The sequence below is a fragment of the Dipodomys merriami genome, unplaced genomic scaffold (genome assembly GCF_024711535.1).
Source record: "Dipodomys merriami isolate MVZ:Mamm:240054 unplaced genomic scaffold, mDipMer1.0.p SCAF_3, whole genome shotgun sequence".
NCBI classification, from domain to species: Eukaryota; Metazoa; Chordata; class Mammalia; order Rodentia; family Heteromyidae; genus Dipodomys; species Dipodomys merriami.
In genome coordinates this window covers 83,195,179-83,267,267 of record NW_027204492.1, presented here as the reverse complement: position 1 = coordinate 83,267,267, position 72,089 = coordinate 83,195,179, and the positions used below count along the sequence as shown (strand labels likewise).

The window sequence follows — 72,089 nt, the reverse complement described above, 5'->3', positions numbered from 1 at the left end:
TCCCCTCCAGCATCTGTTGTTATTAGAGTTCTTGTGAGGTGGAATCTCAATGTTGTTTTGATTTGCATTTCTTTTACAGATAGAGAGGTTGAACATTTCTTCATGTGTCTATTGGCCATTCTTATGTCCTCTTCAGAGAAGTTTCTCTTTAGGTCTTGAGCCCACTTATTTATTGGGCAGTTGTTTCTTTGAGGATTTGTTGTTGGGGGATTTAATTTTTTGAGTTATAAGTATATTTTAGATATGAGACCCTTGTCCGTTGTATGGCTAGTGAAGATCTTCTCCGAATCCGTGGGCTTTCTATTTATCTTGCTAGCTATGTCCTTTGCCATGCAGAAGCTCTGCAGTTTGATGCAATTCCATTTGTCCTACCTTTGATTTGTTGTGTTTCTGGGTTGTTATTAAGAAAATTTCAGCCTGTGCCAAGGAGCTCTAGAGTTTCTCCTATTCCTTCCTATAATGTTTTCAGGGTATTTACTTTGATTTCAAGGTCTTTGACCCATTTGGAGTTGATTCTTATGCAGAGTGATATATAAGGATCTAGCTTCAGTTTTCTACAGGTGTTTCCCTGAGCTGTTTTTCTCAAAGTTAGTGCTCTACCACTTTGAGCCATAGCTCTACTTCTGGTTTTTAAATAGTTAACTGGAGCTAAGAGTCTGACAGAGACTTTACTGCTCAGGTAATGGTAATCCTCAGGTCTCAGCCTCCTAAGTAGCTAAGATTACAGGTGTGAGCCACTGGCATCCAGCCATTTTGTAGTTCTTTAGTTTGTAGTTGAAAGTCACACATGTCACTAAGGCCACCCTCACATTGCAGTCCTGCAATGTGAACCCAGAGCACAATGACCTTGGTGACCAGGTGCGCTATCCGTGGTAAGAGGAAAATATCTCTTTGTCTTCCTACTGCTGCTCTGGTTCCTCCTCCTCTTCTCCCTACCCCACTGTCTTTTTCTTTGGCCAAGCTTTAGTCACTCTTCCTGGCCCAGTTGCAATTTTTCAAAATCTTTTCACTCCACCATTCCCTTTTTTTTTGTCAGTAGTGGAGCCTGAACTCTGGTCCTGGGCCCTGTCCCTCAGCTCTTCAGCTCAAGGCTAACACTCTACTACTTTTCTTTTTTTTTTTTTTTGGGTCCAGTTGTGGGGCCTGAACTCTGGGCCTGGGCACTGTCCCTCAGCTCTTCAGCTCAAGGCTAGCGCTCTACCACTTGAGCCCTAGTGCCACTTCTGGCTTTTTTCTTTTTGCTTATGTGGTGCTGAGGAATCGAACCCAGGGCCTCATGCATGCAAGGCAAGCACTCTACCACTGAGCCACCTTCCCAGCCCAACACTCTACTACTTGAGCCACAACATCACTTCTGGCCATTTCTGCTTATGTGGTGCTGAGAAATCGAACCCAGGGCCTCATACATGGAAGACAAGCACTATACCATTGAGCCACCTTCCCATCCCCACTCCCCCACTCCTTTTTTGCCAGTCCTGGGACTTGAACTCAGAGCTTGGGCTCTGTCTCTGAGCCTTTCTGTGCTCAAGGCTAGAACTCTACCACTTGGGCCACAGCACCACTTCTGGCTTTTTCTGAGTAGTTTATTGGAAGTAAGGGTCTCTCAGACTTTCCTTCCTGGGCTGGCTTTGATCCTTGATCCTCAGAACAGAGCCTCTTGAGTAGCTAGGATTACAGATTCTCACTGTAAACTTGGTGAAAAGCTGCCAGTGATGTACATTCTGCATCCCAAATGTTCTTCTTCTTTAGAATCTGCTTCACCAAGTAATCTAGTCCATTACTTTTAATTTTTTTTTTTTTTTGTGCCGGTCGTGGGGCTGAACTCTGGGCCTCTGCCTTGTCCCTCAGCTCTTCAGCTCAAGGCTAGCACTCTACCACTTGAGCCACAGCGCCACTTCTGGCTTTTTCTGCTTATGTGGTGCTGAGGAATCGAACCCAGGGCCTCATGCATGCAAGGCAAGCACTCTACCACTGAGCCACTTTCCCAGCCCTCTACTCCATTACTTTTAAAATCAGATTCCCAGAAAGACTCAAGGCACAGCCTTGAATCAAAGCTAAATGCTTTGACACCATGTAAAAATGGTTATCTCTGGTCTGTTTCTCAAATGAAAACTTCATTAGAACTTGCAACCTCCTTAGCAGGCCCTTTCGTACCCACACTTTATCAACATTAGTATCTTCTGGGCCCCACCAAGTTCCAAATAAACCCTTTAGGCTTTCTCTAGCCTGCCCCTCCAAAGTCCTCCAACTTCTTCCCACTGATCAACTGCAAAGGCTCCTATGTACTTCCACATATATAATGACATCAGTGTTGGCCCCACTCCTTGAACCAATATTCTCTATTACTCATCTTAAATGGTAACATAATAAAACATCTGAGGAAATGAATGAGAAATGGTTTCTAGCCCACCATCAGCTTGGAGATTGCATGCTCAAATTACATAGTTAGGCATCTGGTGAGGGTAACATAGCATGGTAGGAGTGGCAAAATAAACCGTTCACATCACAGTGATAGAGGAAAAGCAAGGAAAAGCCAGCAACCAGGGCTTGTTCTCCTTCAGGATCATGCCTCCAATGATCAAGTACCTGTCAAGGCCCCGCCTCCTTAAGCTCTGCCCTCTCAAATAGTGTGCCCTGGCAAATCATCCTCCACCAGTTGAATGAACATGGCACCACACTCATGTCACTTTGGGTCATTTACATTTGTGGTGCTGAAGACAGATATGTGCCAATCAAGCACTCAACTACTTCAACAAATTCCCATAGACTTTTGTTTTTATTTTGTATTTGCTGTTGTTGTGGACTTACTGTGTTTGCCCATGTTGGCCTCAAACTGGTCATTCCTCTACTCCCACCTCCCAAGCAGCTGGAATTACAAATACATGTGTCACCATGACTAGAGGTGTATTTGGTCCATATGGTTTTGGATTTTTCTCAGTCCACAGAGCAGTCCTCCAGAGAGAAGACAGGCAATGTCAGAGCAATGTTTAAAGAGAAAAAGAGAGAATGTGAATATGCAGGAGAGCAACCAGAAACCCTGGACTGATATGGCCTCATCAACTACCTAAGCAGCAGTGCATTGGACTCTGCATGGGGGCTGAGTTGTCACAGCCATATAGGGCAATCCACTGTGGGACCTTTTATAACATCCTCCATGTTATAACATCCTCCTTCCACTTAAGTATCAGCTTCTTCTCCAAAGAGGAAGAAAAGAGTTGACTAGGCCTCCAAACATGAGAAAATGGCACAGGGCTGAGGAAGGCTCTTAGTGGATTCAGAGTTCCCATGCTAATGCAGGTGAGGACTACCTGGGCAGGGTCCCTGATTTTCCTTCTGGAAGATGTATAACCTTTAGTTTTCTAACTTTAGCTCTTATATTTACTTTCTAAAATAGTGTGTGCAATGAGACAAATGTCACAGTTCATTCATTTGCATGTTGATGGCCAATTGTTCCAGCACCATCCTTTCCCTCAGAATCACCCTAGCAACGTTGTAGAAAACTCAGACATATGGACTTCACATTAAATATTCCTTTTCTTTCTCATATCAACACTATCCTGATGGCCATTTTTTCCCTTTCATAAAATTGTCAAGCTATTCTACTCCCTTTGTTTTTCATGTATGTTTTCAAATAAGCTTATCAGCTTCTACCAAAAAGAGTTGCCAGGAAATTTTTTTCCAGACAAACTTTTGAATTTTATTTTCCTAAATTATTTTAAAATACATATGCAAAGCAGTTTCATTTCAAGGCTAGTGGGATTTTGATTAGAATGCATTGACTCAATAGATCCTTTGGGAAGAAATCAACATATTCACTGTAGAGTTTTGGATTCCTGTAATGTGGCCTGCCCCTCCAGTTACCTGCAGGATCTATGTATACTTTGTTATGTTCTTGCTAAATACTTTATGGTATTCTAGGTGCAAATAAAAGGGATATTGCTTATTTGAATTTTTGTTGTTGTTGTATATAGTTCTTAAGGAAATTGGTTTAAAAAAATCCCAATATCTTCCAAACTTTGATTCTGCATCTTGGTCATGATGTGCATTTATGTAGGTTTATGGGGACATGACAGCTCATATGTAACCATAGATGGGATTCAAAATTCAGCAGATTATCTCTTAGTAAGAGTAATTATTGAATTCTGGTAGTTATGGCACTGAACTCCTCGAAGTATGTAAGGAGAACTATGCAAAAGCAAATATCCATGCTACATATCCATAACTCTGGGCAGCTGCCCAGAGACAGATTCAGTAAATGTATTGACAGAGATTGAGAAGCCTCTGATTTTTCCCAGTCTAATTACTTAAAAGAACCACACATGAATAAAATAGAGGAGCCAGTGTAATATTGTGTACTGCCTTACATTTTTGTTGTCACTTGCTGTTGTGCTTATACTGAGCCTTGAGCTCTCCCTCAGCTATGTTTATGGCTGGCACTCTGCCACTTGTGCCACACTTCCATTCCTACCTTTTCCTGGCTAATTGGTGATGGAGTCTAGAGGAACATTCTATTTAGTCTGGCTTTGAACTATGATCCTCAGATCTCATCCATCTGAGTTGCCAGTATTACAGGCCTGAGTCACTGGCACCCCACTACTACTAGTTTACTTTATCAAAGTTACTCATCTGAGACTTGTTTTTAGCTTTCCTCTCCACAATGGATTTTCCACATGTCTCTGGTTCTGGAGAAGTGAGATGATGGAAGTAGTGAAGGCATGCAATTAAAAAACCAACACAAGATGCCTTTCAATTATATAACAATTCAAATTAACATTCCAACAACAAGTAGTAGCCACTCACACTCACATACCAAGTGGGCATATATAACAACAATGACAGATCCAGCTGACTAAAACCATTATGTTTACTGTCACTCATCAAAGGGGAACATGACTAGGGTAAGGGAGCTGACAAGGAGAGGTAGATTTGGGATAGCAGGTAAACTCCCTTGAGGCTGGATGTAAAGCTTGGAGGCCAGGAGGAACTGAGCAGATTTGATTGAACATCTTCAGTTTCAGCTTTTATGGCCCCTTTTAAGGGTCTAATCCAAGACACTTTAGGGGTAGCTTGCTGACTCTCCAGGCCATGGGAAAGCCACCTTCTCCTTGGTTCATTAGCATGTCCTAGGCTTAGCTCATTAGCTATGCACATGTCAATCCTGAGCCTTGGATCCAGGGCCAGGAAAGGTGTGGGGCATGTGGACCATGGCTGCAGTCATTGGGCCATCTGGTCAGTAGGCCATTAGATCCATGGCCACAGCACCATTCCAGTTTTCTGGTGGTAAATTGGAGATAAGTGGCTCAGGGACTTTCCTGCCCAGGCTAGCTTTGAACCGTGATCCTCAGTTCTCAGCCTCCTGAGTAGCTAGGATTACAGGTGTGAGCCACTGGCATCCAGCTTCAACTAATTTTTTTTAAAACAAATTTTGCCTCACTATATCCACCAATGCTGAAACATTAAGTCAAGATTCCCTCTCAGCTAGGGGCTGGTGGCCTTTTGGTGGCTAATTGATATGTGTAAGGTCCGCTCCTGGATGGCGAGCAGCACCCTCCTCGCAGCAAAGTCTCCACCCATCTGCGTTACCTAGGCAACTGGGACACCTGGAAGAGGTCACATCTGCATCCGCTTAGGCCATATCTGAATTTGATGTGGCCACACCTTTCTCCACCCATACCCTAGATAAGGCCTAGCCCAGACCCAGATGTTTGCTTTCTTTCCCAGCTCTCTCTTTCCCAGCTTTCTTTCCCAGCTTTCTCTCTTTCCCAACTCTTTCCCAGCTCTTTCCCAGGTCTTTGCCATCCTCGTGGAATGCCAACCTGGCCTGGTCCCAGCAGGTCTACTGAATAAACCTACCCCTTACCTGAATATACCATGTGCGTGGTGTGGTTCTTACTCTGTTACCTCTTTTTTAAAAACCTAACAATATGATTCCCTCTCAATCACAACCAAAGCTTATTTCTACCTTGAAAGACTTGCTATGGTTTCTACCTTCCAACTTCTCAGTACCTACAATCTGTGTGAAGGTGATGTGTTTCCTTGGATTATTAAGCAAAAATGTCAGCTTTCAGCCAGTGGCTCAGGCCTGTAATCCTAGATCCTCAGGAGGATAATATCTGAGGATCCAAGTCTACAGCCAGCCCAGGAAGGAAAGTATGTGAAAATCTTATACCAATTAGTCACGGAAAGGCAAGTGAAGCTGTGGCTCAAGTAGTAGAGCACTTGTCTTGCCATGGTGGCTCAAGCCTGTAACCTTAGCAACTGAGGAGGCTGAGATTTGAGGATTGCAGTTCCAAACCAGCCCTGGCAGAAAAGTCCATGAGACATTTATCTCCAAGAAAATTTACAAAACAACCAAAAGCGAAGCTGTGGGTCAAGTGGTAGAGCAATAGGCCTTGGAGCAATACAACTCAGGGTCAGTGCCCAGGCTCTGAGTTCAAGCCCAAGGACCTGCAAAATAAATAACTAAAGCTAAGGGATAGTTTCCAGGCTCTGAGTTCCAGCCATGAACAACAAAGCTGAGGGAGAGCTCAAGACTCAGTATAGGCACAACAGCAAGTGACAACAAAAATGTAAGGCAGTACACAATATTACACTGGCTCCTCTATTTTATTCACGTGTGGTTCTTTTAAAAATCAGAGGCTTCTCAATCTCTGTCATTACATTTACTGAATCTGTCTCTGGGCAGCTTTTTGGATAGGAAATGTGGACACTTTTATTGTGTTTTCATTTATTTAAGCTGATATCAGCATTGCTAGCTTTCTCACACTGGCTAGAAACCTTCACCAAGCAGAGAATTTCAGTTGCTCCAGTTTTTTTAAAACACGAAGGCAGGGAAGCACTAGAGGAGTGTCTTTCATGGTACAATGCTGCCGTCTAGTGGCTATAGAAAGTGAGAGTGGGTCCCTGACAAATTTTACTTTTCTTCCAGCTAGGAGATGATGAAGGATCCTGCACCCATGCAAGGTGAAAAACAGAGCCACCAAAAGCATCAATACTTCCAAAAGAACCAAGAGATCCATCCCCAGGAATAAAGCTTTCCATATTGACGCCCTTTGAAACATAGCAACAGCATCGAAATATTCTGGCTGCTCTAGAATTCTAAACCTGGCTCTGAACTAGGAATGGTAGGTTCAGGGTCTGAGGAACTGAGCCCTGAGATCTCTACCAGTGTCCTTCCTGGGTGCTTCCTGCACCTTTCTTCTCAGTCTGCTACTGCCAATGGATCAGGCTTCAGGAAATGTTTAAGCATTGCTTACTACTTCATGAGCACCTACTACCTCAGCAACAGGCTCCAGCCACCTGGGCATGCTCCTCCTAGTCTTCATGGCCCACTGGTTTCTCCTCTGTGTCGCTGCCTTCCTCTAAGACATTAGCCTGTAATCACAACTGCAGAGCTCACAGACCTCTTGTGAGGTCTGCAGATGAATCTAAAATCTGCTTAAATAAATGAAAAAACACAGTGAAAGTGTCCACATTTCTTGTCAAAGTTTTGGCTTCAACTCAGCCTGGGAGCTATCCCTTAGCTTGCTTTCTTTTTTTCTTTCTTTCTGTTAGTTGGTTAGTTTGTTTGCAGATCCTTGAGCTTGAACTCAGAGCCTGGGCACTGATCCAGAGCTTTATTGCTCCAAGGCCTAGTGCTCTACCACTTGACCCTACAGCTGCCATTGTAACTTCTTTCAAGAATGTTGTCCTATTCTCCCCAAGTTTCCCCTTTTGAGGTCATAAGCCTTCAATCTGAGTTCATGCCCCAGTTTTCCTGATGTGAGTGGGACTTCCTGCTGCTCTGGTGGTGGTGGTGGTCATCGTCATTATGGGGCCTGAACTCAGGGCCTGGGGCGCTGTCCCTGAACCTCTTTGTACTCAAGGCTAGTGCTCTACCACTTGAGCCACATGGCACCACATCTGGTTTTTGAGTAGTTAATTGGAGATAAGAGTCTCAGTGGGACTTTTCTGCCCGGGCTGGCTTCTAAACATGATCCTTCATCTCAGCCTTCTGAGTAGCTAGGGTTACAAGCATGAGCCATATGCTTGTTTCTTTCTTTAAAAAAAAAAATTAATTTTGGGTGTGCTGGTCCTGGAACTTGAACTTGGGACCTGGATGCTGTCCTTGAGCTTTTTTGTTAGTACTCTTGAACCACAGCTTCAGTTCCGCCTCTTTTTTTTTTTTTTTTTTTTTTTTGCTAGTTTAGTAGAGATAAGTTTCACACACTTTCCTGCTAGGCTGGATTCAAAACGGGATCCTGCTGGCGTTTGGTATTTGACTCTGGTTTCAAAGACTGGACTCAAGCCTGGCACAGGTAGCTCAAGCCTGTAATCTTAGCTACTCAGGAGGTTAAGGTCTGAGGATTCAAAAGCCAGCCCCCAGCAGGAAAGTCCCTGAGACACATCTCCAATTAACCACCAGAATACAGTAAGTGGAGCTGTGTGTCAAGTGGTAGAGTACTCATCTTGAGCTGAAGAGCTCAGGGACAGCGCCCAGGCCCAGAGTTCAAGCCCCACAACCAACCAAGAAAAGAAAAAAAAAAAAACAGCAACAACAACAACAAAAAGAATGGTCTCAGTAGTAAGGGCTAATAGACTGCATGATAAAAAGAACTATACTTGAGTGGGTTTTGTTCCATCGTTTGGTCTGTTTAGTAGTTCAGTTTCGTTCATGGGTTATTAATAATCATGGATTGCAACAGAAACCATAGCTCAAATTTTTGCTCATGTGAATGAGATTTTATTTAGCCTTTAGATGGCAGTATTGCTTCATGATAATTTTATATACTCACCTTACCCCTCCCTTTGTGCTAAGAAAAAATAGGAGTACAATTTTATTTCTTTCCTTTTGGCTTTTTTTTCCCTTCCTCTTCTTTTAAATCTACTGAGGTTTTGTTTGTTTGTTTGTTTGTTTGTTTCCAGAACTAGCAAATGAAAGTTCCAAGAGGATCCACCTCCTGAGATGGTGGTACCTGGGTACAAGAAGGAGTGTGAGGGAAGCTTAACACTAATCAAGATGTATTATACTCATAGACATGTTAAATTGAGATCCCTTTTTACAACCACTTAAACAAAATAAAAACTGCAAAAAGGAATATTGAGACATTCATACATAAGAAATATCTTATAGTATTAGAAGGTATTGCAAAATGATTAATTTTGTCCAAATGTGCGATATATTGAAATAAAGGTATATCATAATATCAAAAGATAATAAAGATTTCAAATTTTCCCCATGCACAGTCTGTGAACTTGTCCAGTGAACCCCTTTTATAACTTCTGGCCAAAAGAATGGTTCCCTAGCAATTCACAGGACTCTGCAGATATGGAGCCATTGGTAATGAATTCCTCAATGGGTGGTACAGGGATTTGAACCCAGTGCATCTCCTGTACTAGACTGGAGTTCTACCAAGGAAAATGAAATGAGATACAAGATCAGTTCTTCCCTAGGTCTTCAGCCTGTGAACCTTCCTGCAATTTGAAATGCCACCTTCCACATCTGTAGATTGTATGACAATTCCTTTATAGACACACATAACACACCTAATATTATTTTTCTCTGGGGAGCCAGCTCTGTCAAAATGATTGATTATTTAGAAGACAGTTATTGCCTGGCATTGGCAGCTAACACCTGTAATCCTAGCTACTTAGAAGGCTGAGATCTGAGAATCAGTTTGAAGCCAGCCCAGGCAGGAAGTCTGTGAGACTTGTCTCTCCAATTAGTCTGGAAGTGGAGCTATGGCTAAGTGGTACAGCACTAGCTTTGAGGGAAAAAATCTCAGGGACAGCGCCCGGGGACTAAGTCAAGCCCCAGTACTGGCACGCACTGGCACGCGCGCGTGCGTGCGCGCGCGCGCGCGCACACACACACACACACACACACACACACACACACACACACACACGGAGAAAAAAGAAAGAGAAAAGGAAGGAAGGAAGGAAGGAAAGAAGGAAGGAAGGAAGGAAAAGAAAAATTATTTCTCTTTGCTGACCCATAGACAATGGGGACCCTGAAGGATGTCTTCCTTGGAATGGAGTCATTTCATTTTTAATTCAACAACTAGGCTGCTTGAGTCCTGCTTAAAGCAATGTAATTAATTGTCAAAGCAGTGACTTTTCCACCAATATATGCAAGAATCCCTCTGTTTTGTTTTTCTGGAGGCCCATATAGGTTTAACTTGGAGTGTTGTAATGTGTACTGGCAATACTGTCTTCTTCGTGCTACCCTGATAACTGGGTTTATTCTGGCAGCTTATGGACACACATACTCTCCAGACTGTTTCTCACTTCTTTTTTTTCAGAATATTGAGATTAATTAATTAATGAGTACCATTTCTCTAGCTTCTTGGACTAACAGCAATTTGTTTCCAGAGAAGTGAATATGTGTCAGAGCCAAGCAGCGAAGTTCAATATTTTCCACACAGATATATTTTGAAGCTAGATAAATGTTTCTAATAAACAAAATGTGTAGCATTTGTGTTAATAATGACCTTCTATGTAACTAGCATAAAATTCATTCAAACATATGTCAGACATTGCTGATTTAGGAGGATTAAAAAATAAACAAAACAAAGTTTTTGCCCGAGGGTCCCACCAAGTAGAAAAGAGATAAGTAAACAATAATTACAGTGCAAGGTAATGGGACTCAAATACATATGCACAAAATGCTATTGGGAACATGAGTTTTCCCCACTAACAGCCCTATGAATGAATAACAATACAGCTTGGCAACTCTCTCTCTCTCTCTCTCTCTCTCTCTCTCTCTCTCTCTCTCTCTCTCTCTCTCTCTCTCTCTCTCTCTCTCTCGCACGTGCATATAAAACATAAAAAGTAACGTAAGAATAGTTAATCTTGGCTGGGCACCAGTGGCTTACGTCTGTAATCCTAGCTATTCAGGAGGCTGAGATCTGAGGATCACGGTTCAAAGCCAGCCTGGGCAGGAAAGTCCATGAAACTCTTATGTCCAATAAACCGCTAGAAAACCAGAAGTAGTGCTGTAGCTCATGTGGTAGAGCGCTAGCCTTAAGCTGAAGAGCTGAGGGACAGTGCCCAAGCCCAGAGTTCAAGCCCCATGACTGACAAAAAAAAAAAGAATAGTTTATAAGTCCATAATAATAACGACTACTTACTTATTTTGCTGGTTGCTAATTTATAAAACTGACCATGGGATAGTTTTCATTTTTAAAATCTAATTTAGTACTGATTATAGATAGTTTTAACTTATGTTAAATAAATGAGTCCATGTACACATACATGAATGGTAACAATTAAACAAATAACACACTTCAGAGTTCACAAATTCACCAGAATTAAACAAGATAGATCATACTCAGAAAAAACATCTGACATCCAATTTATCAGAAGAGTTCACTACACCAAGGGAAATTAGTTTAATAGGGATCTGTATGATGAGCCCCTACCTACAGCACACATGATCATTTTCTCATATTCTATGTTTTCTCACTTCTGAACAGCAGCTGATATTTCAGACTTAGGCAAATCAACCAACAAAAGTAGTCACGGCAATGGTGTGAGCATTGATGCCCTACGCTGAACATTTATAATTTCTGACTCTTTCCCTGTCACTGCTAAGTCATGTGAAGATGGAGGCCTGAGTGTACGCAAGATTCAGCTTCAGCTACCACCACCATTGTAAGGAAGGCATTGCTAACAAAATGATGGACATTACTACTGCATTAGACCAGATCTGAAGTCTGCCCCCATCCATGATGGCCTTGCATGTAGAATCTGCAATGCTGTCAAGGCGTAAGACAAGCACTAACCATTCTATGTGCTTGCATCCAACTGTAATGCACCTATTTTTGAGAAGTTGTTGTAGGCTGTTTGGCCTGAGCACCAAATCTGCCTTATTAGGTTGATGACAAGAAACTAGGGGAGCAGGTAGGTCTATGCAACATCTGAAAGTACTTGGTAGCAGCTGGGTAGCACTTAAGGATTATGGCACAGAGTCTCAGGCCAAGGCAAATGTTAATGGCTCTTCAGCATAAAATAAGTAGTCGATAGGGCTTCACAGAGGGGAACTGAGGCTGGCCCTGGGACCAGGACATGATTATTCCACAATAACTGAGAGAGGGGTAAACATCAGATAATATTTAAAAGACTGCCTCAAATTGATAATACTTTGGGCTAATTCAGATAGGATGCTCTTTATACTATATTTTATGCTGGGGATAGAACCAGAATTCAGCACACACTAGCCAAGCACTCTACCATAAGCTATACTTCCAGCACAAAACATTGTTATTTCTGTCAGGGCAGCTACATCCTCATTGCTGGTCATCCATTTGCCTTTATGAACCTGGAGGTGACTCCTCTGTGTTCTATAGAGTTGTGGAATGCTTGGATTTGGGTCTGTTTCATGTCAGTGGTGATGACAGAGTTATGACAGTCATTTCAGCCAACCTCTCACATACAGGGAAGCCTTCACTTACTGGGAGACCCTCCCAAAGTTTGCCAGCTACTTGGAGGTACTTGTAATTCTCTGGGGTTCCTGTGAATTTTCATGTTTTCAGTCTTCACAGCATTATACTGGGAAATTGAGTCGGGGACAGAAGCACAAAGAACTGGCATTAAATAAATAACGAGACAACCAGGTTAGAAAGTCATCTTGACCTTTTGGCCGAAGAAAAAAGTTACTCATGAAAATGCTGACAGACTTGGCTATTAAAAATAAAATCTAGGGGGCTGGGGAGGTTGCTCAGTGGTAGAGTGCTTGCCTTGCATACATGAGGCCCTGGGTTTGATTCCTCAGCACTACATAAGCAGAAAAAGTCGGAAGTGGTGCTGTGGCTCAAGTGGTAGAGTGCTAGCCTTGAGCTGAAGACAAAAGACAAAATAGGAAGATAGATAGATAGATAGATAGATCGATAGGCAGGCAGGCAGGCAGGAAGACAGACAGACAGACAGACAGACAGACAGACAGACAGACAAATTAAATAAATCTAGTCATATGAAAGCCACAAGCATATTTCAAAAGTAAAAGTCACAAAGTGCTAGCTTTGAGCAAAAAGAACTCAGGGACATTGCCCAGGACATGAGTTCAAGCCCCATGATTGAGAAAAAAAGCCTGGCACTAGTGACTCACACCTGTAATCCTAGCTATTCAGGAGGCTGAGATCTGAGGATCACAGTTCAAAGCCAGCTCTGGCAGGAAAGTCCAAGAGACTCTTGTCTCCAATTAACCGCTAGAAAACCAGAAGTAAAGCTGTGACTCAAGTGGTAAAGTGTTAGCCTTGAGCAAAAGAGCTCAGGGACAGTGCCCAGAATAACAACAACAACAACAAAAAAGCAAAAGTCAGAACAAGCACTGGACATGTATATGACAACAGTGGAAACGTGTCAGCACCTTTACACATAACTGGGAAGGGCAGAAGATCATATATGTAAGCACCCATCAATTCTGTTGTGTGAAAAACGAAGACTGATTCTGGGACGTCAGTATCAACACAAGAGGGATATTATCCTGCCTGTGATTCACACCAACTAAGGTAAAATAATCAATACAGTAAGTCTGCTTCTGGAAATATATGAGAAGTAGTACAATTAGCAGGCTGAGACCAGGAAGATCAAGGTTTGAGGCCAGCCAGGAAAAACTAGTTTTCTGTATCACTTCTCAGCCAGTACATGGGCATGGTGTGAGTTGTTTCAGCTATGATAGGAACTGTAAGATTGAAGGCTCAAAGCAAGACCCAAGCCCTGGCAAAACTCATTAACTACATTAACATAGCCAGAGTAAAGAAGGGATAGAGGGCTGGCTCAACAGACCAGATTGTGCCTTTGGAGCAAGTGCAAAGCCCTCAGTTCAAACCACAGTTCTTGCCCATCATCATCATCATCATCATCATCATCATCATCATCATCATCATCATCATCAGAGTTGCAGCTGGGTGCTGTTGGCTTATGCCTGTAATCCTAGCTCCTCAGGAGGCTGAGACCTAAAGATCACTGTTCAAAGCCAGCCAGGACAGGAAAAGCCATGAGACTCTTATTGCTAACTAACCACCAGAAAACCAGAAGTAGAGCTGTGGCTCAAAGTGAAAAAACTCTGGCTTTGAGCAAAAAGAGCTCAGGGTCAGCACCCAGGCCCTGAGTTCAAACCCCACAACCAAAAAACTAAAAATAAAAAGCCCAACAATCTGAGTTGCCAATGTATTTGTCCAAAAATATTCTTTACAAAAGAAGAGCTAGCCTTTATGGAAACTATTGCGGTGTTTACCTGTCATAGGTGTAACCTGAATTTTGCTTTGAATTACCAGATTCATTTTCTACCAGAAGACAGAGGTGAAAAACTGATCATTGTTTATAACTAAACACATGGGTATATGCAAATGCATTTCCTTTGTTTACAAATGTGCAGTGAATACGCATTCCAGCTATGTTTGGAAATACCAGCAACAACAATTACTCAACAGTGACAAGAGTCAGGAGCCAAGCAAGAAACTTCTCTATCACTTAAGATGAGCACCATCCATTCCTCTCCCTCCTCTCCTTAACCTCATTGCCCCTGGGACAAAATAACATTTGAGCTTCCTGGTATTCATTTTGTTAATTTGTTAGTTAATTGTTCAAAGGAATTATACCCTTTGACTACACCACTGCCTATAAGATATTTTCATCAGTTTGTATGAGAACATATGCATATGGCCCTGTATATGTTCTTGAATATATTTACAATTTAAATGCAACTTCCATATATAAAGGGGAACACGTGCCCTTTGCAGAGACTCAATTTCACTAGTAAAGCTAAGTTGATGGAAAGGTGAGGGAAACATCCACATGCCCATTTACATGCCTAAATGTCTGTTTGCCTGCCCACAAACCCCAGATGCAGACTATAGCCAGGGAAGTATTTTGAAATATCTCTTCCCTGGAGAAACATGGAACTGTGCATTTCTGCCTGCTTGCTCTGAACTGTGTTAGACATGAAGGCCTTTGTACTCCCATAGCAGCTTCAAACACGGCTGTATTTCTCTGAGATCTCAGGGAACTCCCACACACCTTTTGCTTCTTGAGCTAAGAAAACAATTGCTCCGGTTCAGACAAGAAAAAGGAGAGGAGCTGTAGATGTGAGTCAACCCCTTCACTCCTTATGAAGAATCTGGAATATAGGCATTCCTTCCTGACTGTAAGGCACTGAGAACAGGGTAGGATTTCTGGATAGAGTGTGCCTCTGGTTATTCTTCTCATTTAAAGTGAAAGTTCTTTGTTTCCAGGCATGTAAAGGTCTCTCTGAACTACTTTCTGTATTTCTCTCTGGGTGTGTTTAGGATGCAGCCATGTGCAAAGGAAAATAGGACCTTTCAATTCCTCTCATGTTCTGCTGCCACTCAAGAACATTTTACCTTTTAAATGGCTTACCTGGGAGCTGATTCTCTGGAATGATCCCCATCAAAGCCCTGAGGTCAACAGGAGGTGGTTTTGATGTCAATGGCTACTTTTTGTTCAGCCTAGAACCCGCCCCCAAGTACCAGAAGCAGGTATGTTATCAGCAATGCAAAAATCATGTGCAATCATTTTTTTTTTTTTTTTGTCGGTCGTGGGGCTTGAACTCTGGGCCTGAGTGCTGTCCCTCAGCTCTTCAGCTCAAGGCGAGCACTCTACCACTTGAGCTACAGCGCCACTTCCGGTTTTCTGGTGGTTTATTGGAGATAGGAGTCTCATGGTCTCTCCTGCCCGGGCTGGCTTTGAACCGCGATCCTCAGATCTCAGCCTCCTGAGTAGCTAGGATTACAGGCGTGAGCCACCAGCGCCCGGCTCCATGTGCAATCATTTTATACAATATTATGCCATTAAAGACAGAGGGACAACATTACTGATACATTAATAATAGAGTTCACATACATAAATTCTTTTAAAGACAATTCAGACAGCAAATGTCTTATTTCTTGAGTTATACAATGTCACTTAAGAAACAACTGGGAAGGATGACTATTACCTGTAATCCCAGCTACCCAGCAGGCAGATATTGGGAGGACTGTGATTCAAGGCTAACCTGTATACAAAGTTAGCAAGACCCCATCTCACCAAAATTGCTGGATATTGGCATTTATCTGTCCTGCCAGATAGGCAGGACGTGGTTAAGCCTGGCCTAGAAATTTTTAAAAGCTGATATTATACCTAAAAATACCACTGAAGTGGTAGAGTGCCTGCCTAGCAAGTTGGATGCCCCAAGTTCACACCTCAAATGTTGCCAACAAAACAAACAGATAAACAAAATCCCAAAGCAAATTGAATTAAAGCTGTATAGAAAAAAGAGAAAAATATGAGAGCATGTTATTAATTCTGAGCATGTCTTCTGCCAAGAGCTAAAAGTTTCTAATTTTAATTTCAATAAATACTTTATACATTGGAAATATGAGTTCCTAAAGAATAGTCTGAGATAGAAAAATACATTCTAGTAGTAGCTCAACAAATGTGGAATTCTGGACAAATCCTGTAACTTCTAAGCCCATTTTACCTCTAATTTGAAATCATATTTTCTACCAAGACAATATAAAATCATTTTCAATGCTGGCTATTGCATTCACTGGTTTTTGCATAAAATGTAGAGATATTCTTCTTTTCAAGATTTATTGTAATATATTTACTCGGATTGCCTTTGAACATCTGGATGGTATCTTTCTGATTAGAGACTATGAGTGCCTATTCTTAGATTCTGTCAAATTCTGAATTCTCTGGTTCTTACAGAATAGTTTTTCCTTCACCAAATTAAACCAGGAATAACTGATAAAATATGGAATGACAGGCTAGTTTCTACTTTCTGTGGCTGCTGGAATAGTAAGTGAGCAGACAGGTAAGTGATGCTCAGTTGGGTATGAGTAAAATACCTAGGTTGTGCACACTTCCTGCCCAGGTCAGTCTTCAGAACAACTATAACACAACAGTATAAGCACTATGCCATGAAATCAACTCCAGCCATAACACATGGTATCATAAAAGTTTATGCCTTTAGATATCAGTGGACAGAATGAAAAGTAAAAAGACCATGAGGGCTTTTTTTGTCAGCCATGGGGCTTGATACTCAGGGCCTAGGTGCTGTCCCTGAGCTCTTTTGCTCAAGGCTAGTGCTCTACCACTTTGAGCCACAGTGACACTTCTGTTTTTTCAGTGGTTAATTGGAGATAAGTCTTTTGGACTTTCCTACCAGGGCTGGCTTCAAACCATGATCCTCAGATATCAGCCTCCTGAGGAGGATTATAGGCATGAGCCACTGGCACCTGGCTCATAGGTTTCTTTAGATGAGTAGTCATTTAAAGTATGTTTTGTTTTTGCTTTTGCTTTTTGCCAGTTCTGGGGCTCGAACTCTGGGTCTGGGTGTTGTCTCTGAGCTCCTTTTGCTCAAGGCTAGCACTCTACCACTGGATCCATAGCATCACTTCTGGCTTTTCTGTGATTAATTGGAGACAAGAGTCTTACAGGCTTTCCTGCCTGGGCTGGCTTCAACCACGATCCTCAGATCTCAGCCTCCTGAGTAGCTAGGATTACAGGTGTAAATCACTGGTACCAGGCTAAAATAAAGTTTATACATGTGTTTTCCAAATGGATGATTAATAGTTACGAGAGTTTCCCAAATTTAACCAATCTCTGCATATTTAAGAACATTATAATAAAAATATATTTTTAAATAACATAATGTTGCATTAGTCTGTTATTTCCCATTGCTGAGTGAGTTCCACAAAAATTTGTCTTAAGCCTACTTCTATGAGCCTGGAAAACATGATTAAACTCTACAATTGGAAGATCATAACCTTCACATAAATATGTATTAAAACACATAGCAAATTTTATTATCTTCTAACAAATAGTATTATCTGCAGAATATAAGAAAAAATCAACACAGGTACTTAGTAAAGAGGAATATCAATGATGAATAAAAGAAAAGGCATTAGCCAGGCACCGGTGGCTCATGCCTGTAATTCTTGCTATTCAGGAGACTGAGATCTGAGGAACACAGTTCAAAGCCAACCTGGGCAAGAAAGTCCGTGAGACTCTTATCTCCAATTGATCACCAGAAAACTCGGTAGCTCAAGTTGTAGAGCACTAGCCTTGAGCTGAAGAGCTAAGGGCAGCACCCAGGCCCAGAGTTCAAGACCCATGACCAACAAAAAAGAAAAAGAAAAAGAAAGAAAAGGCATTGCCTGACTTATGTAACTGTTCCCCTCTGCATATCACCTTTACAATAACAGTAAAAAAATAAAAAGGTAATCTACTAAATTAAACACATTTATCTTCCTAAAGAGGAAATAAAAACAGGGTAGCCACTAGTTGACATAACATTGACAAACATGGAAAAATTCCAACAAGCAATAGGAACAAATGTTCATTATATTGCATAATTGAAAGACAGTCCATTTGTAACAAGGAATGGTGGTGCACATATGTAACCCATGCTCAAATTGTGGTCAGGGACCAGCCTGGTCCACTCAGCTCCCCACATGCAGTACTAGGACAGCCCAGTCTGGTGGGCAGTGGGATTGCTACTCAAGAACAGCACGAACCCTCCAAACCTTGAAGGCATCCTTACCTTGACAGCTAGAGGGCGCCAGTGTTTCAGGACCAGATCCTCCAGTCTAGGTGGTGTATTAAGCCTAGAGCAGCAAGATACTGCCTGGAAAACAGTCCCTGATGGCAGAACCTCTTCCAGGGCAGAGAAGGATCCTCAAGGTTGCCTGGACCATGATCCTGAGTTAGATGCTAGTTCAGCAGAGACCATAATTCTCCATATCCTTATTCTCTCCATCCCCTATTTCTTTCATTCTGTTTATGTCCTTCTATCAGGATACTAGTGATACTTCACTGTGGTTCAATCTAGTATGGATTCCACATGGGGTGACTTTGTAGGTATCTTCACAGCAAGACAGCATGCCTGATTTGTTTTGTGACCTGAATGCAGATCATGATGTCTCTGACTCATTTGTAGGTCCTTGTCACAGCTTGGGTATGTATGTGGGATGTGAGGTCTTTGAACCATGGATGACTTAAGTCCAGGGTGAGAGGTCTGGGCTGCTTAGGTGCATCTGTCCTGGTGTGAAGTACCTGGTTTGATTTAGGGACTGTGTATAAAATATATACTACTTGTACAGTTCCCATTGTGTAGTTTAAGAATTATTGTTTGAGCCAGGCACTGGTGGCCCACACCTATAATCCTAGCTACTCAGAAAGCTGAGATCTGAGGATAGCAGTTTAAAGCCAGCCTGGGCAGGCAAATCCATGAGATTCTTATCTCCAAGCAACAAACAGAAAAATGAAGTGGCACTGTGGCTCCAAGTGATAGAGCTCTGAGCTTTGAGCAAAAGAGGTTAAGGATAGCACCCAGGCCCCGAGTTCAAGCCCCAAAACCAACAAAAAAAATTACCCTTTGAAGTTCCAGGATGCCAGTTTAGATATCACTCACTTTGAAAGCTTTCTCTTACATTGTCTTCTCTAGATGGAATGGGGTACCTGTTCTCCATGCAATTTCAGAATCTCTACAGCTCCAGCTTATCATCCACACAATAATGATCACACTGCACTTTCATAGTCCCTTATACCTTTTTTCCTCCACTGAACTGTGAGCTCCTCAAAGCCTCTGAATGCCCAGTAGCTAATACTGTACCTACACTTAATAATTTACTTAATGAACTTCCTAGTAAGTTTCCCTAGGAGACAGAAAAGTGAACAATTCTGACAAATTATGTCTTCTGAATTGACAGGTCTTCAAGGATTTTTTTTCTAAGACACTTTTTGAAACCATGGGTTCACAGAGATGATGTGAAGAACTACAAAGAATCTTGGTGTGCTCATAAGGGATTTTGAGTCTCTGCTACTAATTCCTTAAAGACTATGAGTTAGTCTCTTCTACTATCTAGGAATGAAGTTTTCCTAATGTAAAGTAGCATATGGACAAGTGGTTTCCAGTGGTTCTGCAAGCTTTAAATTTCTGAGATTATTTTTTGGGGGGGTGCTACTCCTGGGTTTTGAACTCAGGACCTGTGTGCTGTTCCTGTGCTTTATTGCTCGAGGCTAGCACTCTACCAATTGAGACAGCTCCACTTTCAGCTTTTTTCGTGGGTTATTGGAGATATGTGGCTCAAGGACTTTCCTGTGTGGCCTGGCGTTGAACCAATATCCTCAGATCTCAGCCTCCTGGGTAGCGAGGATTACAGGACTGAGCTACTGGTGCCTGGCTGATTTCTGGGTTCTTGAAGATCTCTGTAAAAATGAAAAGCATCTGAAGAATGTTCTATTAAAGGTTAAATGTCAGGGCTGGGAATGTGGCTTAGTGGTAGAGTGCTCACCTAGCATGCATGAAGCCCTCCCTAGGTTCAATTCCTCAGTACCACATAAACAGATAAAGCCGGAAGTGGCACTGTGGTTCAAGTGGTTAGTAGAGTGCTAGCCTTGAGCACAGAGAGGCTCAGGGACAGTGTCCTGGCCCTGAGTTCAAGCCCCAGGATTGGCCAAAAGACAAAAAAGGGTAAATGCCTTTGAATAAAAGGAAAAAAAAGAATTAGGGCTTAAGGTCAACTGAGGTTTGATGTGCAGAATAGACCTTTGGGCCTCTTGGGTCCCTGTATCTATCCTGTGAGATCACAGAAGTTATGCAAAACATAGTGATTATGTTTAACCTTTCTGGGATCTAGATCATGACCTGGTTACAAACTTGTGTTCCAGTCACTGAGGCTGCTGGCATTGTGAGGGGTTGACTGTGACTAGGATTGCAAATGTGGGCTGCAGGGGAACTTGTGGTCACTCAGATGTTGCTTGCATGAGGACTCCCTGTTCCCTGTCCCTGTGCAGCCAGCCATTTCATATCTCTGTCCCAGGGTTATGGGCTCTGTAACTTTGTGGCTTCTGGGAACTCGGAGTGAAACTGGTGCATGGGGCATCTGATTATATTGCAGGTTAAGAGATCGTTAAAATGGACGTGGGCCTATTTTAGAATTTCACCTCCCTGGGTTGATACTGTGTGTGTCTCTCTCCATTCACTGAGCTTTATGGGAAGATTCAGTGGTGTGAATCATCTGGGTACATGTGTCTCTAGTTTTGGAGCCTCAGCGCTGGGCTCTCTTGGGTTGCTATCGAGTTTCTGTATGTTGCTGAGCTATCTGAGGTTTGTGACCTCCAGTGGGAGGCTTCTGAGGGTATTTTAGAGTCAGTGTGATGTTCCTGAGTGTATGGGGGATCTGCATCCCGGAGGGAGGTCTGCTCTGTCTGCGTTCTGTGTTCCAGGGCTCAAAAGACCTGACCCACTTGGTGTTTCACCTCCAGAATGAGATATTGGCACATTACCAAGGTCAAACACAAGGTGTTTATGACCCATCCAGATGATCTGGCCTGATGACTGTATATAACATGCTGATAAGCTGTTATATACAGCTGTTTTATGTTTGTAAAATACTGAGACTTGAACTCAAGACTTAGGCACTGTATATTAGCTTTTTTTTGCTCAAGGTTAGCACTCTCTCAGCCACAGCCGTACCATCAGCTTTTTGGTGGTTAAATGGAAATAAGTCTCACATACTTTCTTGCCCAGGCTGGCTTTGAACTCAGTTCTCAGCCTCTTGAGTAGCTAGGATTACAGGCATAAGCCACCTGGGCCCAGCTAAGGTAACTTGCTGAAAATCTGTCCACACCTGCCGAGCTTTTCTGCCTTGCCTTAGAGCCTCCTCTGGGGTCAGCATCTGGCTACTGCTTAGAAAGTCACAGATTCTCTCTCATCCCCAATTGTTGAGTTCTTATTGGCAAATACATAGGGACCCATTGCTCAGGAATAGATGGGGTGTGCTTGTCATCTTCTGGGATATGGTGGTCTCCTTCCACTTAGGCCTTAATGACAGCCAGAAAGAAACTTAGGCCCATCTGCACTGTGGCTTTCCACACCTACAGTTCATAGCCTGTCTCCCAGGGCCCTTTGGGACCACATGAGGGTCTAACTCTTGGGAGCATCTTTCCAAGGCTCTACTTGGCCTTTATCTGAAGAGGTTTTACAACATTCCATCCAATGGGGTTTGAACTCAGAGCTTGATTTTGGCTAGGCACGTATAATACTGCCACAGCCACACTTCCAGCTCTTTTCAGTCTTGTTATTTTATCATTATTCATCTTTGAATTAGCATACACTGATATGAGGGGGCTTCGTTATATTTTCACACATAAAATAAGTACATTTGGAACAAACTAACCTTTCCACTATATTCCCATCCCTCTTTTCCCACATCCTGTCTTTTCAAACAGTATTTCGTGGGTTTCATTATGCTCTGATTACTTTTCAGATACGGTTTTGCTTTTTTGCCCAAATAGGCAAGGACTATAATCCCTCTTTTTAAGTTTCTAATTATAGCTGGGATGACAGATACACATCACCACACCCACCTTTCTTTCCTTCCTTATTTCCTTTATTCTTTCCTTCATTCCTTCCTCCCTCCATTTTTTCATTCCTTCTTTTCTTTCATTCTTTTTTTGTCTGTCCTGAGACTTGAACTCAAGAGCCTGGGTGCTGTCCCTGAGCTTGTGCATTCAAAGCTATAGTGCTCTACCACTTTGAGCAACAGCTCCATTTCTGGCTTTATAGTGATTAACTGGAGATAAGTGTGTCACAGATTTTCCTGCCTCATCTGGCTTTGAACTGAGATCCTCATATCTCACCTTCCAGAGTTACTAGAATTACAGCTGTGAGCCACTGGCACTCAGAAACATAATTTCTAGCCTTTTCTAATGAGGTGTTTTGAGAATGTTTTGCCTGGGCATGGCTTGAACTCAGTTCCTTCCCATCTACACCTCCCAAATAGCTAGGATTACAGATCTGAGCCACCTAGCCTACACACACATCCTTTGAAAAGAACCCAAGCCTGGGGAATAAAAAAAGGCTATAACCAAGTGCTACCTGCACCCAGGGGACAGCCTGACAGTGTCAGCTGACACTAATACACATATCCTAGTACACACATCAAGTAACAGAAATGGGGGTAAGATTGAAGAAACCACAAACTTCCCCAGAATGTAATGATCCTCTCTAAGACACTCACTTACCCCATCAGAGTTCAGGGAACCGACTCAACACGTTCTACATCATGTAAAAAGCTTCAAAGACAGGTGACAAATCAACCTGTTTCCTATCTGGACTACTCCAGTCCAGTGACAAGTCAGATCCCTGTCTTTGCTGTTCCATAAAATACACAGATCAGGATCAGATGGCAGGTGAAGATGAGTTTCCCCATGGCAGCTATGTTTCAAATAGATTTCAACAGAGCAGGAATTGCCATCTTATAATCCTTAATCTGATGCCAAACAGCCTCAGGCTTCTTTTTCATCTATTCCCCAAACTCAAGAGTTATCAACATCTGTGTAACTAGCCTACCAGACAAGAGCACCCTATCAACTGCAGGCTGGAGAAAAGTCCTTCTTGATGACAAGTGAGCCTTGCAAAAACTCACCTTCCAGCCTTGTTTGCTGTGGAGCCCACTGCCTCCTGTTGGAAGTATGAAGTCTGGGAAAATATCATCCACTATAGGGAAGGGAAAAGCAAGTCACAACCCATTAGAAAGATGCTAGGACAGTTCTAACTTCTTCTATTCTTTCAATCCATAATGCAGAAGAGGCGGAGTAGTTATTTCAATATTATATATTTTTTGCCAGGCCTGGAGTTTGTTCACAGGCCTGGGTGCAGTCTCCACCCTCTTGCTCCAGGCTTGTGCGCTACCAATTGAGCCACATCTCCATACTCTGCTATTTGGCAGTTAAGTGACAATGATATACCTTCTTGTCTTGTTTGGCTTTGAATAATGATCTTCAGATCTCAGCCTCTTGAGTTGACAGGGTTATAGGTATAAGTCCCTTGCACCAGTTGTTCAGTGAAATTTCTTGAGGGTCATTCAAATGCATGAGTATAAAGCCTATGCTGGGTGAAGCCTGGAAACCATCCCAGGTGGAGTGTTAGGAAAAGGGCATTGGACACCCTGGGGTGATCCAGCAAAACACTGAGGAAGGAACACTATGATTACCAAGAGAAAGAGGGCGACAGGGAGGGAGAGAAAAAGAAAGCTATAGACATAGGGAATAAGGGTTAACCTCTAGGGTAACTCTCTAGGGGAGAGTGACTAGAGGAAGTCTGACATTAACATGGAGAGGAATAGGAGTCAGCCAAACTGGCTTTCCAGACAGAAGCTGGGAAGGAAAATCTCAAGTACAGCCTCCCAGGTCAAATGAAGACACTAAAAAGATGCCAAGGCAGTTGCTGGAGAGAGAAGAAGCCAAATGGCAATGGGGAGGTGAGAGGGCCAGAGGGCCAGGGTCAGGTGAAGGAGCTTCAGCTCGATCATCAGGTAGACAGAGAGCATGACTGTGGGTCACAGATGCCACGGGGAAGTCTGTGTGGAGCTGCAGAGCCCAAAGGAGGAAGGAAGTAGGAAAAGGACAGTGAGAGAACAGGAGAGTCTAACCAAAGAGCTAGGACTGGAACCAGGTCAGGCTGTACGAGTTTATCTGGGTTCCTGTCCTTATCTCACATGACATCAGTCTGCACTGTAGCCACAGAACCACATGCCCAGTTAGCCGGCCTAAATCCACTCAACATTCCTCCTTCTGAATAGAGGTTTGAGGGACCTACTGTGTGTAATGCACACAAGGCACAAGGCAAAGGTTGGAAACTGAACAGTGCAATTCTACTGGGAAGTGGGATCTGGGCCTGATGGACCAACTGAGATTGAGCAACAGGTACTACAGAAATGTATAGCCCCTTCTATAGGGAGTTTGAAACTTAGGGAATGAAAGATATGCTCCTTCTCTTGCACTCCAACTGAAGCCATTCTAACGACAAAGATGCCCTTTTCCCAATCCTTCTCCAGAATCTTTTCTACTGCAGAAATAGCAACTATTCAGGATAGACCAAGTACTTAGAGTAAAGGACCTTTAATTATCAAAGAAAGAAATTCTAAGCACCAGCTAGCTAGACAGCACCTATCTAGATACAAGACAGGGTGCACAGGAATGCTTTACAGCCAGTTCCTTGCAGACAGAAGTTTCTACTCAAGGGTGGTATGAGAAGAATGTCTTCAGAGTTAAAGTTTCTGTCCCCCAGGAACGTGATGGAGGGCACCTCACCTTCCTAGCCTAAAGAGAATGGGGGAGGATTCGCCCAGGATGGATGTGCTAGGTGAGGAGAGGCTCATGAGGGAGGCACTGTCTGGTTTTACCAGACAGTGAAGGCAGGGGATTCCATCCACACCCTTGCCCCCCCCCCAACCTTCAGGGTCTGCCCAACTCTGCAGCTATGCTGAAGGCACTACAAACACTTTCTCTGGATGTTTGCCCCAAGGATTTGTTGTTTTTGTTGTTGTTTTGCCATTTCTTGGGCTTGAATTCTGGGCCTGGGTGTTGTCCCTGAGCTTTTATGCTCAAGGCTAGTACTCAGCCATCTGAGCCACAGCATCCCTTAGAACTTTTCTTTTCTATTTCAGTGGAGGTAAACATCTCAGAGCCGGGCATGGTGGCTCATGCCTATAATCCCAGCTAGATACTCAAGGAGGCTGAGATCTGAGGATTGTGGTTCTGGGCAGAAAAATCTGTGAGACTCTTTTTTTTGGGAGGGGTCCGGTCGTGTGGCCTGAACTCTGGGCCTGGGCACTGTCCCTTAGCTCTTCAGCTCAAGGCTAGCGCTCTACCACCTGAGCCACAGTGCCACTTCCGGCTTTTTTGTTTTTGCTTATGTGGTGCTGAGGAATCGAACCCAGGGCCTCAGGCATGCAAGGCAAGTGCTCTACCACTGAGCCAACTTCCCAGCCCTCTGTGAGACTCTTATTTCCAATTAACCACCAGAAAACCAGAAGTGACACTTTGGTTCAAACTGATGGAGCACTAGCCTAGCAAAAAGCTCAGGGACAGTGCCCAGGCCTTGAATTCAACTGACAGGAAAAAAAAGTCTCAGTACCTTCCTAACAGGGCTGGCTTCAAACCTCAATCCTCAAATCTCAACCTCCTAGGTAGCTCAGATTACAGGCATAGCCATTGGAACCCAGCGTGGCCTCTAAGTTTTTTGTTTTTGTTTTTGTCGGTTGTGGGGCTTGAAATCTGGGCTTGGGCGCTATCCCTGTGCTCTTCAGCTCTACCATTTGAGCCACAACGCCACTTCTGGTTTTCTAGTGGTTTATTGGAGATAAGAGTCTCATGGACTTTCCTGCCCTGGATGGCTTTGAACCGTGATCCTCAGATCTCAGCCTCCTGAGTAGCTAGGATTACAGGCGTGAGTCACTGGCACCCGGCTGGCCTCTAAGTTTTTATCTGCCAAAGATACTGGAAAAAAAGTAACTGAGGCATAGTGTGGGAATGGAAGAAATACCTCTGATATGGCAGTGCCTCCTTTACAAGATAAAAGTACTGCTCAGCTGTTAGTTCTGAGGCCAGCCTTTCTCACAAAGGGACTTTAGGGAAGCTTTGTCAGCACTGGTAATGTTCGGAAGGGGGGGGGGGAAGGAAAGGCAGTAAGAACAGAGTGTACTGTAACTTTTCATGGTGGCTTTGCCCTGGCAAGCACCAGTGTTCTACAGGTTGTGACAATGATGAAGAATATCCCATTGGACACAAATGGCTATACCTCAGCAGGGTGACAAAAGCAAAGAATGTCAATTTGAGTGTAAAAAGGCCAGGCTTTGGAGTCAGACAGAACTAGGGTGTGATTCCCAAGGTGTGATTTCTGTATCAAGAACCTAAGTTCTTTCAGTTTGTTCCCTTGTCTATAGATGAGGGTATGGATACTCACTTCTCTGGGCTTTTGGAAATACATACTGCACATGTGAACAACAAACACAGTGGGTCCTCACTAGCCAAGGCTACATATCAGTCTACATGGGAGGGGAACGACACATTAATGTAGACGGCAAGGTGCCCGGGTCCAGGGAAATATAGCCTACTCTATAGCCAGAGTAGGGACACTGTGCTGAGAGGACAATTGTTAGAATAGGCCTTTGTGAATGAGGATCATCCTCACAGTGTGCTCTGTATCCAGCAGAACCAGCTGTCAAGTTTGTTCTCTCCCCCCAAACAGTGAAAATGGCTGTAGTTACATCCCAGGGTCTGTAGCCAATACTGAGGACAACTAAGAGGCTGCATAAAAGCACTGCAGAATCCTTTTGGAGGGACCCCTGTATGGGAAGACGAATGATCTTGGCCTTCCAGAGGATCACAAAGATCAGTAAATACATCAAAGGGAGGACAGCTCAGTTAGTACACTGTCAAAGTAGAGAGCCCAGATTTTAACTTAAACTCATCTTTGTTTTTGTTTTGCTTTTTGCCTGAACTCTGGGTCTGGGCACTGCCCCTCAGCTCTTCAGCTCAAGGCTAGCGCTCTACCACTTGAGCCACAGCACCACTTCCAGATTTTTTGCTTATGTGGTGCTGAGGAATCGAACCCAGGGCCTCATGGATGCAAGGCAAGCACTCTACCACTGAGCCACCTTCCCAGCCCTAAACTCATCTTAGAATAGACAATTCTCTCATCAAAACTGAGTCCACACACAAAAAGTAGCTAAGTCCTGTTCATTTGATTTACCTGTTTAAGATGCCACAAAGTGACTCATCCCCAGTTAACTACCAAAAAGTTTCAGGTGCTGCCCTTCCCTGTGAGATGGCTCCTCAGCCTGGAGCCAAACATAGTACAAAACCTGGAGCCAAATTCCAGACTCCAAATCAAATGCAAAAAAAAGGTCTATATGAACCAAAGAGAAATCTACCTTATATGACACTTCTGTTACTTAAAATCTTGTATAAATATGCATTAATTAGCCGGGCGCCAGTGGCTCACGCCTATGCATTAATAAATATGCATTAATTATTTTGTAGTGGTGTCATTATGATACTTTTTTTTGTCAGTCATAGGGCTTGAACTCTGGGCCTGGGCGCTGTCCCTGAGCTCTTCAGCTCAAAGCTAGCGCTCTACCACTTGAGCCACAGTGCTACTTCCGGTTTTCTGGTGATTTTATTGGAAATAAGAGTCTTACAGACTTTCCTGCCTGGGCTGGCTTTGAACTGTGATCCTCAGATCTCAGCCTCCTGAGTAGCTAGGATTACAGGCATAAGGCACCGGCGCCCGGCCATACTTCTTTTTATTTTATACTGTTAACATATATAATGTGACACTTCACAATGTGTGAAATGATTACTACAGTCAAGCTAAGTAACCCACCAACTTCTCTAGAGATTTTATTTGCAAGGAAGTCTTTTCAAGAAAACATTTCTCTCAGGTTCTAATTCCAAATAGTCCATTTGAGGAACTTGTAATGGTGCTCCATCCAGTAAACATATGGTCTTAAAGAATGTTCTCTTTGGGCTGGGAAGGTGGCTCAGTGGTAGAGCACTTGTCTTGCTTGCATGAGGCCCTGGGTCCAATTCCTCAGCACCACATAAGCAAAAAAAAAAAAGCCAGAAGTGGTGCTGTGGCTCAAGTGGTAGAGTGCTAGCCTTGAGCTGAAGAGCTGAGAGACAGCGCCCAAGCCCAGAGTTCATGCCCCATGACCGCCCCCCCACAAAAGAATGTTCTCTTTGTATACATTAGAATAAAGTAAATAAAGTAAAACAGAAATGACTCACTAGCTGTTGGTGGCTCAAGCCTGCAATCCTAGCTACTCAGGAGACTGAGATCTGAGGATCATAGTTTGAAGCCACCTCGGGCATGAAAGCCTGTGAGACTCTAATCTCCAATTAACTACCAATAAAGCCAAAAGTAAAGTTGAAGTCCAAATGGTAGAATGCTAATATTGAGCAAATAAGCTCGGGCATAGTACCCAGGCACTGTGTTCAAGCCCTAGGACCTGCACAAAAAGAAATAGAAATGATTCTACTTACCCAGCTGTTTGGTTTGACATATCCACACCAACCACTGTAGCACTGCCAACAGTGAAATAAATAAGTAAACAACTAAATAAGGGTAGATGAAGGCAAGATCAGGAGTATGAGGCTAATTAATGTAGCCTATACAGTGACATCAAGGCTATTTAGCAAGATCTTGCCTGAAAAAGAAAAAAAGTCAATAAATGGAGAATAATCAGTGTTGATGATCACTAGCTCATCAGTAGAGATAAGCAGTCTTCTCTCACAGAAACACACTGCCCCCCTCCCTTCATACCCTCTAATCTCCATTCTATACTATACCCCTGTCTTTCTCCAGAGGGTAGGATAAGGAATGTCTAGGGGCCCTACTGTTTGTATCACTGTCTTCTCTATAAAGTCATAGTGAGTGTAGGGCTATCAGGAAGTCTGTCGTTTAAACACAACTAGACGTGTGGATCTGGAAAGTAGCAATATATGGTTGCCTAGGAAGAATACAACGAAACCATACACAACAGGATTTAAATCAACAATCTACTACTTAATCTTGGTGAGAATTTGAGCAGGTTACTTAACCCCTCTGTAGTTCAGCCACATTACCTTTTGCTTTTTAATCGTTCTGAACTTTGCTGAACTTCAAACTCTCTCACCTGCCAGTCAAGTCCTCTACCATGGGCCATGTTCCCAGCTTTCAGCTAATTTGCTAGAGGCTGAGAATGTGGCTCAGTGGTACAGCACCAAGCAAGCTTTTGAGACATCTGGGGTCCTATCACCATTGCCATCACAAACAAAAGTCACTTCAATTGACCTGGGCTCATGCTTGTAATCTTAGCTACTCAGGAGGCAGAGATCTGAGATGCCTGTTCAAAGATGGACAGGGCAGGAATATTTATGAGACTCTCATCTCCAATCAAATAGGGAAAGACCAGAAGTGGAACTATGGCTAAAGTGGTAAAGCTCCAACCTCGAGCTGAAAAATCTAAGGGGATATAGTACCCAGAACAAGAGTTCAGGCCCTAGTAATCTGTACAGAAAAAAAAAATCAGTTGTAAAATAAGAATGATTATGAAGCCAGGTGCTAATGGCTCATGCCTGTAATCCTAGCTACTCAGGAGGCTGAGATCTGAGGATCATGGTTCAAAGCCAGCCTGGGCAGAAAAGTCTGTGAGACTCTTATCTCCAACCACTAGAAAACCGGAAGTGGCACTGTGGCTCAAGTGGTAGAGTGCTCGCCTTGAGCTGAAGAGCTGAGGGACAGCGCCCAGGCCCAGAGTTCAAGCCCCATGACTGACAAAAAAAATGATTATGATATGCTGGGATAATTGTTCATTATGCCAATATAAGTATTCCCTGAGGTTAAAAGAGTGTCTCTCCATGGTGTTCTATCAGCAGGATAAATTTCATCTGCCTCTCCAAAAGCAGTTGTGCTTAAAAAAAAAAAAAAACACTATATTGAAAACGAACTTTACAACTTTGGAGAGGGGGAGGAGTTTAGGAGGTGGGGAGGGAAGGGATGGTAGGGGAAAAACAAAGAAGGGGGTAACAATGCTCGATAGGAAATGTACTCATTACCTTGCTCATGTAACTGTAACCCCTCTGTGCAGTATCTTTACAATAAAAATATATATTAAAAAAATTTCCACAGGATTTTGTGATCTCTTAAATGGCTGACCACCAGGAACCACCCTCCCCCATAGCAGTCAGATAGAGACTTGCTAAGCTATCTATTCTTCCTTGTTACTCCCAGAACACTGGAAAAAGATAGGCCCTCCTACTCCTCATGCTTTATCCTTTTCAAGGACAGCTCATGTCCATAAGAAGTTTCTTTTCAAATACTGGGGAACAGAGATAAACACTCAGCTGACTGAGAGTTCCTCTGATTACAAAACAACCTTTTCTCTGTAAACCTGCCCACTCGTGGCAGGCCCCTTGTCTCCTCCCCATGAAACTGAAAGGCCAAAGCAGCTCCACGGAGACCCTGGTCTCCTCATATGAAGCATTCTGCCTTGGCTGCAGCCTGAATGCATGCATCTTCTTGATTTGACCTTCTGGGTCAGTAAGCTTTATCTGCCCAGAACAAAAGAAAAAAAGCAACGAACAAAATTTTAAAAAGCTAGAGGGTATCCTCTCTCCACTGCTACTACCAGAACCAACCAGCCTATCTTTTAGCAGCAGCCACCTCATGACTCCTTTCTGGTTCCCGCTGTTGCCCAGAATCTCTCAAGCCATGTACTGACCATTTGTGACACAGAAAATGGCTGCAGCATTCCTTCTGACAACTACTGCAACAGCAGCCTCAAACCTAGGGCAGCCTCTGTAAGATGTCCATTCCTGGTGATGCAGAGGAGGCTCCAGATCCCGCCTTCCCTAGTGCAGCCCCTCTAGCCTCCAGGAGGTCAGCTCCTCTCCTTTGTCTTAACCCCTGAGTTCCCAGGGGTTGTTTCTAGGACTTGTGCAGAGAAAGCAGCATGCCATTAACCAGATGGCTTGACCTGCTCTAGAGCATGAATGTATGTGAAAGAGCCTAGAAAAGACTAAGAAAAGAGAATGAGAGAGACACAGACAGACAGACAGACAGACAGACAGAGTGCCCCTAACAGCCTGGAGCAATAGAGGGTGGTGAGATTTCCAACTAACCACCCAAAAGCCAGCAGTGGAGTGTTGTGGCTCAAGTGGTAGAGCAATAAACTTGAGCAAATAAGCTCAGGAACAGCACCCAGGCCCTGAGTTCAAGCCCCAGAACTGGCACACACACACACATGCCCATGCACGTTTACACACACACACACACACACACAAACACACACACACACACACACACACACACACACACACACAGAGTTAACCATCCTCAGCTTGAGAAAGAATACGCTTCTGACTTTACCAGCCTTTTCTCTCAATGCTCACATTTTTTCACTCTAGCATAACGTTCCTAATATCATACTCTACCTGTGTAAGTCACTGAATAAACTAATTTATGATTGCTTGTACTCTGCTTGTAAAAGTCATTACAACTGGATGCGGGTAGCTTGCGCCTGTAATCCTAATTGCTCAGGTGGCTGAGATTTGAGGATCATGATTCAAAACCAGCCTAAGCAGGAAAGTCTATGACTCTTCCATTAATCACCAAAAACACCAGAAGTGGAGCTGTGGCTCAAGTGGTAGAGAGCTAACCTAGAGCAAAAATGCTCAGGGACAGTGCCCAGGTCCTGAGTTCAAGCCCTAAGACTCCTGTGCATGCATGTGTGTGTGCACACATGCACAGTCATTACAAAAGTCTTTTTGGCTGGGCACTGGTAGCTCACACCTATAATCTTAGCTACTCAGGAGGCTGAGATCTGAGGATTGCAGTTCAAAGTCAGTCCAGGCGGAAAAGTCCATGAGACTCTTATCTCCAATTAACCACCAAGAAACAGAAGTGAAGCTGTGGCTCAAAGTGGTAGAGCACTAGCCTTGAGCAAAAAAGCTCAGGGACAGTACCCAGGCCCTGAGTTCAAGCCTCACAATCATCATCAACAACAAAAATTAAATGAAAATCTTTTTGTTCAGAGCCTTTCTCAGTGGTGGGTAATCTGTGTTCACAAATGATAGCCACTGATACTTGGCTCACAATAAACTACCTTCTTAATTTCTTTTAAAGTAGAATTGCTAATTTTTGCACCAAAACTTTCCAATTCTTTCAAGGTATGAGAAATGGTAACATTCTAGGCAATTAAATAATCCAGAAGAAATAGACATGTCACAGCAATAAATTTGAATGGTAATACCTTTCTCTTTGAGAAGTTTGGAAGGCACAGGATCCAGGAGTTGGACATGGTTCTCAAGTGACATCCTTTTTCTCAAGAGACATGGTTGTCCCTACAACACAAGCATCCATCCAGGGCTTCAGGGGAAAGTTGTAAGAATTTATGTCTCCTTGCTTCTGCTTTCTCAATGAAGAACTAGTGAATATCAGAAGAAGAGTTAGCATCTGCTTGTGAAAAGCCATTAAAAATGAACAAGAGAGCTAGGCGCCAGTGGCTCACGCCTGTAATCCTAGCTAATCAGGAGGCTGAGATCTGAGGATCATGGTTCAAAGCCAGCCCGGGCAGGAAAGTCCGTGAAACCCTTATCTCCAATAAACACTCAGAAAACTGGAAGTGGCGCTGTAGCTCATGTGGTAGAGCACTAGCCTTGAGCTGAAGAGCTGAGGGACATCACTCAGGCCCCAAGTTCAAGCCCCACAACCAACAAAAAAATAAAAAGAACAAGAGAGATTCAGGTGTGAAAGATGCACCATTGCTCACTTAATGGATGTTGACAGGAAGTTAGGAAGGAGAGAGAAAAAAAAGCAGAAGTGTCTGTCCAAGGAAGACTTCATAGCTCTGAGTAAGCTAGGTAAACAGCCTGTTGGCCAGTAAGGAATTCTGGTGGGTACAGCCAGTGCAGCTTGTGTGTGTGTGTGTTGGGGGGGGGGGTTCCAGGAGGCTGCAGGCTGTAGTTTGAGGCCTTAGTGAGAGAGCTGGAAAGGCAGGAAGTAGCACACCTGGTGATGAGACAGAGTGATAAAGAAAGGACATTATGCATGGCTGTGTTCTTCACTGATGCCCAGGGCATGATCTTGAGAGTGGAGACTTAGGAGGGGGACAGGAGAACATCCTTAGGAGGAAAGGCTCCAGGGCCTTGTTGTTCAGTCTCCTGAGCACTGAGGTCCGCAGTTAAGTTTAGAGGGGCGCAGCCTGAGTGTGCCACTGAGAGAGCCTGTCCAAAAGTTAGATGAGCAGAAGAAAATGGATTGCATTGCTAGATAAAGGACAGTGGTGTGGACAGGAGGGACAAATGTGACCTTTTCTGGAGCAACTTTAACCCCATAGAACTAGGCCCTTAAACACAAACCTTTTAAAACCATTTCTTCATATTGAAAAAAGCAAGTTTTCATACAAGACTTCTGGGTTTTTCTGGAAATGTGTCCATCATGAGAAATAATAGCATGTTCAAAATTTCAAGATAATTCTGGAAGGAATGTGGATTGGACCTAACCTGACAAACTGATCAGTGTCCAGTGATGCAGGGAGAAATGGGGATGATGCGGCTGTCCATGACCTGACCATAGCCACTTCCTCTGAACCTTGTAAATACAGTGTGTGTGTGTGTGTGTGTGTGTGTGTGTGTGTGAGAGAGAGAGAGAGAGAGAGAGAGAGAGAGAGAGAGAGAGAGAGAGAGAGAGAGAGAGAGAGAGAGAGAGAGAGAGAGAGAGAGAGAGAGAGACTTTCAGTCCTGCCTTACAGTTCAGGTCATTTCATTTTCCTCTAAGGAACAGGGCTCCTTTGAGGCCATTTATGTCTATTTCATCTATGGCATTTTGAGATTGAGACTGAATCTTCCAAATTCCCAAACTCAGAGTCAATCTTTCCTCAGATCTCAAAGATGCGCATAATTATCCATTACATGATCACTTTGAAGGCTGACATGAATCTTTTTTTTTTCTTTTTTTGTGGTCATGGGGCTTGAACTCTGGGCTTGGTCGCTGTCCCCGTGCTCTTCAGCTCAAGGCAAGTGGCTCTACTACTTGAGCCACAGCGCCACTTCTGGTTTTCTGGTTATAACTGGAGATAAGAATCTCAGACTTAGCCGGGCGCTGGTGGCTCACGCCTGTAATCCTAGCTACTCAGGAGGCTGAGATCTGAGGATCGCGGTTCAAAGCCAGCCCAGGCAGGAAAGACTGTGAGACTCCTATCTCCAATAAACCACCAGAAAACCAGAAGTGGCGCTGTAGCTCAAGTGGTAGAGCGCTCGCCTTGAGCTGAAGAGCTGAGGGACAGCGCCCAGGCCCAGAGTTCAAGCCCCACGACCGACAAAAAAAAAAGAATCTCAGACTTTCCTGCCCGGGATGGCTTTGAACCGTGATCCTCAGATCTCAGCCTCCTGAGTAGGACTACAAACATTAGCCACCAGTGCCTGGCTGACATGTATCTTTTAAAAACCTAGAGATTCTTTGTCTTCTCAAGACAATTAATATCATAAATGAAATTATTCTAAGACTCTCCTTGGAGGAGGCCCTCAATGATGTGTTAAAATTATCTGACTCTCAGCTACTCTTTCTAAGTACTGCTCCATAGTTCTGGAAATATACAAAGGAACAAAACTGAAACTCTCTTGGACCTTTTGAAATATATAAGTGCCACACTGATCATCATTAAGGTGGAAGCTAGGCATGATGGGACACATCCATTGTCCCAGCTACTCTGGAAGGTCAGTCAGGAATATCACTCATTCCATCCTGGACAACAGAGACAAAGAAAAAAAGAGAAAGAGAGAAAGAAGGAAGGAAAGGAAAGGAAAGGAAAGGAAAGGAAAGGAAAGGAAAGGAAAGGAAAGGAAAGGAAAGGAAAGCAAAGGAAAGGAAAGGAAAGGAAAGGAAAGGAAAGGAAAGGAAAGGAAAGGTAGGAAGGAAGGAAGGAAGGAAGGAGAGAGGGATTGAGGGAGGGAGGGATTGAGGGAGGGAGGGAAGGAGGGAAGAGGGAGGGAAGGAAGAAGGGAAAGAAGGAAAGAAATGAGTCAGACACAGGAGTGTCAGACATAGAGAAAGAGAATGGAAAGGGAATAAAGGAAAAGAAGCAAGGAAGGAGGAAAAGGAAGGAAAAAGAAAGGAAGAGAGAGAAAAAGAAAGGAAGGAAGGAAGGAGAGAGAGAGAGAGAGAGAGAGGGAGAGGGAGAGAGAGAGGGAGAGAGAAAGGGAGGGAGGGGGGAGGGAGAGAGGGAAGAAGGGAGAGAGCAAGAGAAAATACAGCCAGGATCACAAAAGAAAGAAAAATAAAATATAGCCAGGGTCACAGGATACATGGAAAGATTTTATTTTGTTCAGGGTGTTCAGGGAAGGCCTCCATGAACATCTGGTGTCTGCTCAGAGGCCTGGAGGAGTTAAGACATGAAGTCATGTGATAGAATAGCATTCCAGACATAAAAACAAGAGTTCTGAGGTAGGGAAATTCTTGGTGTGTTCCTGCATGTCAAGATGGCTTGTGTTATAGAGACTTGTCACAGGTTTTAATACACAGCACTCATTGAAAGGTATTCCTTTTTCTATTTTTCCCACAACCTGTGAGGGAGGTGGAAGTAGCCCCATGTTACAGAGGAAGGACCTGAAACTCAGAGAAGTGGCTGAGGCCTCCTCTTCTGCTCATATGTAAGATTTGTGAAAGAGGAGTGACCTTCTGCTGCACCAGGAGGCGGGGCTTATCTTCTCAGCTAGAGGGAAGCAGCCATCCACATCAAGTATAAGGTCAGTCAGTGCAAACAATATAAACTAGAAATGACAATACAGGAGCCATGTTAATTGTGCATTTCTAATTATGATGGAGGACAGGATACTAGGAATGAAGAAGGACCTGGGGTGGGAGAGACAGGAAGAGAGTGCAAGATGGGGAGCCATCACAAAATTCATACTGAGATGGTGGCTCACACATGTAATCCTAGCTACTCAAGAGGCTGAGGTCAGAGAATCCCAGTTCAAAGCCAGCCCAGAAAAAAAAAGTCTATGAGACTCTTATCTCCAGTTTACCTCCAAACTGGTGGTAGTGGAGCTGTGCTCAAGTGGCAGAGCCACTAGCCTTGAGCTAAAAAAAACTCAAGGACAGGGCTGGGAAGGTGGCTCAGTGGTAGAATGCTTACCTTGCATGCCTGAGGCCCTGGGTTGGATTCCTCAGCACCACATAAGCAGAAAAAGCCAGAAGTGGCACTGTGTCTCAAGTGGTAGAGCACTAGCCTTGAGCTGAAGAGCTGAGGGACAGTGCCCAGGCCCCGAGTTCAGGCCCCACGACTAGATCCCCCCCCCCAAAAAAAAAACCTCAAGGACAGCATCCATGCACTGAGTTCAAGTCCTGGGATCAGCACGTGTGTGCACACACAAAGACACACACACTGGGGCTGGGAAGGTGGCTCAGTGGTAGAGCACTTGTCTTGCATGCCTGAGGCCTGGGTTCGATTCCTCAGTACCATATAAGCAAACAAGAAAAAAAAGCCGGAAGTGGCGCTGTGGCTCAAGTGGTAAGAGTGCTAGCCTTGAGCTGAAGAGCTGAGGGACAGCTCCCAGGCCCAGAGTTCAGGCCCCACGACTGGACCCAAAAAAAAAAGAAAGAAAAGAAAAGAAAACAAAAAAATGAACAAAAAAACCCCCAAATACACACACACACACACACACACACACACACACACACACACACACACACACACACACACACACACACACACTATCTATTCTGAATAGGAAGGTAGTAACATATAAAGCCATAATGATGGCTCTGAACTTAGTGCTGTTACATGAAAGTACTATTTATTAATCATCATTGAAATGATGATTAGTGGTAGAGCACCTGCCCTGTAAGTTTAAGGTTCTGTGTTTAAAACCCAATATCTCCTAAAAATATATTGTTTTATCTTTTTTTTGGGGAGTCCGGTCGTGGGGCCTGAACTCTGGGCCTGGGCGCTGTCCCTCAGCTCTTCAGCTCAAGGCTAGCGCTCTACCACTTGAGCCACAGCACCACTTCCAGCTTTTTTCTTTTTGCTTATGTGGTGCTAAGGAACTGAACCCAAGGCCTCAGGCATGCAAGGCAAGCGCTCTACTACTGAGCCACCTCCCCAGCCCCATATTGTTTTATCTTATACAGTCCCAGGCAAAAGTGATATCACAAGTCAAATAAAATGTGAGAAGTGGGAGCAAGATAAATGTCTGGTACTCCTCCATAGGGACTCTCAGTAGCCTGGAAGACAATCCTGGGGCTTGAACTCAGGGCCTGGGCTCTTTCCCTGAGCCTCTCTTTGCTCAAGGCCAGAGTGCTCTACCACTTAAGCCACAACAGCACTTCTGGCCTCTTGAGTAGTTTATTGGAAATAAGAATTTCACAGGGACTTTTCTGCCCAACCTACCTTCGAACCACAATCCTCAAATCTCAGCCTCCTGAGTAGCTAGAATTACAGGTATTGGCTACTGGCACACAGCTGGCTTTTTTTTTTAATGGCTAAGACTGGAACTCAAACTTGGTACCCACTGCTTTCGCTTATTGGTTAGTGCTCTGCCAACTGAGCCACTCATCCAACCCCTGGAAGACTGGTCTAAATGTAAACACTGTGGGTAAAATTCCTAACCAGTCTTTGGACTCAAGATTTTCCCTTTTATCCTGGAGGCTGCAGAGGCTTCTTGATTCCTGTTTGGAAAGTTGATGTGGTAAGGGAATTACCTGTGAGTGGGGGCACTGTTCTCTGAGACTAACAATAGGAGCTGGAGTAACATATTTAAAGAACTACTCCAAGCTATATTACACAATGGGAAAGTGACTTCAGGACTTTGTGTTTCAATTTCCTTTTCTCACATCAGGGAGATAGCTTTCCATTCTGATACTACTGCATGAGGGTTAATGAGCGGATATCTTAGTCACCAAGAGTAGGACATGGAGCAAAACTGAATGAATGCATGTCTGCTGTTGTCACCCGTTAAGTGGGGATTGCTGGGCGCTGGTGGCTCACACCTGTAATCCTAGCTACTCAGGAGGCTGAGATCTGAGGATCACAGTTCAAAGCCAGTCAGGGCAGAAAAATCCCTGTGAGACTCTTATCTCCAATTAACCACTCAAAAAACGGAAATGGCACTGTGGATCAAAGTGCCTTGAGCAAAAGAGCTCAGGGACAGTGCCTAGGCCCTGAGTTCCAGATTCATAACCAACAGAAAAAAAGGTATGGCGGTTGAGATGTGGACCTGCTTGGGGACCTTTTTTTCTGCCTATAACACACAGCTGCCCTCAGCCAGAAGAACTACAGTCAGCCCCTTATCTCACAATGTCCCTTGCCTACAGTTTGACACTGATTAGGGACAGCACAGAGAGTGCAAGACAGAACTGCCACTGTGTCACCTGCTGGGCGAACTGCTGAAGCTTGCTCTGCCTCCCTGTGCTGACCTATCATCAGGGCCCTCACTCACACTCTGTGACTTATAAAATTGACTTGCTAGCCAGCTGTTTGATAGCAGCCACTCACTCCAGTAAGCACAGCTACCTTGGAGACTGAGATCTGAGGACTGCAGTTTGAAGCCATGACTGGGGTAGGAAAATCCGTGAGGCTCTTATCTCCAATAAACTACTCAAAAAAGCCAGAAGTGGGGCTGAGGCTCAAGTGACAGAGTGCTAGCCTTGAGCAAAAGGTCAAGGACAGCACCCAGACCTAGAGTTCAAGCCCCAGGACTGGCCAAAAAAAAAAAATTTATTTGCCTAGTTTTGAAAATTCTGGATTTAGACAGAATTATAAAACTGGTACGGGAGGGGGAAGGGAGGAGTGGGGGGGGGGAGATGGGAAGGGGAAGCAAAGGAGGAGACAACAATGCTTGATAAGAAATGCACTCAGTACCTTGCTCATGTAATTGTAACCCCTCTGCACGGTATTTTCACAATTTAAAAAAAAAGCAAAACAAAAATAAAATCGATACCCTTGATTCTCCATCTTGCATTTGGCAGATTGTAGGACCTCTGAACCTCCATTATAATAAGAACCAATTCCTAATAATAACCCCCACACACTTACATGAACTGTATTGGTTTTGTTCCTCTTGAGAACCCTGAGTAAAGGAAATATGCCTAAATCCATTGCAAGCATTTACCTCAATTTGATTCTGTACTAATGTTTGGCTGACCATTTGAAATGAATCATGTTTTCTCACACCAACTCAACTAATGGAAATTGCACTTCTATCACTACCTACCAGATGAGAAAACTGAGGTTCTGGAAACTTCTTTTGTTCACATCAACCCTGAGCAGTCCTTTGCAGGGAACTTTCTCACCATCTTCTCCCTTCTCCTTCTTACCTAGAACTGCATCTTAATTCCACAGAGGCTCTGAGTTTATCAGTCTTCAACCTTCAGCCCAGCTGTCAGCTGCCCATGACCTACAAACACCTCCATTTGTCATTCTGGCTGTCTATGGTCTAGAGTAAGGCCTGGTGGCTCACTCTTATAATCCTACTTGGGAGGCTGAGATCTGAGGATCATGGTTCAAAGCCAGCCCAGGCAGGAAAGTCTATGACTTTTTTGTTTGTCGGTCATGGGGCTTGAACTCTGGCCCGAGCGCTGTCCCTCAGCTCTTCAGCTCAAGGTAGCGCTCTACCACTTGAGCCACAGCGCCACTTCCTGGCTTTCTGGTGGTTAATGGGAGATAGGAGTCTCATGACCTTTCCTGCCCAGGCTGAACTGCGATTCTCAGATCTCAGCCTCCTGAGTAGCTAGGATTACAGGTGTGAGCCACCGGCACCTGTCCTGTGAGACTTTTTAACTCCAATTAACCACCAGAAAGCTGGAAGTGGTATTGTGGCTCAATGCCCAGGCTCAAGTCCCACAACACCTGCCCCTCCTTCCCCCCCCCCAGCTACTCCTCCCCGCCCCCCGCAAAAATAGAAAGAACCATCAGATGCCCAAGTAACCATTAGGAAAATTCTTATTTGACCTTATAGATTTAAAGCAAGCTCAGCTGTGAGTTGCTATAAATAAAAAGAGCTACACATTTCCAAGATAGAATCATGATAGTGATATGGCATCCATTCTCAATTCAATGGAGAAGAGGGAAATAGAAACAAATGATTGGCCCAAAACAAGACTGAAGCCCAATAGGGCAAACATTAAACCCTGCCTCTCCATGTCCATCATCCCAACTATACTATAGACAAATCTGGGTTCCTAGGGGCTTAGTAATCCCTGCCTCTATGGCTTGCTAGTATCCGCCAACATGACCACTGTCTTGAGCTGTCTGCTTGTTGTCTCCAGCTTTCCCTCGGAAGCAGTGGGTCTTGCTGGTTTCACTATCTTCCTTTGGTCTCCATAACATTGTCAATTTCCATGGCATCACTACACATTGCTCCACTAGAGGCTGCTTGCAGGGACTCTCATCCTGAAGCACACTGCCTGCAATCTCCAAGTTTTCTTTAACATCCTGATTGAAGCTTCCATGATTCCATAATTTTTATGTATTTCTGTAAAACCAGACTCACATGGATAGCACTAATATCTGCTGGAAGAATAAGCCTTACATAGATAGCACTGTCTGCTGACTTGAACCACAGTGGTATCAGTTTCTAAGTGCCTTGTCAGCAGGACAGAGAAATGAACCTTGAGAAAAGCATAAATTTGTATTACTGCACTTTTGAATCTGATGGATGGGGTGATGTTTAGATTTCTGAGAGGCCTTCATGGGATCTTTCCTATTATTTTGATGCAAAGAACATGTCTTTGATTCATTTTTTTAAAACAAAGCTAATTTTGATAGCTGTTTCTTCCTACTACACACCTCCATGTTCACTTTTTCTGGACAAGTTGCAAAATTTTAAAATCCCTTAACTCTTTTCCTTATTTTCTTTCTAATTCTCACTGTAAACTTGATGAAAAGCTACTAGTAATATACATCCTGCATGCTTTTCTTCCTTTAAATCTTCTCCACCAAGTAAACTAGTCCACTACTTTTAAACTCAGCCTCCCAAAGACTCAGAGCCTGGACACTATATACCTTAAAAACTTTTATGCAACACCAAAATAGTTACGTCTGATCCATTTCTCAAATGAAGTTTTTATGTGAACTTGCAAATTCATCAGCATGACCTTTCATAACCACAAGGGCATTCTAAAATACTTATCTCTGGTCCATTTCTCAAATGAAGTCTCCAGGAAAACCTGCAACCTCCTCAGTAGGACCTTACGTACCCACACTTTATCGACATTAGTATCTTCTGAGCCCCCACCAGAATCAGCCACTGAGATCCATGTAAACACTCTTGCCTTCCTTTAGCCTGCCCCTCCAAAGTCCTCCAACTTCTTCCCACTGATCAACTCCAAAGTCTCCTCCATACTTCCACGTATATAGTGATATCAGTGCCTGTCAGTCTTTTGTGTCAAATATTCTGTATTATTCAGCTACACAACAGTATAATAAAATATGAGACAATTAAAGAAAAATTATTTATAGTGCCTCTTCATCCTGGACATTTCAGTGGAAATAACAGGTAGAAAGAACCTGCCAAAGCCCCACCCTCTTAAACTACCAAAACCTCAAAATGTTATACTGGCAAAATAACCCTTTACCATATGAACCTTTCAGGAATCCTCATTCCAATGTGGGGCATTTATATTTGTGGTAGTGGAAACTGAACCCTGAGTTTCATGTGTTCTAAGCATGCACTCAACCATTTGAGGAATTCCTCTAGACCTTTTTGTTTTTATTTTGTTTTTGAATTGGGGACTCACTAATTTTAGCCAGGATGGCCTCAAACTTGCCATTCTTCTACTTCTACTTCCCAAGCAGCTGGAGTTACAAGTGTATGCCACTGTACCTAACCCATGGATCATTTGGTTCATATTGAGAACATACAGGAACTGTCAGAGCAATGAACAAAGAGAAAAGGAGAGGATTTGAACTGAAAACCTTTTATAACTCCTCCCTATTCTCTCCTCTTAAGCATCAGTCTCTTATCCAAAAATGAAGACAAAATTGACTGGGTCTACTAAACCACAAGATAGCCAGTGGTGAGGGTCTCCTGTAGGGAAGTTCAGTGGTCTCAGTATAAAGGGGATGAGGCCAGGAGCTAGCTACCCAAGAAACTGAGATCTGAGGATTGCAGTTCAAAGCTAGCTTCAGCAGGCAAGACTGTGAGGCTCTTATCTCCAGTTAACCACCTAAAAAGCCAGAAGTAGAGCTGCGGCTCAACTGGTATAGCACTAGCCTTGAACACCCAGGCCCTGAGTTCAAGCTCCAAGACCGGCACAAATTAAATTAAATGAAGCAAAATAAAGGGCGCAGAGCCTTCCTGGACAGGGTACCCTGAGTTATCTTCTAGAAGACTTATAACTTTGTTTTCTAACCATATCTCTTATATTTACTTTCTTTTAAAAAAAGCATTGAACTGCTATTTATTATCATAAACATGAATGCTATAAGATAAACAAAGTGCTATAAGATATAGCACTAAATACATACATTTTTGAAGAAATTAAACACAGAACTTTGCATTATCTAGTTCTATGCATCAACATGAAAATACATTAACAGTCAGAAAACAGGCTAGGTAAAAAAAAAAAAAGGCATATATGTGTATAGTAAACTTTACAAAATGTTTTTAGTCCCAAAAGTGATAAAGTAATACCTACTAAAAACTTTCACAGCCTATTTTTGTATGAAAATATAAGTATCAAATCTAGTCATATATCAGCATTATACTAAAGTATACAGGCAGTGTAAAAAGTAGTACAGTACATAACAGATTAACAATGTATGTGTATACAAACATTCTCCTCAAACATTGAGATATTATTGTAGTACTTACGTGTGAACTTGCACTTTAATACTGGCCGCAAAAGCTACCTGTAATTACCCAGGATGATAGAAAAGGTGGTTATGTCAACAGTATGTACAAAACTGTCCCCCAGAGGCACCAAGTGGTCAGCGGCATCTGCTGGAACTTGAGCACCATTGAACAAGACGGAATGACAGGTGTTTGGAAACTTGGAAACCAACAAGGTGACTTCCACAGCCCCAGAAGCTCCCAACTGTCACAAATATCCCTGGGCTGTCCATGTCCAAAGTTGAGATGGAGGAAGCTGCCGGGTCACCATCACCACCAAACTTCTCCAGGATTGTGGCAGAATGCCACATATGTCCTGTCCCTAGGTCCAGATCCAAACAGGAGGAACCGACTGGAAAGTAAACCAACATCCTTAACTTCAACACAAAACTAAAAAAGAAAAAACCAAAAACCAAAACGTGCAAAATGACAGTGACTGTCCATTTGGTTAAGGCTTAGCAAGTTAAAGTGCATTTAATTGTTTTAGCAACTGCTGCTTTGTGGCCTCCAAGGTCTCCTTTTCCAGAAGAAGCTGCTGCTCCTGGGCATGAAGCGCGTGTATATAATCGGAGGCTTTCTTCAAGATGACCACCTTGGCGGCCTTCTCTTTCTCCACCAGCTCGGGAATGTGATCCTTGAGCTCGAGGAAGCTGGACCGCAGGTCACTGCGACGTTTGCGCTCCAGAATGTTGTGGTTGCGGCGACGCTCGCCCTCTGAGCCGGAAGGTCGTGGGCTCGAGCTCTTAGACTTTGCGGGGCTAACGCTCTTGAGTGGCCGTGGGGACACCTCGTTCTTGATCTTTTTCGGAGAAGGTGCATCCTCCATCTCCACTTCGGGTGGAAGAGCCGCGTAGTTGTGCAGCTGGTGGATGGGGACACAGCCCTTCAGGATCAGCTCACTGGAGTGCATGGGCCCCAGGCCCAGGGTTGCGTTCTTGGGGCTCAAGGTGGTGATGAATGTGGTCGCAGCCTCGTTGTTGTTGGGGGAGGAGGAATACTTCTCCTCAGTGAACACCACCACATCGATTTCCTCACCGTAATCCCCATAGTCTGAACCCTTTGAAGTATCCTCTCCGGAGGTGCTGAGAGCATTGTGACCCCCACCTATAGCCAGGTGGCCGCCTGAGCTCGAAGGGGCGACCATCCAGGCAGTGGTCCGGGCAGCCCGGGCTACTGCAGATCTGGCCATGGAAGCCCTGGCCTGAGCGGCGGGCACGGGGGCCAGCGCCGGCTCGTGCTGGGTTCCAGGGAATGGAAACGCCAGAGCCAGAGCGGGGTCCGCGCTTTTGGCGGCAGAGTGGGCGATCTTGGCGGGCAAAGCGTCCTCCGTGCAGCTAGCTTCAGCCGACTCATCCTGCGCACAGCCCTGGGAACTGGTGGCGTCCGGTCCCAGGGCCGGGGTGGCGGGGCCGGCGTTCGGGTTCCCGCGGTTATGTTGCAGCTTCTCGCTCAGCGCGCGCTTCAGCTTTTCGCAGGCGGAGAAGCCGCTCCACATACAGTCCTGGAGGATGACGGGGTTTGGGGTGAGAGTGGCCAGTACCCCCAGGCTGAACGCATTTTCTTCGGCTGCGTAGTTCCACACATCGGCCTCCGCCAACATCATCTCGTTGGTCCAGTGCGAGAACACCGCGCTGTGCTCCAGGACCGCGCGTCTGGGCGATCTCGGAGGCGTGGGCAGCAGCTCAAACTTCTTCCAAATGTCCTCTCCCGGGGGAGTCGAGCCCGGGACCCCAAAGTAGAGATCGTCTTCATCCGGATAGAAGCAGGGCTGCAGAGAGTCAAACTCCAGGTCGGGGTTCTTGGAGAATATGCCGGGCATGGTGGGTACGGAGTGCACCTCCTCATCAGCTTGCCCCCGGGCAGCGACTCGCTGGCATTTACTTCTAGAATACATTTTAAAAGACGTGGAGAAAGCCAGGTGCCCCGCGCTCACGCCAGAAATACCAGCTACTCAGGAGGCGGAGATCTGAAAATCCGGTTCCAAACCAGCGGGGGCTGGAAAATCTAGGAGACTTTTATCTCCAATTAACCAGCAAAAGCCGGAAGTGGAGCTGTGGCTCGAATGGTGAGATTCTTATCTCCAATTAACCTCGGAAGAGCCGGAAGTGAAGCTGTGGCTCAACTAGTGGAGCGCTAAGCCTGTAGCACAAAAACTCCAGGACAGCTCCGGAGCCCAGAATAAAAGCCTGGGACTTAGACGAGAAAAGAAAAGGAGAGGGGAGGGGCTGGAGGCGTGGCTCCAGAGCGCCAGCCAATGAGCAAACGTCAGGTACGGAGTTCAAGTTCGAGCACAACCACAAAAAAGAAAAAAAAAAAAGAAGAGAAAGTACTTTTGTATATAGAATGAAATAAAAGTCACAGTTCGTTCATTCACTTGCCTCTCCATGTGCAATTGCTCCAGCACCATCATTTCCCACTGAAACACCTTGGCATTTTTATTGAAAACTCAAGAGGTATGAATTTACGATTAAGTTCTCATTTCCTCACTTCTGTCACTACTACAGTCTCCTGATGGCCATGGTGATAAAATAAGCCTTAACCAGGTAGTGTGTCCCTAAGACCCATCCATACCACTCCTGGGCATCTACCCAGAGCATCATAAGCCAGGGTATTGTAAAGTGACTTGCGCATCCATTTTCATTGCTACACTTCACAATAGCCACGTTATGGAAACAGCCTTACAATAGATAACTGGATCAAAAAATGTGGTATCTGTGCACAACGGAATTTTACACAGCTATTAGAAAGAATATTGTCATTTGCGGGAAATGGATGGACCTAGAACAAGTCATGTTAAGTGAGATAAGCCAAGCTGAGAAAGACCAACGGTGTGCTTTTTCTCTCATATGCATATATACACTGGGACAATAAATCATACAGAACTATAGGCATTCACACACAGTGAGACCAAAGGTGGGTACTCTTAGGGGAAGAACACAAAGGCACAATACCTCTGTGCCTCTGGTCATATAAAATTATATTTATCAAAATTAATTCCAAGAAATGGAAGCTAGGTCCCCCACCCCCACCCCAACCACTCCCCTCCTCATGACTGCTGGTAAAGATGGATTGTTTTGCTTTTTGGTGTTTTTTTGTCTGTTTCTTGGGTTTTTTGTTTCTTTCTTTTTGTCTTGTTTGTTCCTTTATCCATCCTTGTGGGGGAGGGCTAGGGAAGGCACAGAAATGGAGGGAAAAGGGCTGAAAAAATACAGCATTGTTACTCAGTAGACACTATGTTGACAACTTTGTGCGGGGGCGAGGATGAGAAAGAAAAAACTGGGGAAGAGTGAAGAAAAGGATGACACTGCAAAAAAGAAAATATGCTCACGGCAGGGCCCTGGTGGCTCACACCTGTAATCTTAGCTACTCAGACTGAAATCTGAGGGTTGGTCCAAAGCCAGCCAGGGCAGGAAAGTACTGAGATTCTTTTTTTTTTTTGTCGGTCGTGGGGCTTGAACTCTGGGCCTAGGCGCTGTCCCTCAGCTCTTCAGCTCAAGTCGAGCACTCTACCACTTGAGCTACAGCGCCACTTCCAGTACGGAGATTCTTATCTCCAATCAACCACCAGAAAACTGGAAGTGGGGCAGTGTTTCAAGTGGTAGAGCTCTAGCTTTGAGCAAAAAGAGCTCAGGGATAGTGCCCAGGTCCTGAGTTCAAGCCCCAAGACTGAAAAAAAGAAGAAAAAGTTTCATTATCTGACTTAGGAAACTATAAACCCTCTGTATATCACCTTAATAATGACAACTTTAAAAAAAGAAGAAAAAATCAAGTAGTGTGAGTAATCCAAAATATTTTGCCTTTTTTAAATCATTAGGCTATTCTACTCCCTTTATGTCTATGTTTTTAAATAAGCTCATTTTTTTTGAAAGGTAGGTTAGGTCATGGGACTTGAACTCAGAAATGGAATGGTGGCTCAAAGTGGTAGAATGCTAATCTTGAGCTAAAAAGAGTTTGGGAGCCAGGCGCTGGTGGCTCACGCCTGTAATCTTAGCTACTCAAGAGGCTGAGATCTGAGGATCTCGGTTCAAAGCCAGCCTGGGCAGGAAACTCCATGAGACTCTTTTTTTTTTTGTGCGTCGTGGGGCTTGAACTCTGGGCCTGGGCATTGTCCCTCAGCTCTTCAACTCAAGGCGAGCGCTCTACCACTTGAGCTACAGCGCCACTTCCTCCATGAGACTCTTATCTTCAATAAACTAGAAAACTGGATGTGGCGTTGTGGCTCTAGCGGTAGAGCGCTGGCCTTGAGCTGAAGTACTGAAGGATAGTGCCCAAGCCCAGAGTTCAAACCCCACCACCGACCAAAAAAAAAAGTTCAGGAACAGTGCCCAGGCCCTGAGTTCAAGCTCCATGACCAACAACAACAAAAATTACCTTTAAGTAGTTGTGCAAAGCGTTTTCAGTTCAAGGCTAGTTAGATTTTGATTTGTGCACTGAATCAATACATCATTTGAGAGGAACAAACACACTCACTGCCCAATCTTAGATTCTAGTAATGTTCCTGTCCCTCCAGTTACCTCAGCTGCTTGAATGTTTCGAAGCAGTGGTTTTTAAGCTTCTGAGTAGAATCTTACCTACTTTTAACAAACATATGATCATATTTGGGGATGCTAAAAAGTAAGATATATTGCTTATTTATCTCACTTTTCATTTTTTTTTTTTACTGTCTATAAGTCACAAGGTAATTGCCAAAAAGCTCAGTATCTCAGAAGCTTTGATTTTGCATCTTGGGTGTTGCATGCATTTATGTAAGTTTTTGTTCGTGGTTTTTTGTTGTTGTTGTTGTTTTCACTGGTCCTGGGACTTGAACTCAGGGTCTGGGCACTGTCTCTAAGATTCTTTTGCTCCAGGCTGTAGCCACAGTGCCACTTCTGGCTTTTTCTGAGTAGTTTAATGAAGAGTCTCACAGATTTTTCTGCCCCAGCTGGCTTCAAACTGTGATCCTTAAATCTCAGCCTCCTGAGTATCTAGGATTACAGGTGTCAGCCACTGGTGCCAGGCCAGTGGACATGGCAGATCATGTGAAACCATAGATGGAATAGACATTTAGTAGAAATTTGACCTTCAGGTTTACATAGATGCCACCTGGGTCCAAGGAGGAGTCACTGATGAACCTAAGGCTAGGAACAATTAAATGCCTCTAGGCATGTGCTGGTGGCTCACACCTGTAATCCTACTACTCAGAAAGCTGAGATCTGGCTGGGAAGGTGGCTCAGTGGTAGAGCGCTTGCCTTGCATGCATGAGGCCCTGGATTCGATTCTTAAGCACCACATAAACAGAAAAGGCCAGAAGTGGCGCTGTGGCTCAAGTGGTAGAGCGCTAGTCTTGAGCTGAAGAGCCGAGGGACAGCGCCCAGGCCCAGAGTTCAGGCCCCATGACCAGAACCAAAAAAAAAAAAAAAAGCTGAGATCTGAGGATCACAGTTCAAAGCTTGCCCAGGCAGGAAAGTCTATGAGAATTTCATCTCCAGTTAACCACCAGAGAACTGGAAGTGAGTTTGTGGCTCAAAGTGGTAGAGTGCTAGCCTTGAGAAAAAAAGAGCTCAGGTTCAGTGCCTAGGCCCCACTACCATCCAAAAGAAAAAAAGGATGACATAGGAAAATTGGATGTTTCCTACTAATCTATCAAGAAAAAGGATGGATGAATATTGTACTTTGATCTTCAAAAATACAGCCCCGGATGGAACCATCAACTAAAAATTCAGAGTAAATGGTTCCTTTGCTATGCAAGGGAGAGTTGACCTCAATTCTAATGTCCTTAGTTGTTGTTAATTAGGTGTTGTGGTATTTATTCATAGGGAGACTGATGTTAAAAGAGTCTGAAGAAAATGAAAGAGGGGGAAAATTGTGAGAAAAAAAGAAATTCAGTAGATTGTCACCTAGTAAGAATGAATATTGAATCTCAGTATTTACTGCATTGAACTCCTCCAAGTATGTACAGAGAAGTAGGTAAGAGCAAATATCCTAGAATGTGTTGTTTGAATAGGTATGAAAATGTATGAACACAAAGTACCATACAAATATAGCCTATAACTGAATGACAGTTATAAGAAGCCTTAAGCTGGGCGCCGGTGGCTCACGCCTTTAATCCTAGCTATTCAGGAGGCTGAGATCTGAGGATCTCGGTTCAAACCAGCCCAGGAAGGAAAGTTCATGAAACTCTTATCTCCGTTAAATCAGCAGAAAACCGGAAGTGGTACTGTAGCTCAAGTGGTAGAGTGCTCACCCTGAGCTGAAGAGCTGAGGGACAGGTCTCAGGCCCAGAGTTCAAGCCCCACGACCAAAAAAAAAAAAAAAGCATCAGAAGAAAATCTCAATAACAATGGTACAGATATTTACAAGGGGGTGGGCTAGCAGAGAGAGGTTAGAAGAATGAACTGGGGAAATGGGGAAATGAGAAGAATGCATTGTACATGCCACACAACTGAGAAAAATAACAAGAGGTAGATTGAACATGTAAAGATGTTAAAGGGATGACACAGATTGTACACATAAATTGCTTTGTTAAATGGCAAAAATTCAAAACAACCTAAAATTTAAGAAAAGTGAGTGAAGAGTGGGGTGGGAGGGGAATGGGTAAGACTGTTTTAAAGGATGTCATTGATCAAGAGGCACTGTGTCCATAAACTGTTCTTGTATGGCAACTGTTTTGTTAAACTAAAGAAAATTAAAAATATATTAATAATAATAAGCTTGGGCACTGGTGGTTCATGCCTGTAGTCCTAGATACTCAAGAGGCTGAGATGTGAGGAACAGGGCTTAAAACCAGCCCTGATAGCAAAGTCCATGAGACTCATCTCCAATTAACCACCTCCAAACCAGAAGGAGGCCTGTGGCTCAAAGTCATAGAGCACTAGACGAGTACAAAAGTTCAGGGACAGCGCTCAAGTTGCATGACCACCACCACCACCAACAACAACAACAAATATATATTATATCAAACACAACAACAATAATAATAATGGTGACCAAAACCAAACAGTACAGTAAGATAGCACCAAACATGTACAGCATATACCCCATGCTGTGGGAATACATAATAGGAAATGTCAATATTGATAAAAGTTCTACAAAGCCCCTCCTCTAATCACAATTTCTTTTTACTGAAGGCCATATGCCTACATAGAAAGAACTGAGCAATTCAAAATTCACTGGGAACTACTGTGTGAATTATGTGCAGAACAACAGATAACAAGAAACTTATTGCCAGGTGCATATAGCTCAGACCTGTAACTAACTACTCAGGAATCTGAGATCTTAGGATCTCAGTTCAAAGTCAGCCTAGCCAAAAAAATCCCAATGACCCTTATCTCTAATAAACCATCAAAAAGCTGGAAGTAACCAGGTGCCAATGGCTCACACCTGTAACCCTAGCTACTCAGGAGGCTGAGATCTGAGGATCCAGGTTTAACGCCAGCCCAGGCAGGAAAGTCTGTGAGACTCTTATCTCCAATAAACCACTAGGAAATCGGAAGTGGCGCTGTGGCTCAAGCGGTAGAGCACTCCCCTTGAGCTGAAGAGCGCAGGGACAGCGCCGAAGCCCAGAGTTCAAGCCCCACGACCGACCAAAAAAAAAAAAAAAGAAAAGAAATTTCTTCCAAATGTTTTGCCTAGTTACCTCTTAAATATTGACCTTGGACTTTTTTTTATTACAGTACTTGAGAGTCTAGTTTATATATATATATATATATATATATATATATATATATATATATATATCCATATATATATGGATATATAGTAGTAAATATGTCTTCATACAGTTAATTTGTATTGTTTATATGCAATCTATTTCCTAGTTTACTTTTTATTTCTTTAAAATGCTGTTTGTGATTTTAAAAAGAAAAAAGAAAAAGAAAATAAGCCACATTGTATGTAAATCAGTTTGGAAAATACTAAGTACTTTTGGCAGAGAATCTTCAATGGTGAATAAATCCTTTTATAAAGGTACATAGAAATACACCCGGGAAACCAATTTTGTTAACTGTTTTCACACACAAAATGGTTGTCTTTGACATGGGCCACTAGGACTGACTGTCACAAAATACCTATGAAATGGAAAATTCTGTCTGCTGAAAGCCCCACCACAATATCTTATTTGCACATAATAAGTGTCATTTAGATTAGCATAGGTGATGTGGTCTCTTGTTCTGTGAGTATCCTGTGAGATCTTTGTTGAGCTAAGTGTGCCTGAGGCCATGCATTGCTACCAAGGGACCTCCCCTCCATTGTGTGCTCTTTGGTAAAAGGCAAGTGTGAGAACTGCATTTAACAAGCCAACAATACAGAATTTGACCTTGACCATCAAGCAGTGCAAGGTAGGCAACAGTCCTCTGATGCCAGCTGCCCATTAAGTTATTGAGGAACAATTGGATTGACAGAGATTGAGAGACATTGATAAGCCCCTTATTTCCCAATCAAGTTGCTTATTTAAAAGGACCCCCACTTGAATGAAATATAAAGGAGCCAGTGTAACACTATATACTAGGCTTCCTGAGTAGCCAGTGGTACAGGAGTGAACCACCGGTGCCTAACTACCAGCTTAATTTTTCAAAGCTATTTTCTAATCTGGGCCTTGTTCTTGGCTTTCTTTTTCATACTGTATTTTCCATACTAAACTGTGAGTTAGATAAAAGGAAGTACTAAGAATAAAAGCCATGCACACAGCTTACTATTTACATGAATAAATGTCTATATTCCAAAGGGGAAAAAATTGTCTATATTCCACTGTCTTTGTCAACATAACCTTTCAACTCTCTGGCTAGGAAGAGAAAAGGTTCAGAAACTTTATTAATCCTCTAAGCAACTACTTGAAAGACTTACTAGTCTTAAACTTAAGGCATCAAATGATATCTTTGACTCTTATCTCAAAATCTGTGTCCTGATTACCAATGGCGCATGTTATCATGTAGAAACTAAAACACTTGACATTATCTAAATAGAGGACAGACCAGAGTTGTCCGGAGGTTGAGTAGAATAGGGAGACTGAATAGAGACAAATAACAGGTACCATCAACATGTGGACAGAGATAAAACCCTGTGTTCCTTAGTTCAGTATCATGATTATAGGTAACAGCAGTAAAGTGTGCATTTCATGACTATGCTATCACTCCTACACGCTGCAATGTATATTTCAAAATAGGTAGAAAGAGATTTTATTTTTATTTTATTTTATTTTTTTAAATTTAATTTTATGTTATTTGTGAACATACTGTACAGAGGGGTTACAATTACATGGGCAGGATAATGCGTACATTTCTTACCAAGCATTGCAGCCTCCTCCTTTGGTTACCCTTCACGTCCCTTCCCAGCCTCCCCCCTCCCCCCCCCAATCCCAATCCTTCTCCTTCCCCCCCCCCTCCCCCCCCCACCGACATTGTAAAGCTCGTTTTGGGCATGACAACTTGTACTTCTCATTGTTGCAACAGGTCCGCCTGTATCCTTAAACAACTGGTTTTTCCCCATCTCCTCCACAAGTTATACTGACATCAAATATAGTGAAAGCAGGGGTTATACTGTGGGGGAGGGACATACAAAGCAACAAAGAGATAATCTTATAAATGCATTAGAAACACATGCATGAAAGAAAAAAACATTAAAATACACATCTAAGGGTTCATTTTCTTGACATCACATTATCTGACCTTTTCCGCTTGACTCATACATATACTAGATATTGCAAATAAGGGAAACCATGGGACCTGTGTTTCTTTGGGCCTGGCTTACTTCACTTAATATAATTTTAGAAAGAGATTTTAAATGTTCCCACCATGAAGAAATAGCAACTGTTTGTGGTGAAGGAAATGCTATTTGCTCTGATTTGATCATACTCCATTGCACAGACATATCAAAATATCACACTGTCAGCGGGCTGCTGGTAGCTCATGCTTGTAATCCTAGCTACTCAGGAGGCTGAGACCTGAGGATTGAGGTTCGAAGCGAACTGGAGCAGGAAAGTCCATGAGACCCTATTTCCAATTAACCACACAAAAAAAGCTGGAAATGGAGTGTGGCTCAAAGTGATAGAGTGCTAGCCTTGAGCAAAAAGAAATTCAGGGATGAGGCCCAAGCCCTAAATTCAAGCCCCAGAATTAGCATCAAATATATGGTTCTGGGTGAGGGTTTGGGTTTTTGAAGTTTTGTTCTAAAAGTAGGAAACCCTTTACTTAGGGTTTTAGTCTCAGACCCTTGACTTTGAGTAAAGAATAAGAATTTCAGGACAAGTCACAATGGTTAAAAAAAACACACACACCAAACACGGCAGAGCTTTATTGAGTAAGCAAGCTGGCAAACAGGCAAGCAGAAAGGCAGAGGCACACTCTAACAGAATGTGGGTGCTCAAAGGGAGACACAGTGAGCTCTGACATCATGGGTATGTATGATAAAAGGCAGCATTTGACTTAAAGTTATTCTAGGATAAGTGTTTCTTTTTTCTCACAGCTGGTATATTTAGTCACAGCTGGTATATTTAGTTACACTTTTATCACTTGGGCTCAGGGTCTTTAAGACTGAACTGCTCATTAAACTTTGGGCATTATGTTTAGAGGATGCATTTGGCCATGCATTTTCAAGACAAATATCCATAGTTGGGAAATTCTTTGTGCCAGGAGGAGTCATTTTCCCAAGTATTTGCTTTCCCAAGATAATATATGTCTGTCTTTCTCTTTCTTTCTTTCTTTTCTTTCTTTTTGTTTCTTTCTTTTTTTCCTTCCTTCCTTCTTTCTCTCTCTCCCTTTTCTTTCTTCTTTTCTCTTTTCTTTCTCAGTTGTGGGGCTTGAACTCAGGGCTTGAGTGCTGTCCCAGAACTTTTTCACTCAAGGCAAGTACTCTACCACTTTGAGCTACAGCACCACTTCCAGTTTTCTAGTGGGTAGCTGGAGATAAGCAGTTCATAGACATTTCTGCCCAGGCTGGCTTCAAGCCATGATCCTCAGATCTCAGCATCACAGGCATGAACCACCAGAGCCTGGCTTCTTTTCACTCTTTCTTCCTTTATGACCTTTCTTTTCCTTCCTTCCTTCCTGCCTGCCTGCCTGCCTGCCTGCCTTCCTCCCCGCCCCCAACCCCCGCCCCATACCTTTTCTTTTTAGGTCTCAGAATAGGACATGAACTCAACATCTGACACTTTTTTTTGGGGGGGGGGTCCGGTCGTGGGGCCTGAGCTCTGGGCCTGGGCTCTGTCCCTCAGCAGTTCAAGCTCAAGGCTAGCGCTCTACCACTTGAGCCACAGCGCCACTTCCAGCTTTTTTCTTTTTGCTTTTGTGGTGCTGAGGAATCGAACCCAGGGCCTCATGCATGCAAGGCAAACGCTCTACCACTGAGCCACCTTCGCAGCCCAACACCTGACACATTTGCTCATTGGCTAGCACTCTACCAACTGAGCCATGCCTTCAGCCTCATTCTTTTACTTTTTCTTTCTTTTTAGGTTGGAGACCAGGAGTCAAACTTAGTACTTGGTGCTTTTGCTCATTGGCTAGTTTTCTACCACTGAGCCTCATCTCCAACTCCACATGCTTTCTTTTTTGTTGTTGTTGGTTGTGGGGCTTGAACTCTGGGCCTGAGTGCTGTCCGTCAGCTCCTCAGCTCAAGGCTAGCGCTCTACCACTTGAGCTACAGCGCCACTTCTGGTTTATTGGAGATAAGAGTTTCACGGACTTTCCTGCTTGGGTTGGCTTTGAACCACGACCCTCAGATCTCAGCCTTCTGAGTAGCTAGGATTACAAGCATGAGCCACCAGTGCCCAGCTTTCCACATGCTTTCTTTATAAAGTTCTTGCTCAGTTTTCAGAGCACAAATTATTTTAGGCCAGCAGTCAAGGTCAGATGGAGAAAGATGCTCTTGTTCTTTTCCTTCTCCTTGTAGTAATACTCCTGCTGTTAAAGGAGAGTAAGGATTAAAGCAAAGAAGATAGTGCTTCTGTTTATAATAGAATTCATTAAATGTATTTGTGAATTCCTGTTTACCTTGCCTTTTTCCCTTAATCTATCCTAAATGAACACAGTCGTCCAAAGCACATTATGATTATTTTATGTAAATTAAAGTTACAATTTTTTAAAAATCCTTGCTTTACTGTCTAGCAATACTAAAACGTGAATTGAAGATCCCTTCTTAATCTTCATCAAATCACACCCCACCTTGAATGACCTGCTTTGCAGGTTGGCTGGATGGCTCAATGCTGCCATCTAACGACCAGAAAGGTCAGGGAGCTAGTCCTGGTGGTGGAAATTTAATACTATTTCATCGCCTTCTTTCCTATAGATGAGCCTAAAGATGAAGGGTGATATTAGAAATGGCTAGGGATGTTGAGGTGTGATATAGGAGTAAGGATGCCAACTCAAAAGGAGGTGGGCAAGGAAAAGTTTACTTCTGCAGAAGGGTGCTAGCAAACAAGTACACAGAGTAGACAGTCTGCTCCCTTTGTCCCTCAAATGGGCCTAGCTCAGGTTCACAATCTACAAAACAAAGTGTCTTAATTGACAGGACCTAACAAAAATGCAAGGAGCTTCTAACAGGATGTCTTAATTTAAATGCATCAGCAAAAGGATGTAACTAAAATGTAATCAACAAGGGCCCATCCACCAGGCCAAAGCAGGAACTTTTCAGAAAAAGAATTCTTAACAAGATTGACAGATGAAAGCAATCTACTTTGTTAGAAAAAGCAATTGACATAGTGCTTGCCTAGTATGCACTAAGCCCTGGGTTTGATTCCTCAGTACCATATAAACAGAAAAAGCTAGAAGCGGCGCTGTGGTGCAAGTGGTAGAGTGCTAGCCTTGCGCACAGAGAGGCTCAGGGACAGTGCCCAGGCCCTGAGTTCAAGCCCCAGGATTGGGAAAAACAAAGAAAAGAAAAGCAATTGACAGTAAGGAAGCAATCAACTTTGATAGAAAAGGCACTTTTATCACAGTGGTGGAGTTTCTTGTGAAGGGGAGAACCACAAGACACATCAAATACCTCTAAAAGGACCAGAAGAAGTACCTTTAAGAAAGAACTCTTCCAGCCGGGCGCTGGTGGCTCACGCCTGTAATCCTAGCTACTCAGGAGTCTGAAATCTGAGAATCACGGTTCAAAGCCAGCTCGGGTAGAAAAAGTCCGTGAGACTCTTCTCTCCAATAAACCACTAGAAAACCGGAAGTGGCACTGTGTGTGGCTCAAGCGGTAGAGGCTCGACTTGAGCTGAAGAGCACAGGGACAGTGCCCAAGCCCCAGAGTTCAAGCCCCATGACCGACCAAAAAAAGAAAAAAAGAAAAAGAAAGAACCCTTCCATAGTCCATCCTCAGAACCTCAGCAACAGCAACTAAATATGGGAACCTCACCAGAAATCTGTAGCTGGCTCTTGGCTACAGTTGGGAGGTTTGGGGTTGTCATTCTGAGCCCTGAGATCACTGCTAGTATCCTTTCTGGTTGGCTACCACAATTTTCTTCCAAATCTGCTAATGCCTAGATCTAGGGTAGGGATTGCAAATGGACAATAATTCTTGGGGTGTGACTAGCACAGACCCTCTACCATTGTTCCTGTCCCTTGGACATGCTCCTCCCAACTCACCTCAGCCTCCTGTGTCACACTCACTGCCTTCCTCTAAGGCATCACCCTATGATCACAACTGGAGACTTCAGAGCCCTCTTGGCTGAACAGCTGCCGTTATAACCTCTCCCATTTGGAGAATGATCTCCTAAGTTTCCCTTCCTGAAGTCATGCACTGGGGAGACAGGTAAGGGACTTTATGGCATGGTCCCCCTGTTGTGATAGGGAATTCCAGCTGGTCTGGGTATGGTTTCAAGGACAGGACTCAGTAAGGGTTAATGTTGCGGTGGTCAACGAGCCCTATTTGGACAAACTTTGCTACATTTGGTTTCCTTTCCGTTGTTTAGTTTGGTTCACCTGTCACTTACTGACATGAATTTAAAGAGAAAACAAGAGGTAAAGACAAAATGTCTGCTCAGTGTATATGTCATGGCCTTTTACATTTGCCCAGCTAGCAAAAATTGCAACAGAAACCACCTCATGGGTTTGTGGTGTTGGAATAGTTGAAAGGGGGTAGAGATGACATTGATCAAAATTATTGCATTCAGAAAAATGACATGTTGAATTGAAGCCCCTTTTTACTACTAAAGATAATTTAAAAAACAATATGAGGGTTGACGTTGTCCAAAAAGAAATATACTCATTACCTGACTTATGTAATTGTAACTCCTGTGTACAACACATTATAATAGCATTGGTGGCTCATGCCTGCAATCCTAGCTACTCAAGAGGCTGAGATCTGAGGATCTCAGTTCAAAAACAGCCTGGGCAGGAAAGTCCATGAGACTCTTATCTCCAATAAACCACTAGAAAACCAGAAGTGGCGCTGTGGCTGAAGTGGTAGAGTGCTCACCTTGAGCTGAAGAGCGCAGGGAAAGCACCCAGGCCCAAGTTCAAGCCTCATGACCAGCAAAAAAAAAAAAGGAAATATAATATTCAAAATCATTACAAAATGATACCTTTTGTTGAGTCAAATGGTGCCTAATAAATTCAAATTAATCTATACTCACAATATTAAAAAACCCAGTTCTCCAACTCTTTTCTATGCAGTTTGTGTAGGGCCTGAAATCTGGGCCTGGGAGCTGTCCCTCAGCTCTTCAGCTCAAGGCTAGCGCTCTACCACTTGAGCCACAGTGCCACTTCTGGCTTTTTTTCTTTTTGCTTATGTGGTGCTGAGGAATCGAACCCAGGACCTCATGCATGCAAGGCAAGCGTTCTACCACTGACCCACCTTCCCAGCCCCTTCTTTTTTCTTTTTTCTTTTTTTTTTTTTGAGTCCCGTCGTGGGGCCTGAACTCTGGGCCTGGGCACTGTCCCTCAGCTCTTCAGCTCAAGGTTAGCACTCTACCACTTGAGCCACAGCGCCACTTCCGGCTTTTTTCTTATGTGGTGCTGAGGAATCGAACCCAGGGCCTCGAGCGTGCAAGGCAAGTGCTCTACCACTGAGCCACCCTCTTTTTTTTTTTTTGTCAGTCGTGTGGCTTGAACTCTGGGCCTGGGTGCTGTCCCTCAGCTCTTCAGCTCAAGGCTAGCACTCTACCACTTGAGCCACAGTGCCACTTCCGGTTTTCTGAGTGGTTTACTGGAGATAAAAGAGTCTCGTGGATTTTCCTCCCTGGGCTGGCTTTGAACCACCATCCTCAGATCTCAGCCTCCTGAGTAGCTAGGATTACAGGCATGAGCCACCAGCGCAGGGCTGTGTTTGTAACTTCTAACCAAGAGACCGGCTTCTAGATCTAGCAGTTGGCACAGTCACAAGATCCCTTGCGCCACAGAAAATGAAATATCCCTTGACAGATTAGTCAATAAAGCAATTGTAGCATACACATACACACACAGATGCAATATTTCTTAGTCCTCTAAAAATGTGGATCTTGTTGTTTTGGACTACATGGATAAACTTGGTCAACTTTATACTACTAAGTGAAGTAAACCATACAGACAAAAGATACTGCATGATTTCACTTACATGCACCCAGCTTGTTCTTTCTTTGCAGTGTGTGTGTGTGTGTGTGTGTGTGTGTGTGTGTGTGTGTGCGCGCACACTGAGGATGAAACCAGATTCCAGCACGTGCAAGGCAGGCATTCTACCATACTTCCAGTGTTCAGGAGCTTGACTGGCACTAGACACAGAAACATGAAATGGGAACAAGACCTCTTGCCTTGTAAATTCCAGAGGGGGGGGCAAGAGGGAGAGAGAGGGAGGGAAGGAGAGAGCTGAAAGAGAGAGACACATGGGGGGGGGATCTGCTTGGAAAGTCCCTAGATGGTAACTGACAGCACTTGTTGCCTGGGGTGAAGATTAATCATCTTCTTCCTACTCTGTAAACAAATTGTAATCAATGCAATTGCTGTGAAATTCTTGCCTAAGGCCTCATCTCCAGTTCTGGGAGGGTAAACTTCTGGCCAGGAGCATGGAGCACTGCCCAAATAAAATCATCACTTCCCTAAGCTACCCTCCCCCTTAGTTTGAGTTCTTCAGCCACCATCACAGTCCTGGTAGCCCAATCCTCCTAAGGTAACCCTATAAATGCTCTGTGTGATTCCACCACTGGGCCAACCAGCGAAATAAACATGTGTTACTGCTACTTGGTCTCTTGCAGGTCTGATTTTTCTGTAAGACCCTTAGAGGGCATTGTTATTTCCTTTCTTTCTTTCTTTCTTTCTTTCTTTCTTTCTTTCTTTCTTTCTTTTTTTTTTTTTTTTTTTTGGTCCATCATGGGGCTTGAACTCTGGGCCTGGGTGCTGTCCCTGAGCTCTTCAACTCAAGTAAACACTCTACCACTTGAGCCACAGCTCCACTTCCAGATTTTTCTGTTTATGTGATACTGAGGGCATTGAACCCAGGGCTTCATGCATGTGAAGCAAACACTCTACTGCTAAGCCACATTCCCAGCTCAGCATTGTTATTTGTGTGGAGGCCAGCTATGCTTCTTTTTTGTTGCTCCTGGGACTTGAACTCAGGGCCTGGACTCTGTCCCTGAGCCTCCCTGTGCTCAAGGCGAGAGCTCTACCACTTGAGCCACAACAACACTTTCAGATTTTTCTGAGTAGTTTATTGGAGATAAAGTCTCACAGATTTTCCAGCCTGGGCTGGCTTCAAACTGATCCTCAGATCTCAGCCTCCCGCGTACCTACGATTATAGGCAAGAGCCACCAGTTACTGGCCAGCTATATATTCATTTGTGCTAACCATTTTATTTTCCAAAGTAGGATGTGATTCCTCTGGGTTCTACTAGATAGAGTCGAAGTTGGACTTACAAGCAAGTTCAGTGTCAGCTGTGTTAACAGATATGTGACAGTCACTTTAGCCACTTACTGGGAAACCCTCTCAGACTTTGACAGTTAGTTGGGGGTCATTGTAACTCCCTAAGGTTAGTATAAATTTCATTTATTTCAGTCTCCATGGAGAATCAAGCCAGAAACAGAAGCCGGAAAAACTGTCATAAAGTCAGATGGGTGTGCTTCAAAGCCAGCAGGCAAGGTAGTTCATGATATGCTTATTTCCATTTAACTGTTAAGAGTTAAGACTTTGCCAGAAAACCACATGGACATCCAGGTACAAAGACCAAAGAAAAGGTTTATTGCCTGTAAAGGGGCCCACAAGACCCTTCTCACATGGAAGAGGAAGTGAGAAGTGCCAGCTATTGTCTCAGGTGACCTTTTGTAACCTCCAGGATTTGGGGGATCTCACTGCCTTATATGGTCATAGCTATCCCAAAGGGGTGCTTTCTCAGGGAAATGATTTTTCAGGGGCTAATCATTTGCTGCCTTTACTACATAGGCCTAGTGTTGCCTAGGGAAACAGCATGCTAAGCTATGAGGGAAGAGGCTTCTGGGCTAACAACTTCCAAGTCAAGAATGGTGAGCACAACATATACACAAAAATTAGTGAATTAGGTCATTATTAAATTAATAACAGGGGCTGGGAAGGTGGCTCAGTGGTAGAGCACTTGCCTTGCGTGCATGAGGCCCTGGGTTCAATTCCTCAACACCACATAAGCAAAAAAAGAAAAAAGCCAGAAGTGGTGCTGTGGCTCAAGTGGTAGAGCACTAGCCTTGAGCTGAAGAGCTAAGGGACAGCGCCCAGGCCCAGAGTTCAGGCCCCACGACCGGACCCCCCAAAAAATTAATTACTTAATAACAGGAGAGGTAGGTTAGGAAAAGTCCTTTTCACCTTTTGCCAGAGTGGTTTTGAATGAAAAGACTGCTAGTAGAACTAACTCAATGAAAATAAAATCATCTAGTCATATGAAAGCCACAAAAAGCAAAAGCCAGAAAAAGTCCCTGAAATGTATGCAACAGGTCAATGTCAATATCTTTATACTTGTCAATATCATTATACAATGTCAATATCTTAAAAAAATTTTTTTTTGTCAGTCCTGGTGCCTGAACACAGGGCTTGGGTGCTGTCCCTCAGAACTTCAGCTCAAGGCTAGCACTCTACCACTTGAGCCACAGCACCACCTCTGGCTTTTTCTGCTTATGTGGTGCTGAGGAATGGAACCCAGGGCCTCGTGTATTCGAGGCAAGCATTCTACCACTTAGCCACCTTCCCAGCCCACAATGTCAATACCTTTATACATTACTGCATAGGGCAATAATGTAGTTATATGTAAGCATTAAGATATCTGGTTTGGAGGCTGGGAATGTGGCTTAGTGGTAGAGTGCTTGCCTAGCATGCTTGAAGCCCTGGGTTTGATTCTTCAATACCACATACACAGAAAATGTCAGAAGTGGTACTATATGGCTCAAGTGGTAGAGTACAAGTCTTAAGCAAAAGAACCTCAAGGACAGTGCCCAGGCCCTGAGTTCAAGTCCTAGGACTGGCAAAAAAAGGATATCTGTTTTTACTGGGTGCTGGTGACTTATACTTATAATACTAGCTACTCAGGAGGCTGAGATTTGAGGAACTCAGTTCTAAGCCAGCCCAGGCAGGATAGTTTGTGAGACTCTTATCCCTAACTAACCACCAGAAAACTAGAAGCAGAGCTATGGCTCAAAGTGATAGAGTGCTAGCCTTGGGCAGAAAACTGAGGTCCAAGTTCATAGCCCACGACTGGAAAAAAAATCAGGGAAAAAATATATCTGCTTTGGGTGTGGAAAACCAAGACTACTTCTGGTATGTCAGTATCAATACAAGAGGAATAGTATTCTGCCTGACACCTGACATTCACTAAGTAAGGTAAAAGTGTTCCCATTTGTGGTTTTTTGTTTTGTTTTGTTTTGTTTTTTTGGCTCATTGTGGAGCTCGAACTCAGGGTCGGGGCTCTGTCCCTGAACTCTTTTCCTCAAGGCTAGTGCTCTACCACTTTGAGCCACAGCACTACTTCTGGGTTTTGAGTGGTTAATTGGAGATAAGAGTCTCACAGGAACTTTTCTGCCCCGGGTGGCTTCTAACCTCAATCCTCAGATCTCAGCCTCCTTCAGTAGCTAAGATTACAGGCGTGAGCTACCGGCATCCAACCTTACACTTGTTAATACAATGAATTACTTCTGAAAATATATTAAAAATAATGCAGTTAGGAGGCTGAGATCAGGAAGGTCAAGGTTCCATGACCTCTAGGACAAAACTAGTTTTCCACATCACTTAACCTATTGTGCGTGATGGTGTGTGAGTTATCCCAGCTATGATGAGAAGCATAGGATTGAAGGATTAAGGTCCAGGTCCAGGTCTAACACTGGCAAAACATAAAATCCTACATTAACATAACCAGGGTAAAAAAAGGGCTGGAAGGCTGGCCTAATAGCCAGACTGTGCCTAGCAAGCACAAACCACAATACTTGCCAATAATAATAATCTGAGTTGCCAATGTATTTCTCCAAAAATATTCTTTTTTTTTTGTCAGTCCTGGGGCTTGAACTCAGGGCCTGGGCACTGTCCCTGAGATTCTTTTGCTCAAGCCTAGTACTATACCACATGAACCACAGCACCTCTTTCAACCTTTTCTGTTTATGTGGTACTGAGGAATTAAGCTCAGGGCTTCATATATGCTAGGCAAGCACTCTACTACTAAGCCACATTCCCAGCTCCCCCCCCTCCCCACTTCTCTACTGCAAGGGAAAGCTAGACTTTATGGAATCTGCCCCAATTCTCTACTGCAAGGGAAAGCTAGCCTTTATGGATTCTGTTCCTCTACTTTCCTCTCACATATCTCAGCTGAATTTCTCTTTTACCGGGTTAATTTTCTACCAGAACACAGAGGTGAAAACCTGAAAAATCTTTCATAATTAACCATATGGTTTAGTTATACCATAATAAACCACACAAACCAATTGAATCAAAGCTCTATGGAAACAAAAAAGTATGAGAGCATTTTCTTAATTTTGATTATGCCTTCTAACAAAAACTAACATATTTCAGATTCCTTGATAATTTATGATTTTAACAAATAATTTGGCCATTGGAAATACCAGCTTTTAGAAAACAGGTTGAGACAGTAAAATAGATTCTAGTAGCAGCTCTAGCATACTTAGTGGAAATCTGGACAAATCCCTTATCTGCCAAATCCTCTCTCTCTCTCTCTCTCTCCCTTCCTTCCTTCCTACTTTCCTACCTTCCTTCCCTCTTTCTTCCTTTCTTTTCTTTTTTTCATTCTTTCTCTTTCTTGTGCCAGTCAGTAGTAACTAAGGAGGCCTAGATCTGAGGATCATGGGTCAAAGCCATGCCAGAAAGCCTGTGAGACTTTTTTTGCCAGTCCTGGGGCTTGAACTTAGGGCCTGGGCACTGTCCCTGATCTTCTTTTGCTCAAGGCTAGCACTCTACCACTTGAGCCACAGTGGCAGTTCCAGCTTTTTCTGTATATGTGGTACTGATGAATCGAACCCAGGGTTTCATGCATGCTAGGCAGGCACTCTACCACTAGGCCATATTCCCAGCCCCGTCTGTGAGACTTTTATATCCAATTAACCACTAGAAAACCCAAAGTGGAGCTGTCACTCAAAGTGGTAGAGGACTAGCCTTGAGCAAAAGGATCTCAGGGACAGTGCCTAAGCCTAACTGAGTTCAAGACCCACAAGAGACCCCCCCCCAAATTGATATCCCTGGCCTGTTATTGTGTCTCTATCTTCCTTTGCTGAACTTTCTGAGGAGTAGATTTGTGTGAACCATTGAGTACCATGTGTCTCAAGTTTTAGAGCCTGGGAGCTGAGCTCTTTTGGGTTGGTCCCTGGATTTTGTATATCATTGATCTATTTTAGGTTTATGACCTCCATTGGGAGGCCCCTGAAGTACTTTAGAGTCAATGTCCACAGTATGATGTTTCTGAGCTGTTAAAAGATCTGCATCCCAGAGAGAGGTCTACTCTATCTTTGCTCTGTGTTCCAGAGCTTAAAATGTCTGAGGTTTTTGGTGTATCATCTCCAGAATGATATTGTCACAATACTAAGGTCAGACATTATGAGTTTGTTGCCCTCTCCCCATATTCTGGCCTGATGAATGTATACAACTGATGAGAAGTTGTTCTGAGGTGACCTTCTGAGAACTCGGCCATATCTTTTCCCAACATCCTAGCATCCTTTCCTATAGATCTTTGACCTTGGCTCCCGTCAGACAATCTTCTGGGGTCAGGATCCTGTCACTGCTTAGAAAGTCACTGGTTTTCCTTCAGTCCTCAGTTGTAGAGTTCTTATTGACAAGACACAGGGACCCACTACTCAAGAGTAGATCAGACATGCCCATAATTTTCTGAGATGAGATGGTCTCTCTCTTCAGAAGTCACAATGACACCCAAAAAGAACCCAAGCCTATCTACACTGTAGTTCTGTACCCCTACTTTTCATAGACTGCTTCTTAGGCAATCTTGGAACCCTAGTACAGTTTAACTCTTGGAAAAATCTTGACTTTTATCTGAGAAGGTTTCACAGTAAGTACTCTTCAAGTTCCTTCCCAAACATCTTCTGTGGATGATGGAGGAGGGTGGAACTAGGGTTAGAACTCAGGACTTAATGCTGGCTGGGCAGGTGTTGTACTACTTTAACTATACATTTAGTCCTTTTTGTTCTTATTATTTTGTGATGATTTTATCTTTGAACTAACATATATAGATAATATAAGAGGATTTCCTGATAAATTTCCTACATGGACACAGTATACTTGGAACAAATTATTGCCTCCACTATATTCCCGTTCTTCTCCTTCTTTCCTCCTTTCCAAACAACATTTGGTAAGTTTCATTATTTTCTGGTTATTTTTGAGGTAGGGTCTGGCTTTTTGGCTAGGCATTCCTATTGTATTTGGGATGACAGATAATGCATCTCCATGCCCAGCATTTTCTATTGAGCAGCAGTTTCCACAATATTTTGTCTGTTCAGGACTTAAAAACCCAGTTTCATGGCCTGGTGCCAGTGGCTCATACCTGTAATCCTAGCTACTCAGGAGGCTGAGATCTGAGGATCGTGGTTCAAAGCCAGCCCAGGCAGGAAAGTTCATGCATCTCTTATCTGCAACTAACCGCCAGAAAACTGGAAGTGGCACCATGCCTCAAAGTGATAGAGCACTAACCTTGAACAAAAAAAGTTCAGGGATAATACCCAGGTCCTGAGTTCAAGCCTTACGACCAACAAAATAAAAAAAAACAAAAACAAAAACAAGCAAACAAACAGTTTCTTCTAATCTCTACTTCCGGCATGGTAGAACTACAGGCACATGTCACCAATGTCTAGCCAATACACACATCTCCTGAAAGCACAATCACTCATGGTTGGGTAACAGAAGGGGCAATAGTCAAATGTCATCTGTGCCCAGGGGACACAATGGGCCAAGACTGTGTCAGTTGAACCATCATAGCCAAGTACACAGATCAGCAAACAAAAATGTGGGTTGAGCCAAGAAACAGCAAACTGCTCCTGAATGTTATCTCACTCTCCAAGCCACCCACACTTGTTCCCTAGCATGTTCTGAGAACCAGTACAATATATTCTGCACTATGCAACAAAGATGCAGACGTCCTTTGTGGACAATGACAGCCCAATGAGAGGACAGGTTCATGGCTGTTCTTGCTATTCCATAAACTGCGCACATTAAGGCCAGATGGAAGGTAAAGGCAAATTTCTCCCCAGAACTGTTTCAAGTGGATTTAAACAAAGTACAAATTTCCATGTTATAACCCTTTGTCTGATGCCAAGAAACTCCATGCTATTTTTCACCTGTCCCCAACCTAGAAAGTTACTGATATCTGTAAGGCAAAGCTGCCAGACAAGTGTACCTTGTCAACCTTATGCTGGGGAAATGTCCTTCTTGATGAAAGGGGAGCCTAGTGAGAGTCCTGCTTGCTGTGGAGCCTGTTACTTCCTTCCAGAGATAGGAAGTAGGGAAATTTTTTCAACTTTGAGGCAGAAGAAAGGAATCCCTAACCCATTTGGAGGATGACAGAAGAGTTCTGACCTTTCCCCTTTTCAAATTCCTAATGCAGAGGAGGATTTTTCAAACAAGTTATCTTAATGAACTTTTGTGCCAGTACTGAGGCTTGAATTCAGGGTCTGGGCTCTGTCTCTTAGCTATTTTGCTCAAGGTTGGCATGCTACCACTTCAACCACAGCTCTACTTCCAGCTTTGTGGTGGTTAATTGGAGATAATAGCCTTATAGATTTTTGTGCTTAGGCTGGCTTTGAACCACCATCCTCAGATCTCAACCTTTTGAGTAATTAGTATTGCAGGTGTGAACTAATAGTGCCCAGATTTCCATGAGATTTCTTTTTTTAATGTTTTTATTGTAAAAATACTGTACAGAGGGTTACAGTTACATGAGTAAGAAAATGAGTACATTTCCTATGGAGCATTGTTACTCAGTGAGATTTCTTGATGACCACTCAAATGTTTTTATGTGGAGCCTATGCTCAGTAATTGGCATGGAAACCATCCTGAGATGAGTGTCACACAGAGGGCAATGAATACACTTGGGGTGGGTCAGGTAAACACTCGGGGTAGGTGGGAATTCTCACTTTTCTTCTAAAACAGGAAAAGGTTGAGCAATGAGGATATAAGGAAGCTGCATACAGGAGATCTAAGCAAGTCACACTGGCCTAACCACATTCATCAATCACATTGATCTCCCAAGTGTTTCAGAAATGGCCATAATTTGTTTTGAGCTTAACACATCAAGAAAAAACTTGTCCAGGCATTGGTGGCAATTACCTGTAATCCTATCTACTTAGGAGGCTGAGATCTGAGATTGCAGTTCAAAGCCAGCCCAGGGAAGAAAGTCTATCAGATTCTGATCTCCCATTAACCACCAAAAAGCCAGAAGTAGAGCTGTGGCTCAATTGGTATAGTGCTAGCTAACCTTGAACAAAAAAGCTAAGAGACAGTGCTCAGGCCTTGAGTTCAAGTCCTAGTAGTGGCACATACAAAAAGCAATAAGTTGATGAAATTTAGCTCCTGTTTCTTGCACGGGGAGCAGGAAATGTTTCTTTCTAATGTTCCATATTTTATTGTGTTATACTGAAATAAATCCTTGCTGAAACCTCAAGCAAAAGAAATAACTTGGGACTCCAAAGTAAAGCCAAAACATTGAATCAGTTTAAATTTGTTGAAACTAAGTGTGGGGTTTTAAAATAATGCCAGGTGGCCTTATGTCTCAGATGACCCATCTCTTGGGCAGTCTTCCTGCCTAAGCCAGATGCAGCTGCTGAATGACAGTGACACAGCTTCAATGCACAGAAGGTGGTGTCACAGAATTCATACTGAGTCACAAAAGCTTACCAGTGTCTCCTCTGAGCCAGTCACTGCTCCAGGTGTTGGGATACATCAGTGAGCAAATCAAGAAATCCCTGTATGGATGTGGATCTGGATGGGGAAGGGGCAGATGGTAAACCCTCAATGTAGTATTTGGCAAGATGGACAACATGCCAGAAAGTCAGAAGGGGAAGGGCACTGGGATGTGTGATGATAGAGTGAGAGAGTGAGAGTGCACAGGTGCAAGAAGCCACTTATGTCATGGGAATGGCATACTAGTCCTCTTGCAGGTTAGAATAGGAAAGTGACCATGGAAACACTTGGAAAAAAATTATATGAAGTGAAGTAAGCCAGGCCCAAAGAAACATAGGCCCATGGTTTCCCTTATTTGCAATAACTAGTATATGTCTGAGTGAAGCAGAAAAGGTCAGATAAGTTGATGTTAGGGAAATGAACCCTAAGAGATGTATTCAAATGTTTTTTTTTCTTTTTTGCAATTGTTTCTAACATATTTATCAGATGATTTCTTTGTTGTTTTGTATGTCCTTCCGCCATGGTATAATCCGTATTTTCAATGTATTTGATGTTGGTATAATTTGTGGAGGGGAAGGGAAAAAACAAATCGTTTAAATAGGGATACAGGTGGACCCATTGCAACAATGAGATGTACAAGTCGTTATGTCGAAAAATGAACTTTACAACTTTGGCGGGGAGGGGGGGATATGGGGGGGGGATATGGGAAGGGATAGGAAGGGGAAACAAAGGAGGAGGCAACAATGCTTGATAAGAAATGTACTCATTATCTCGCCCATGTAATTGAAACTCCTCTGTATGGTATTTTCACAATAAAAAAAAAAAAAAGAAAAGAAAAGAAAGAAAGAAAGAAAAAATAGGTAAGTAACCATCAGGGGCCACCTAGCGGTGACATTGACATAAACATGAAGGGGGAAGGAATCAGCCAAACTGGCTTTCCAGACAGAGGCAACAGCTAAGAAAAAGAATCTCCTGTCCAGCCAAGTAGACATTGCAAGAATGCCAGGGCAGTTGGTAGAGAGAAAGGGAGCTGAATGGCAGCAGGGACATCCAAGGGTCAAAGGGCCAATGTCAGTTGTTGGAGTTTCTGTTCAATTAGATAGACAGAGAAAGATAACTAAGGGTCCCAGAGGCTACAGGGAAGTCTGTGTGGGGCTGCAGAGCCCACCTCCAGTAGGAAGGAGTAGGGAAAAACCAGTAAGCACTAGAGTCTGATCAAAGAAATATAACCACAACCAGATGAGGCTGTCTGACTCACGTGTTAATCTGCCCTCCTGTCCTATCTCATGTGATATCTTCTGTGCTGTAGCCACAGAACCACATGTCTAATTAGCAGGTCTAAAGCCACTCAACAGTCCTCCTTCTGAATAGAGGCTTGAGGAGCCTGCTATGTGCACCACAAACAGAGCACAGGGAAAATTTGATGATTGCTCAGTATAGGTTTATTGGGGGTGAGCCTGAACTAAGCATAATGGACCACTAGTGTGTAGTACCAGAATGCTTAGCCTGGTTCATGAGAAATTTAAGAATAGGGAGGGAATAAAAGGTACGAGGCTCCTCTTGCACTCCAGGTAAATAGACTCTGACTACACACATGCCCTTTTCCTGCTCTATTCTCCAGAATAGTTTCTAGTATAGAAATAATTTCCATAATCACAGCTACCCAGGATGATCAAGTAGATTTGGTAAAGGACCTTTAAATAACCAAGAAGCAAGTTCTAAGCACCATCTAGACTACAACTCCCTAGATAAAGGACCAAGAGGTGAATTGAGACAGCTGAAGAACAGATGTCCAAACAGGTAGTGCCAGCCTTCAATCCCCAGTCTTGGGCCTCAGTTATCCTTCAGGGTCTGCCCAACTCTACAGTTGTGATAAAGACACTTCAAACCCTTACGCTGGCCCTGTTTCACTCTAAATTCTTTTCTGCAATAAAGACTGAAATCAAAGATAATGAGACACAACACAGAGTTGGAAGAGGATAGATATATAATGATATAGCAGTATCTACACAAGTTATAGCTGGGTGCTGGTGGCTCATGCCTGTAATCCTACCTACTCAGGAGGCTGAAATCTGAGGATCCTAGTTAGAGGTCAGCAAGGGCAAAAAGTCCCAGTGAGACTCTTATCTCTAATTAACCACTCAAAAACTGGAAGTGGTACTGTGGTTCAAGTGGTAGAGCGCTGGCCTTGCACAGAAGCAGCTCAGAGATAGTGCCCAGGTCCCACAATTGACAAAAAAAGCTCATAGACAGTACACACATAATTTTTTCTTTTCTTTTAATGTTGCTGGAGACCAAACCCAGGGTCTCTCTCACCTTCCAGTCAAGTCCTGTACCACCAGCTCTCAGTTAATGTAGCTTAGTGGTAGAGTACCTGCCTAGCTTGTGAGAGATCCAGGTTTCCATCTTCATCTTTGGCACAGAAGAAGTCACCACAGTTGTAAAATGAGGATAATGGTGCTGTTCTGGGATAATTGTGTATTTTAGCAGATTCATTACATTCAAGGTAAAAATAAAATGTCCCTTTAAACCTAAGTATAGGCTTGGGCAGAAATGAAAAAAAAAAAAACGTTCTGCTTCTTCTTGCCTGTGGAGAATTATCATTTTCACCTGTCTTTCTGAAACAGGTGGTGGAAAAGAAATCCCAGCACTCTTTTGTGTTCTAGGGAATGGCTGACCAACAGGAACCCCCACCCCACACACAGAGCAATCAGATAGAGGCTCACTAAACTGTCTGTTCTTCATTGTTACTCCCAGAACACTAGAGAAAGGCCCTTCTACTTACTTCTGCTTTATCCTTCTCAAGAAAAGCTCATTTCAATGAGGAGTTTCTTTTCAACTATCCCAGAACAGAGATAAACATTCTCTCAGCTCCTCTGAGCAGACTGAGAATTCTGATTACCACAAAAAACCCCTCTCTGTAAACCTGCTCACCCATGGCAGTTCCCTCCCCCTTCTCCCTCCACAGCCCTCCTTATGAAACTGAAAGTCTAAGGCAGTTCCCCTGAGACCCTGATCCCATCTGGAGGCTCTGCCTTGGTCGGTCCCAGCTTGAGTACATGTAACTTCTTTCTCTCTCTCTTTTTTTTATTTTCCCGGGTCCTGGTAGACTTCTTACACCCATGCAAAACTCAAACCAAATGCAAAATCAAAATGTAAATACATTGTTTAAAAAGCAGGTACCTGTCTTCTGTGCACATTCTAAACCAGAACAAACCAGCCCATCCCTGATCAACTGGCCTCTGGTGATCTCTAGTCAGTTTTCAGGGGTTCCAAGCAGTGAAGTCACTTTTGCTGCCTAGAATTTCTTCTCAAGCTGAGTCTCCACAAGTCCTGGAGAGGTTGTACCAGGCTGTGGTATTGGACTGCCTAGAGGATGGTGCAGAGCTGAAACCTGCCCACCATCCTAGTATAGAAGCTGGCTTTGCTTCAATTCTGGCTTCCAAGGCAATAGTGACAGCAAATCTAGGGTCTGCTTCTGTAAATGTCTGTCCCACGTGATGGGAGGTGAGACCTGCAGAACCCACCCTCCCTGTGCAGCCTCTCTAGGCTCTGGAGGTCCGCTCCTCTTAGTGATCGAAATCAGTGGGTCCCCACCGCAGCGCTGTGTTTTGCAGGAATTGTGCAGAGGAGGCCACTAGACCTGCGCCAGATCAAGAATGTGTGTGAAGCTGGGCGCTGGTGGCTTATACCTGTAATCCTAGCTACTCAGGAGGCTGAGATCTGAGGATCGTGGTTCAAAGCCAGCCCGGGCAAGAAAGTCCCCGAAACTCTTATCTGCAATGAACCACCAGAAAACCAGAAGTGGCACTGTGGTTCAAATGGTAGAGTGCTAGCCTTGAGCTGAAGAGTTCAGGGGGCAGTGCCCAGGCCCAAAGTTCAAACTCCATGACCAGCAAAAAAAAAAGAAAAGAAAAGAAAAGAAAAAGAATGTGTGTGAAGCTGGGTGCTGGCAACTCATGCCTGTAATCCTTATCTGCTCAGGAGGCTGAAATCTGAGGATCACAGTTCAAAGTCAGCCCTGGCAGGTAAGTCTGTGTTACTCTTCTCTCCAATTAATCATAGAAAAAGCAGGAAGTGGTGTCTAGCCTTGAGCAAAAAGACCCCAGGGACAGCTCCAGAGTTCAAGCTCCACCACCCACCCACACACAAAAAAGAATGTATGTGAGATAGCCTGAGACTGAGAACTGAAGGGATGGGGGAGAAGTTCAGAGAGAGAGACCTGGATTGTGTGGGAGCCACAGAGAGACAGAGGGACAGACAGACCTAAACACAACTGTAGGGAGTGATATACAGAGGTGGAGATACACAATGAGAGAGGGGTGTAAGTGGGTGGACAGAGCAGAGAAGTGAGTGTTAAAATCCCTAGCATAGGCCAGATGAGAGAAGAGAGATTATCGACTGAGTTAAAGTATGCCTTTGGGATCAGAATTCTGCCCTATTGTGAAGGGCGCTTTCTGAGAGGACCTGCATTTTTCTCAGATGCCCCAATTCTGTGGTTGGACAGTCTGTATGTGGCATATTTCTCTTTCTCTAGCTGGGGGTTGCTGATATGTATAAGTACCAATACTGGGGCTTAAACTCAGGGCTTGGGCACTGTCCCTGAGCTTCTTTGTGCTCAAGGCTAGTGCTCTATTTCTTGACCTATAGTACCACTTCTGGCTTTTTCTGAGTAGTTTGTCAGAGATAAAAGTCTCATGTACTTTGCTGCTCAG

At 43.6% G+C, this 72,089-nt stretch overlaps 1 protein-coding gene across 1 annotated transcript; it reads right to left on the bottom strand.

Moving 5' to 3' along the window:
- Nucleotides 1-42,929: 42,929 nt before the first annotated feature.
- On the bottom strand, nucleotides 42,930-45,158 carry LOC138839594 (N-myc proto-oncogene protein-like). The gene has a single exon (XM_070039166.1). It carries the CDS (start codon nucleotides 45,035-45,037, stop codon nucleotides 43,607-43,609), a length of 1,431 nt encoding a protein of 476 aa, XP_069895267.1. The 5' UTR covers nucleotides 45,038-45,158; the 3' UTR covers nucleotides 42,930-43,606.
- Nucleotides 45,159-72,089: the final 26,931 nt, after the last annotated feature.

Coding starts and splice junctions, on each gene's coding strand:
- LOC138839594 (XM_070039166.1), bottom strand. CDS start 45,037: ATGTATTCTAGAAGTAAATGCCAGCGAGTCGCTGCCCGGGGGCAAGCT.